The 72,089-nt window shown below is 35.1% G+C and overlaps 1 protein-coding gene across 1 annotated transcript; it reads left to right on the top strand.

Annotated features, from left to right (window-relative positions):
* Nucleotides 1-43,001: 43,001 nt before the first annotated feature.
* On the top strand, nt 43,002-43,451 carry LOC145685118 (uncharacterized). Its single transcript, XM_081757465.1, has one exon. It carries the CDS (start codon nt 43,002-43,004, stop codon nt 43,449-43,451), a length of 450 nt encoding a protein of 149 aa, XP_081613591.1.
* The last annotated feature ends 28,638 nt before the right edge of the window (nt 43,452-72,089 follow it).

The raw sequence follows: 72,089 nt of genomic DNA, 5'->3' as shown, positions 1-72,089 counted from the left end.
TAAGTTTGATATAGTAGGTATAGTCGCATTTATTATACGAAAAAAAATACATCAATTTCCATCAAATATAAGGTTTTACTTGACTTTTTATGGCTTCTTAGGTTCAACGTTACTATTTCGGATTTTTGATACAATCTTAATATTGATGTTTCTTAAAACAAATGCCGACGTATGGAACCTTAATGAAGTCTTACAGGAAGCGTTGAAGGAAAGCATTGCCAAAGCGATCTTCGTTAGTAGGTGTCCCCTGTCACTTGTTGATCACCCTTTGTGGATTTAATATTTAAAAAGAAAATTCGTCCTTCTTATTCTCTCCCATCTCCCAGGCTACGAGTTACTGGGATGCTCAACACAGTAAAATGCAAGGGGAAGTTAAAATGAAGTTAGAGGAATCAAGAAATCTATATTTACGGTGTGACGGTTGGAGTAACTTAAGAAATGAATCTATCAGTTATTTCATCATTTTAAAGCCTGAACCTGTTTTTGTTGATTTCGCGTTGTCGAAAAAAAATAAATAAATAAATAAATACGTCGCACATTACTTGTCTGATGAGATTATGAATGTTCTGTAAAAACATAACCCTGAAAAATGTTTAATAATCATAGAGGACAACGCGTCCCAAATGAGAGCAGTTTTTAAATTAGTAAAACAGAAGTATCCTAGTATAGTATCTTTGGATTGTCTTGCTCATCTTCTCCATTTGCTTTGTTCTGACGTCATCGGATGTCCATCGGTAAAGACATCACTGGGAAGTATAATTGATGTTGCTAAAACAATCAAACATAGCCATCACCTGCAAACACTATTTACACAAAACTCAAAGGAGAAAAGGGTTACAATTTCGTTAAAGTTGCCTGAAAAAACAAGATGGAGAAACCATTTACAATGCTTCCAAAGTGTGCTTATCAACAAAACTGGGCTTCAGACGCTCGCGTGAGTGAGGAATCGTCATTACCTTCAGAAACCAAGAAGATACTTCTTGATGATGTATTCTGGATTTGTATTTAAAACCTTATAGCCATTTTGAAACCTATAGTGGATTTCATTAATTGCTTCGAGTAAAATGATTATCAGATAGACACTTTGCACTCAAAATTCCAGAGTTTTCATCTAACTCTGACAGAACAGTTACCATCATCAATCCTTTCGAAAACAGAAGAGCAATAAATGATGGAAAAATTTAAACAAAGAAGTGAACCCGGCTTGGGTCCAATTCATCTGGCTGTAGATCTCTTCAATCCCATTTTCACGGCTGCAAATTAACCACTGAAAAATTGCTGAATGGAGTAAACTTCGTTTGTGAAGTTGGAAAACAAATGGGATTAAATGATGTTTTACTGAGATCACATGTGACTGACTATAGGGACAGGGAAGGAAATTGGGCAAGGAAGTTTTTGTGGGACAGAGTGAAACAAATGAGCTCACTACTTTGGTGGAGAGGGTTTCGAGACATCACTGAATTAGCTGATGTCGCCATTCGAATCCTTTGTGCTCTGGTTAAGTCTGCTGCCACAGAAAGAACTCTCTTTACATTTAGTAAAACAATACATCGTTTATCATTGGAGAGGACAGGAAAACTAACATATCCTTCTTATAACTGGAAGTTTTTAAGTAAGAGATTGCCTGAAGTTTCACGGATGCAACACTCAGGATCAGGATCATCAAGGAACAAGTCACCAGCTGTTGGCATGGAACAGAACAAAACACCAGAGACATTAGAAGAGGATACAGAGAAATGGGTGACATAGAAGGAAATGAAGAAGCGAATAATAGTGATGTTGATATTGAAGAATTATGTGATGATTCCGACTCTGATCTTACGATTGATTCTGAGTAGAACGGTAAAATTTGTGGTTGTTTTATAGTGCTCCAAATATGGTATAGGTTAATTGCTGTTCTATATTGAATAATTTAAAGTATAAATATCACTGAGTTACTATACAGCTTAATGTTGTTTATCACATTAATATTTTAAATATGCTATTGTAACTAATTCTTTCACAAAGCATTATTGTTAGTGTTCAACTCCATGTAGTGAACACTTCTAAAAATCAGAAATTAGTTACTTAAGTGTTTTACGAAATGTTATTCCTTATTTTATGGATAATTTTCTTTCAGCGGCATATTTACTAAATAATTTAATCAACCACTTTATTAAATTTAATTACCTTGATTATTCTGCAACTTTCGTAATTGGTAAATGTGTATTTTTTTTTTAAGTTTCTAAGTATTTTCAAGGTTATTAGTTACTAAAGTCGAGTTTCTTTATTATGATATGACTATATCATCAACTTTGTTGTTACAGTGTAGTGTCTTAAACAGATTAATTTATTAATTCCGTAAACCAGGTGTAAAACTTAAGAAACTTATTAGTCCAATTCTCTGCATACTCGACAATTCAGTACATCTCATTGCCTATAGATAAAATACCAAAAATAACATTATTTTGCGTGATGAAAGTAACCAGCCGTATCTGTAATATCAATTCAGTTTTTTTTTAATTATTGAAAAGGTTGTTTTCATCATTACTATTCAAAAAAAATTAAGGTACTGTTAACAACATATATGTATAATAAAATTGTTGTAAACTTTAGGTCTTTAAAATAGGAAAGCAATTATTAATAATTCATTTTCCGCCATTAATAAATTTGGTAAACGAGAAGAAAACGTATTTCTTTAGCAATAGAGATCATGCTGTTATTCAAATACTTTAGTTAGTGTGTTCATCGGTGATTTGAAAAAACTGGAGAATGTATTGTCAGATAAAAAGATGAAGAACCAGATCGAGAAAAATGGAGAAAGTTTCATGAGAGGCGAACCTAAGGAAGAACTTAAATTCCGTGTCATTAATACCAGGAGCTGCTGGCAGGTGGAATACTTAATGATAGTATATGACTGACTGGTTTGGTGACAACTGGTTTTACTTTCTTTAGTCATCGTTACGTTCTGTCATAAATTTTAAATTTTCGTGTTGGTTTGAGCCACTACCAAATTCCACCGCTTAATTGATTGGACGCCTCAGGGGCACACCAAGGTAAGAATTCACAGGGTAGAATGGATAATTATTTTCCGCCAAGGGTAATAGAAGGAAATTTAGTGCAAGTAGAAGGAAAATTATGGCGAGTAGGTGGGAAATCCGACTGCATTACTTAATAAATATTAAATTCATTCTTTAATTACTAGAAAAAAATGATTAATTAGGTGGTTATTTAGTGCTCCTGTTGCAGGTGATACAAATGACCATTATATTTTTCACTGACAACGATAAAATCCATTTATTGCTAATTGAAACATAAAATACCCACTAAAATACCCATTTTGGGTAAATAACCGGGTATTTACCCAGGGTATTTACCCGCTGAAATAAATACCTAGGTATTTTACACCTTTACACCGGAGGCAAGAGCGTTAGCGACTACGCTACACGCGCCACTAGTTACAAAATAATGATTTTTATCACTTTTTACTTTTCATTTCCAGCAGAAACTTCAAATAATAGTATACAAATAATTTGAAACTCAGAAATATACACATATGTACATGCATTCACAGAGAAAGAGATATAAAGTTAGGGGTACAGTTCTTTGGGATATGTGAAACTGAGAACGAATATAAGCAATAATGATAAACGTTTCGAAAGGGACTATGAACAAAGACATTGCTTTTCACTGTTTCTCATGATTATCTGTGGATTTGAGACTAGCAAAGCGGGTACCCGCATAATACGAAACACGTTTACAGTTTTTACAGATTTTCTCAAGTGTTACGTTTGCTTCTTCTCTTTCCATTTTTTCTTTTTTTTTTTTTAAATTTGGAAAGCATGCAAGGAATTTGTGTGGTTATAACAATTCGTATTATTCCCAAGACAGTTCCCTGTTCATGAAGTTGATAATTTACATATAACAGAAAAAACTAAATAGAAAGTACAGGAAGAAACTTATTGAAAATTTAACTCTTATTTAGAAAGTAAGTATTCGGATTGCAAAGCATATTGGCTGTCTCAGAAACATAACTTGAGAAAAAAAAATGTGTTTGCAAGCTCATAAATAATAAAAAGCGTATTTTGCTTTAAGAAAAAAACAATGTTAACAAAATTTAAAGTTGTAAACTTGAATTTTTCCTTCACCTTATTCTTGGATAATACCGGGAAAACCTACGAACACGATGTTCCCGACTACAAATACATATTAGTCGAGATTCAACCAGTGACAAATCTGTAGGCCACGTTTCTATTTTTGTAAGATTGTTGAAGTGTTACTTTCCTTATTTTGTTTTTGATGCCTTAAACCATTTTGCAACTAAACTAGTAATTTGTCTTTTCATGTATAGACTATTTATTTTGTATTTCATTTAGTAATTTGTGAAAAAGTATTCATATTTCCCTTGTGTATCGTGTTCATTAAATACTTAATTTTGAAGCAATACACTTTATATAATTTTTATACGGTGCATTCTTCCAATAGCGAGTAAGGAAATATTTGCTGCATTCTGAGAAAAGATAAGAGTACGATTATTTTTACAAATTCATATCATGGTTTTATATCGTACAAAAGATATGGACGGGTGAGTTTATACATGAATTATGGAAAGATATACTGGATGTTTTTCCAAGTCCCTCTGGATTTGAAAACATCATTAATCCCAAACAGGGAATTACATAAACATGAACTATTTTCTTAAAGTAGCGGTGATAATTTTAAAAGTTTGAATTAGGAACAATGCGATGTTAGCATCCCCACAACAGAAAAATAGTACCTTATTAGTCAGAAATGGCGACTGTTTAGGAGAAGGTGAATTCTGTCTGTTTATGAATTAAAATTTTATGAGTTGAAATGCCCCGAGAGTTCGGAAAACGAAACGAAAGCTGAACATCAGTTTAAAATACACGAATGAGGCATCGGCAAGCTTAACATACAGTGTGTCGTTTTATGGAAAATTTAATGGGTACATCCCTTTGAGAAGAACAGTGTCATTGAAAACACGTGCTTGCAACAACAACGTTGTGTTGGGTAGAAACACAGTAGTCCCAGGTAACCGTACTATAAACTCTGCAACTTTCACTACATCTGGTTCACTTACTTTACAGTAAATAATTAAAAATATTTGTGAATTGGCATTATAAAATTTGATTAGTGAAATCCTATTCGAACTAGTTATAAAAATTGTCTTCTCATTCGAGTTAGAAATTCTTTTGTTTGTCATTTCACTAAATTAACGACACATCTAACCACCGTTTCATGCACACTACTTTTTTTTTCAACAAGTAGGGTAAACTCTTTTCCAAGTCTCCCCTTTAGGTGAGATGTTAACTATCAATCCATTTGATAACAGATGAATTGGCCGTAGGCGAACTATTTCTAGACATGCAAGACCTCTAGATTTGTACTCGAGACTTTAGGTTATGGAAGATTTTAAAATTAAAATGTGCGACATGGCCTCGCGTAGCATAGTCGCTAACGCTATCTTCTTTGGTGTGAGCGGTCCTGGGTCCGATTCCCGATGGGGACACTCGGTCGAAAAAGTGTAAAAGTTTTTTCAGGTGAGTAATTCTAAGTGAGATTTTCCAGGGTTTTCCTCATTCACGCCAGGCAAATGCAGCCTGAATCCCTTCTGCCTTCCCCAATCCCTTCTTCCTCCCCTTTCCTCGGATAGTGTGATCGCCGAAGGACGTCATGCCTCAAACGTTTACGGGCTAACATGTCCATTGATACCGAAAGCATAAGAATCAAATATTCCTGGTCCTAATCCTAAAAGTATGTGATAAACATTTAAATGTGAACAATTGAAGAGAGAAAATTCGAATGCTTACTTAAGACATTAAAACTGAAAATATTAACATGCAATTTTGAGATTCGGAAAAGGCAATTGTATTCGGTAATTGACTTGGACAGTTTGAGGGTATTGAAATGATTTACAATTTATTTTATTGATAAGACTCTATGCTTAGTACCCAGTGGTACTTAAGTAATACCCTATTAATAAAGTAAGAAAACATATTAGGTTGTAACTCAAACTATAACTTGAAGATATTTACAAAAAACCGGACAAATTATTGATATAGTTTTTTCAGGTTATATCATCATAAAAGATGAAATGGCATTCCAAAACTTGTGCACTTTATAGAAGATATATTAAAGGAGACGATGGGAAAGAAAACGTATCTGCTTGCTAACACCTCAAAATTACTTCTCATATTTCATCTCCAACTTCTTCTTTTCCGCTGACTAGTAACATCATATGATCGAATTGTTTATCGACTTCAAGCAGACGCAAGACTGGAGAAGACAAAAAAAGCTATATCCTACCCAGAAATCAGACTGCAGAGTTAGCAGATTTCTCGCGCTGATTGCCTTCTAACTTCAACAATTTTCCTCCGAGTAACCAATGCTACATCAATTAAACAACCGATCTTTTTTTTTTCTTCTGACACGACAGTTCTTTTTTTTAATCCGCATCATCAATTCCATGGTTCCAAGGACAGTGAGAAAGGAAGCCGACCGTTACTGCCTGCTGTATTACGAAGATAAGAGAATCACAAGTTTGGTACTTCTATAGACCTACTTTCTATAGACTCACCCATTCATACAATAAAGCTGTTGAAATTAATAACGACACACGGTAGGTCCATGAACGTTTAGTCCTCGACAAAAGTTTTTTTTTCATTCTTTCTTTTCAAGTAAACACTCTTTCTCCCTTTAAATTAAGTGGAAGCTCGCGATCAATGACAAATGTGAAGTCTTAAACATATAGTGTACTATTACTATTGTGTTATCATATTACTATGGTATTACTATATTATTGTATTACATTGTGTACAGTGCAGTGAGAGAAATTCATTATCCGGTCAGCGGTATATTGTACAAATATATGTCCATTTATATGTGAGATCCTTACCGCACATATATATACACACAGGTCTTTCTTTCATACGGGAAAGTACGTATAGATGGAACACTTATACGGAAAGTATTATAAAACACGTATAAATACACAGTTCTTTCTTTCATACGGGAAAGTACGTATAGATGGAACACTTATACGGAAAGTATTATAAAACACGTATAAATACACAGTTCTTTCTTTCATACGGGAAAGTACGTATAGATGGAACACTTATACGGAAAGTATTATAAAACACGTATAAATACATAGTTCTCTCTTCCATACGGGAAAGTACGTATAGATGGAACACTTATACGGAAAGTATTATAAAACACGTATAAATCCACAGTTCTTTCTTTCATACGGGAAAGTACGTATGGATGGAACACTTATACGGAAAGTATTATAAAACACGTGGTGCCTTCCATTTCAACTCAGGCAAAAAAAAATATATATATATATAAAATTGTACCATCACCATCTCAGATATTGTTGAAACTTTTTTTTATAGCAACTAGACATGTTTTTAAGAGACCCATATTTTTTTGTTTTGTCGAAAAAAATTTTCCCGCCAAGTAATGGGCCATCAAGGACGGGGAGTACAATTTATGAATTGTAGAAGACATGCAAAATGGTCAACTTCGGAGCCTCACCATTCGGCTATGGAGACAGGTAGAGTTATAATTCTTGTTTTGATATGTACATAGGGATATAAATAAACTATATTTTATTATAGTTTGGTTTGCGCATGCGTATCTTTTTGTACATAAATTAACAAATAAACGTCAATTTATCTGAAAAGTCGAAGTTTGCAAATTTTTTCCAAGCACTTCTGGTTCGAATTTTAAAATTCTATTTTCAGGGTTGGTAAGACCTGGCTACCCGCTTTCCGAAAAAAAATTGTATCGCTTCTGTGTGCAACCATTTTATCGCAAAAAATTCGAGAAATAGTAAAATTTTCAAAAATCGCCATTTTTGGGCGCAATTTTCTCGAAAACACCATCTTTTAAAATTCTAAAATTTTGTCAGATGATTCAACTTTACATGAGTAATAAACACACCAAATACCATTCTCAACCAATGCTTCATGAATTAACTGCAGCCTTTTAAAATTAGCGAAGTTTCGTTAACTTTGGGGGCCGCGGTGGCTCAGTGGTAGAGCGTTCACCTCTGGTGCTAGGGGTCCCGGGTTCGATCCCAGCCCCCGCCAAGTGAACTTTGTGGTGGACAAACACCGTGTGCGTGGGTTTTCTCGGGGTTCTTCCGTTTCCTCCCACTTTCTTCATTCCACCATTTCATTCATTACTCATCATCACCGTCTCCTTTAGCCTAACCGGCATAATCGTGGGACGTAAAACTCAAAGATTTCATTTCATTTTTTTCGTTAACTTTGATGTCACAGTTAGCAACACTGGGAACAATAAAAGTGCAATGATTTGATGTTGTTTGTGGTTCACATTCATTAAATGAAGAATAAAAGGTTTTCTTGACTGTTTTCTCTTTATGATTTTGATCAAGAAGGCTCTCTGAAGTAATAAAATGGGCCTCCCCATACTCCGGAAGTCGTCGAATTCAGTTCCAGGCAACAAAACGAGAGTAATACCCGGAGTTTGTACTTGCACTATACTCAGGAATTCTTCTGCGGTTTTAATGGGGGCGCGGGGTCAGTGGTAGAGCGTTCTCCGGTGCTTGGGGTCCATGGTTCGATCCCATATCGCGCCGTGTGGGCTTTGTGGTGGACAAACACCGTGCTCGTGGGTTTTCTTGGGGTTATCCCGTTTCCTCCCTCTTTCTGCATTTCATTAATTTCTCATAAGTACGTTTAGATGAAACACTTATACGGAAAGTATTATAAAACACGTATAAATACACAGTTCTTTCTTTCATACGGGAAAGTACGTATAGATGCAACACTTATACGGAAAGTATTATAAAACACGTATAAATACACAGTTCTTTCTTTCATACGGGAAAGTACGTATAGATGGAATACTTATACGGAAAGTATTATAAAACACGTATAAATACACAGTTCTTTCTTTCATACGGGAAAGTACGTATAGATGGAACACTTATACGGAAAGTATTATAAAACACGTATAAATACACAGTTCTTTCTTTCATACCGAAAAGTACGTATAGATGGAACACTTATACGGAAAGTATTATAAAACACGTATAAATACACAGTTCTTTCTTTCATACGGGAAAGTACTATAGATGGAACACTTATACGGAAAGTATTATAAAATATACTTTTTCAGTTATACGTTTGCTGCAGGATGATATCTACAATCGTACGTTAAGTCCATAACCTACAGGATTTACGCATGTAACCTACGGTTTCTTTACATGTCACATACGTCTCGTTTTCTCCTTGTAAAACCAAGAAATATATTTTTCTTAATTTACAGACATTCATTTCCATATCCTTAACTAATGACGGGTCCACGTAGGAACCGCCCTTTCTCATAAGGTTCCATTCTTTTACTCCCAGTATTAATTCATTAGTGAACAAAAATACGATTTTTTCTCTGCAATCCAATCTGTGAGACACAGCGTTGCCTCAAAATACAAGAAAGTTTAATCTCGTCTCAAAAACGAGACGAGAATTGACATATTTCTTGCCCCGTCTCAGATTTAAAAATGCACTTCTCACTTTCGAAAGGAGCATCAAGATGAGACGATACATTTTACTCGTCTTGTGGGAAACACTATCTCATCGATATTCTTAGATCTTGACACCTTTCTAGTATTCCATGTTTTATAGCACAGTATAAAAACTAAAAATAGATGAAATAATTGTGAATACAAAGAGAAATCTTATTTATCAACGTTTAAGGATACGCAATAAACTTCAATTATACGAATATATTATTTAAGATTGATATTGCAATTTAATACATTATAATCAAAGTCTATTTCCTAAACAATTTTACATAATCTGAATACATAGTTCATTCTGAATATTTAATTTATTTAAGTAAATACACGGTGTTCGTAGAGGAAACCCACAAACTTGATACATATGTTCCCCACATTAAAACAAGAGAAAAAAGTTTATTTTCTACTTTGCTGAGATGTGGCTAGTTTCGGAGATACAGGCAGTTGCAGACAATTTAGTGATAATGAGATCAGGTTGGCTACGCTGTATTCATCATCAAACAAACACAGTCAGTAGTAGAAAATGGATCGATCTGGGCCAACCTGGAACATATGAGGCCAACCTAGGCCAACTCACGAGCCCCTGGGAAATTGAGCACCTTACACCGTGAGCCCACGGTCTTTTACGACCTCCATTTTAGGGGTGAATTTATTCCCTTTTATGACCACTTTTTAGGGGCTGTATTCGTTCTCTTTTACGACCTCCATTTTAGGGGTGAACTCGTTCCCTTTTATGTGCACTTTTCCAACCCCTATGTTAATTACGAACACATAGAAGAGAAGATAACACATAACACTACGTAACACACAGCAGAACAGATAACACATAAGAGTACGTAACATAACAAGGGTGTACTCGTTCTCTTTTATGAGCACATTCTTCAACCCCTATTTTAACATAGGAGAGAACACATAGAAGAGAAGATAACACATAACACTACGTAACACACAGCAGAACAGATAACACATAAGAGTACGTAACATAACAAGGGTGTACTCGTTCTCTTTTATGAGCATATTTTTCAACCCCTATTTTAACATAGGAGATAACACATAAGATTACGAACACATAGAAGAGAAGATAACACATAACACTACGTAACACACAGCAGAACAGATAACACATAAGAGTACGTAACATAACAAGGGTGTACTCGTTCTCTTTTATGAGCATATTTTTCAACCCCTATTTTAACATAGGAGAGAACACATAAGATTACGAACACATAGAAGAGCTGATAACACATAGCACTATTTTAACATAGCAGAACATAAGACTACGTAACATAGCAAGGGTGGACTCGTTTTCTTTTATGACCATATTTTCCAACCCTTATTTTAACATAGCATAAGACTACGAACACATAGCAGAGGTGTATTCGTTTTCAACCCCTTAGCATAAGACTATGTAACATAGCAGTTACGAACACATAGTAGAGCAGATAATAAACACAACAACCTCCATTTTAGGGGTGAATATATTCCCTTTTATGAGCATATTTTCCAACCCCTATTTCAACAAGACAGTGACTACGAAACATGGCGGACATAGCACAGGGGGTGTATTCATTTTCTCCACCCCTAATTGAACATAGCAGAAATTACACTGAGACTACGTAACACACAACAACCTCCATTTTAGGGGTGGACTCGTTCTCTTTTATAATTACTTTTCCAACCCCTATTTTACCATAGCAGAAATTACATAAAAAATTTTTTTCAACCCCTATTTTAAGACAATGAATACCTATGTAACATAGCGATTCGATACGCTCTTTGAACCGATTTGGATGAAACACGGCATATGCGGGTTTTCGGACATGCTGATTACGAATATCATACATTTAGCAATAGGTCATCAGGTACTACATGTCCCAAAATTAGTGGTCATCGAGGTCAAAGGTCAAAATACTTAAAACCCAATAACTCGAAAACGAAGCAACGTATTGAGGTGCTGTTTCCAACTCTAGTAATAGGTCATCAACTAGTGCAAGTTCCAAAATAGTGACCATCGAGGTCAAAGGTCAAAATACTTAAAACCTAATAACTCAGAAACGGAGCCACATATTGAGATGCTCTTTCCACATTTAGTAATTGGTCATCAAATACTACAAGTTCCAAAAATAATGACCATCGAGGTCAAAGGTCAAAATACTTAAAACACAATAACTCGAAAACGGAGCAACGTATTGAGGTGCTGTTTCCAAATCTAGTAATAGATCATCAACTACTCCATGTTCCAAAATACTGACCATCGAGGTCAAAGGTCAAAGTACTTAAAACCTAATAACTCGAAAACGGAGCAATGTATTGAGGTGCTGTTTCCAAATCTAGTAATAGATCATCAACTACTACAATTCCAAAATAATGACCATCGAGGTCAAAGGTCAATATACTTAAAACTTAATAACTCGAAAACGGAGCAACGTATTGAGGTGCTGTTTCCAAATCTAGTAATAGATCATCAACTACTACATGTTCCAAAAGTGATGACTATCGAGGTCAAAGGTCAAATATTTAAGCTTTAATAACTTTAAACAAAGCCTGTGTGACCTATTCAGTTTTGTACCAAGCAGAGAGAAGTGAAGAAGGAATAAATTTGAGTGGCTTATTTACTTTTGTATTAATGAGAAAGAAATCAAAGAAACACAATTTTATCTAGCGCAGACTTTCCGTACCTTTTTGGGCTATTCAAATGGATTAACAAGAAAGAAAGCAAAGATATGCCATATTAACTAGCTATGTATTATTTAAGCAAAACGAAGGGCTACATTTGAGAAAGCGAACATGGACCATTTTACTCAAATTTGGATGGAGTATTTATCTTTGTATGAACCAAAAAAATGAAGGTTCAATATTTCTATACAATTTTGTACTACCCAAATAAACGAAATTTTATTTTTGTACCAATCACAAGAAAATCAAAGAAGGGTCATTTTATACCTTTTTGTGCTATTCAAATAATAGAGGGAACAAATTTCAGTGGTCTATTTTATTTTTGTACCAATCAGAAGAAAAGCAAAGATATGCCATTTTAACTAGCTGAGAATTTTAAATCATCTTGTATTATTTAAACAAACGAAAAGATAAATTTTGTACCAACAAGAAATGCCATTTTATACCATTTTGTATTACTCCAATAAACGAAGGAATACCAGAAAAAAATAAGTGAAGAATGAATAAAATTTAGGTGGATTATTTTCTTTTGTACCAACTGGAAAGTAGAAGAAGAGCTACTTTAACTAGCTCATTATGTACTGTTTAAACAAACGAAAATTGACCATTATGTAACTTTTGAAATACTGAAATGTTCTATTTTTGTATCAATCAGAAAAAAACCGAAGAAGGATCATTTTAACAAGTTCATAATTTCTGTAACGAAAGAATAATTTCGATGTTCTACTTTTTATACCAACGAGAAAAAATGAACTAGCTGAATATTTTATATCATACGAAAGAATAAATTTAAGTGACCTATTCAATTTTGTATCAATGAGAAATACCATTTTAACTGGCTCAGAATTTTACTACTCAAATAAACAATGGAGTATTTAGTTTTGTACCACCGAGAAAAACAAAGAAATTGCACCATTTTGGAGTATTCAAATAAACAAAGGACTTATAATTTGTGTCAACACAAAATCAATTAAACGAAGTAATGCACTTGAGTTAGTTATTTAATTTGAAAAACCGAAGCAGGATCATCTTATACCATTTTGTATTATTTTAACAAAGGAATAAGCAAAAAAGGATTATTTTATATCATTTTAAACTAGTCTAATAAACGAAGGCATAAATATGAGTGAGCTATTTAATCTTGTACGAACCAGAAAAAACCGAAGAAGGGCCATTTTAACTAACTGAGAATTTCTGTACCTTTTTGTACTATTTAAACAAACGATGGGATAAATTTGAGTGACCTGTTTTTTGTACTAACCAGAAAAATCGAAGGTCAAAGTACTAACCAGAAAAATCGAAGGTCAAAGTACTAACCAGAAAAATCGAATACCTTTATACTAGCCCAATGAACGAAAGAACAAATTTGGGTGTTCTACTTTTTTATACCAAACAAAGAAGAACCATTTTAACTTGCTGAGTATTTTATACCATTTTGTACTACTCAAATAAACGAAAGAAAAAGCGAAAAGAGTCCTTTTTAACTAGCGCAGAATTTCTGTAACGCAAAATATAATTTGGATGGAGTAACAAGAAAGAAAGCAAAGATATGCCATATTAACTATTTAAATAAACGAAGGGATAAATTTAAGTGATCTATTCCATTTTGTACCAAGGAGAAATGCCATTTTTATCTAGCTTAGAATTTCTAGTGCATGTTGTGTTATTTAAACAAAACAAAGGGCTAAATTTGAGAAAGCGGACATGAACCATTTTACTCAAATTTGGATGGAGTATTTAGCTTTGTATGAACCAAAAAAAGTGAAGAAGGACCATTTTAACTAACTCAGATCTTTATACCATTTTGTACTACTTTTTGTACCAATCAGAAGAAAATCAAAGAAGGGTCATTTTAACTAGCCAAGCAGAAAAAAGGAAAGAATTAACACTTTGTACTAATCAAGTAAACGAAGGTATAAATTTGTACTAACCAGAAAAGGAGAAGAAGGATCAGCATTCTATATTTTTTGTGCCATTTATTGGGGTGTCCTATTTCCTTTTATACCAACGAGAACCATTTTTAACTGGCTTAGAATTTTATGCCTTTTTGTAAAATTTGTATCAAACCGAAAAAAGCAAGGAAATACCATTTTAAATAGCTCAGCATGTTATAGCTTTTTGTGTTTTTGGTCTACCCAATTTCTTGACCATGTTGTACTATTTAAACAAACGAAGGAATAAATTTGTGTGACCTATTCACTTTTATAGCAAGCAGAAAAAGGAAAGAATAAATTTGAGTGGCTTAAGCAAAGAAGGTCAATTTATACCTTTTTGTTCTATTAAATTTGAGTGGCCTATTGAAGAATGAATAAATTTTGTTTGCAATTAAAAAAGCGGAGAAGGTCTACTTTCTGTACAAACCAGAGAAAAACAAAGAAAGACCATATTCTGCTATTCAAACGAAGGAAGAAATAAATTTGTCTAACCTATTCACTTTTATAGCAAAGCCCCTTTTAGTTTTATACCAACCATGAAGGTCCATTCTACCATTTTGTATTACTCTATTTCATTTTTGTAACAATTAGAAGAAAACAGCTCAGAATTTTATACCTTTGTGGTGTTACACTGAAGTCTCAATTTTTCTGGTCATTAACTACATATTTGAACGTAAGATTTAACCAACCAGAGTTGCGTTATACATTGAATTTTAACTTAATTCTTTAGAAGAGACTACATAGCAATTAGCGTTATTAAGAGACTAAAACGTTCTAAAGAAAACTGATGAATGACGACAAATCATAACAGCATACTTGTCCATTTTGAATCACAGCAGAAGAAGAGATTATATCAAAGTAAGAGAAGTTTTCAAAGTTCCATGTTGCTGCAGATATTTAAACAATGTTACGAATGCGTTACCTAACAGTTGTATTGCTAGTATAGTGTGGGTCCTACGGTACTGCCTATTGCTCAACGATTCAATTATTTTTTTAGACTTTCCTTCCTCGTCTAAGTTCAAAAAGACAAATATATATTTTTGCATTAATGTATTTTATTATAATGGAATATAAGTTTATGGAGTATATTTGGAAAATAATAGAACATACATCATGATGTTATATTGCCTTGAAAACATATTATTAAACACGGAGAATGCATAGAATGTTTTTATTGTAGATATATAAAATTATTTATTTGATTGGGTTTTGCTGAAGAGCAGAAAAAATGACTAGCATAGAAATTGTTTATGTTTCACCTAGAGAAAAAGAAATTCAGCGTGAACACGAAAAACCTATACTGTTAATTCACCCGTCTGACCCCGATTTGCCAGATGAATTACGTGATAAAGTGAGAATCATATATCCAACACAGGAAATAGAATATGTGTACTATTTTAGACGCTATAATAGATATAATGATGAAATACTCCCGGAAAGTGATGATGACAGTGTTTCAAATATTACCTGTTTTGAACTGGAAGCTAATGAGTGCGAGTGTACTAGTGAAAGTATTACTGATACATGTGTTATACAATTATTTAATGAGTATACACCAAATTCAGTATTATTATGTGAAGCATGTTTTAAACATAATGAAAATGAAAAAGATCACAACTGTTTGCTGCAGTATGATTACGAATTATTACAAAAGGTGTGGACGATCTTAATTAATCGTGAAATGAGAGAGAAAATCTATAAACTTTATTTAAAGAAGCATTTTAAAGGTTGTAATATTAAGAACACTTATACTTTGGAGAACAAATTTAATCTGGTATATGAATACATTATAGAGTGTGATTATTATATTAACAAAATAGTAGAATTGTTTTTAGAGAAATATGAACCATTATTTAATTCTGTAAATGAACACTGAGCCCACTGTATCATATGCATTTGATTATGTAAGAATAGAAGAACTTAAACTGTTAACTGGATCAATTTGTAGTACTGTAATATTAAGAATTTAATAGATAACTAACATTGGATTCTGGCAACTCAATTGTCAGGGAAAGTCAATTTAAATTGTTCTCTGGATGACACAAAAATATACAAAATGTAACACAACAAAGGTATAAAATTATGAGCTGTTTTCTTCTAATTGTTACAAAAATGAAATAGAGTAATACAAAATGGTATAATGGACCTTCATGGTTGGTATGAAAGTGAATAGGTTAGACAAATTTATTCCTTCCTTCGTTTGAATAGCAGAATATGGTCTTTCTTTGTTTTTCTCTGGTTTGTACAGAAAGTAGACCTTCTCCGCTTTTTTAATTGCAAACAAAATTTATTCATTCTTCAATAGGCCACTCAAATTTAATAGAACAAAAAGGTATAAATTGACCTTCTTTGCTTAAGCCACTCAAATTTATTCTTTCCTTTTTCTGCTTGCTATAAAAGTGAATAGGTCACACAAATTTATTCCTTCGTTTGTTTAAATAGTACAACATGGTCAAGAAATTGGGTAGACCAAAAACACAAAAATTCTATAACATGCTCAGCTATTTAAAATGGTATTTCCTTGCTGTTTTCGGTTTGATACAAATTTTACAAAAAGGCATAAAATTCTAAGCCAGTTAAAAATGGTTCTCGTTGGTATAAAAGGAAATAGAACACCCCAATAAATGGCACAAAAAATATAGAATGCTGATCCTTCTTCTCCTTTTCTGGTTAGTACAAATTTATACCTTCGTTTACTTGATTAGTACAAAGTGTTAATTCTTTCCTTTTTTCTGCTTGGCTAGTTAAAATGACCCTTCTTTGATTTTCTTCTGATTGGTACAAAAAGTAGTACAAAATGGTATAAAGATCTGAGTTAGTTAAAATGGTCCTTCTTCACTTTTTTTGGTTCATACAAAGCTAAATACTCCATCCAAATTTGAGTAAAATGGTTCATGTCCGCTTTCTCAAATTTAGCCCTTCGTTTTGTTTAAATAATACAACATGCACTAGAAATTCTAAGCTAGATAAAAATGGCATTTCTCCTTGGTACAAAATGGAATAGATCACTTAAATTTATCCCTTCGTTTATTTAAATAGTTAATATGGCATATCTTTGCTTTCTTTCTTGTTACTCCATCCAAATTATATTTTGCGTTACAGAAATTCTGCGCTAGTTAAAAAGGACTCTTTTCGCTTTTTCTTTCGTTTATTTGAGTAGTACAAAATGGTATAAAATACTCAGCAAGTTAAAATGGTTCTTCTTTGTTTGGTATAAAAAAGTAGAACACCCAAATTTGTTCTTTCGTTCATTGGGCTAGTATAAAGGTATTCGATTTTTCTGGTTAGTACTTTGACCTTCGATTTTTCTGGTTAGTACTTTGACCTTCGATTTTTCTGGTTAGTACAAAAAACAGGTCACTCAAATTTATCCCATCGTTTGTTTAAATAGTACAAAAAGGTACAGAAATTCTCAGTTAGTTAAAATGGCCCTTCTTCGGTTTTTTCTGGTTCGTACAAAATTAAATAGCTCACTCATATTTATGCCTTCGTTTATTAGACTAGTTTAAAATGATATAAAATAATCCTTTTTTTGCTTATTCCTTTGTTTGTTGAAATAATACAAAATGGTATAAGATGATCCTGCTTCGGTTTTTCAAATTAAATAACTCACTCAAATGCATTACTTCGTTTAATTGATTTTGTGTTGACACAAATTATAAGTCCTTTGTTTATTTGAATACTCCAAAATGGTGCAATTTCTTTGTTTTTCTCGGTGGTACAAAACTAAATACTCCATTGTTTATTTGAGTAGTAAAATTCTGAGCCAGTTAAAATGGTATTTCTCATTGATACAAAATTGAATAGGTCACTTAAATTTATTCTTTCGTATGATATAAAATATTCAGCTAGTTCATTTTTTCTTGTTGGTATAAAAAGTAGAACATCGAAATTATTCTTTCGTTACAGAAATTATGAACTTGTTAAAATGATCCTTCTTCGGTTTTTTTCTGATTGATACAAAAATAGAACATTTCAGTATTTCAAAAGTTACATAATGGTCAATTTTCGTTTGTTTAAACAGTACATAATGAGCTAGTTAAAGTAGCTCTTCTTCTATTTTCCAGTTGGTACAAAAGAAAATAATCCACCTAAATTTTATTCATTCTTCACTTATTTTTTTCTGGTATTCCTTCGTTTATTGGAGTAATACAAAATGGTATAAAATGGCATTTCTCGTTGGTACAAAATTTATCTTTTCGTTTGTTTAAATAATACAAGATGATTTAAAATTCTCAGCTAGTTAAAATGGCATATCTTTGCTTTTCTTCTGATTGGTACAAAAATAAAATAGACCACTGAAATTTGTTCCCTCTATTATTTGAATAGCACAAAAAGGTATAAAATGACCCTTCTTTGATTTTCTTGTGATTGGTACAAAAATAAAATTTCGTTTATTTGGGTAGTACAAAATTGTATAGAAATATTGAACCTTCATTTTTTTGGTTCATACAAAGATAAATACTCCATCCAAATTTGAGTAAAATGGTCCATGTTTGCTTTCTCAAATGTAGCCCTTCGTTTTGCTTAAATAATACATAGCTAGTTAATATGGCATATCTTTGCTTTCTTTCTTGTTAATCCATTTGAATAGCCCAAAAAGGTACGGAAAGTCTGCGCTAGATAAAATTGTGTTTCTTTGATTTCTTTCTCATTAATACAAAAGTAAATAAGCCACTCAAATTTATTCCTTCTTCACTTCTCTCTGCTTGGTACAAAACTGAATAGGTCACACAGGCTTTGTTTAAAGTTATTAAAGCTTAAATATTTGACCTTTGACCTCGATAGTCATCACTTTTGGAACATGTAGTAGTTGATGATCTATTACTAGATTTGGAAACAGCACCTGAATACGTTGCTCCGTTTTCGAGTTATTAGGTTTTAAGTATATTGACCTTTGACCTCGATGGTCATTATTTTGGAATTGTAGTAGTTGATGATCTATTACTAGATTTGGAAACAGCACCTCAATACGTTGCTCCGTTTTCGAGTTATTAGGTTTTAAGTACTTTGACCTTTGACCTCGATGGTCAGTATTTTGGAACATGGAGTAGTTGATGATCTATTACTAGATTTGGAAACAGCACCTCAATACGTTGCTCCGTTTTCGAGTTATTGTGTTTTAAGTATTTTGACCTTTGACCTCGATGGTCATTATTTTTGGAACTTGTAGTATTTGATGACCAATTACTAAATGTGGAAAGAGCATCTCAATATGTGGCTCCGTTTCTGAGTTATTAGGTTTTAAGTATTTTGACCTTTGACCTCGATGGTCACTATTTTGGAACTTGCACTAGTTGATGATTTATTACTAGAGTTGGAAACAGCACCTCAATACGTTGCTTCGTTTTCGAGTTATTCGGTTTTAAGTATTTTGACCTTTGACCTCGATGACCACTAATTTCGGGACATGTAGTACCTGATGACCTATTGCTAAATGTATGATATTCGTAATCAGCGTGTCCGAAAACCCGCATATGCCGTGTTTCATCCAAATCGGTTCAAAGAGCGTATCGAATCGCTATGTTACATAGGTATTCATTGTCTTAAAATAGGGGTTAAAAAAAATTTATGTAATTTCTGCTATGGTAAAATAGGGGTTGGAAAAGTAATTATAAAAGAGAACGAGTCCACCCCTAAAATGGAGGTTGTTGTGTGTTACGTAGTCTCAGTGTAATTTCTGCTATGTTCAATTAGGGGTGGAGAAAATGAATACACCCCCTGTGCTGTGTCCGCCATGTTTCGTAGTCTGTCATGTTAAAATAGGGGTTGGAAAATATGCTCATAAAAGGGAATAAATTCACCCCTAAAATGGAGGTTGTTGTGTTTATTATCTGCTCTACTATGTGTTCCTAACTGCTATGTTACATAGTCTTATGCTACGGGGTTGAAAACGAATACATCTCTGCTATGTGTTCGTAGTCTTATGCTATGTTAAAATAAGGGTTGGAAAATATGGTCATAAAAGAGAACGAGTCCACCCTTGCTATGTTACGTAGTCTTATGTTCTGCTATGTTAAAATAGTGCTATGTGTTATCAGCTCTTCTATGTGTTCGTAATCTTATGTGTTCTCTCCTATGTTAAAATAGGGGTTGAAAAATATGCTCATAAAAGAGAACGAGTACACCCTTGTTATGTTACGTACTCTTATGTGTTATCTGTTCTGCTGTGTGTTACGTAGTGTTATGTGTTATCTTCTCTTCTATGTGTTCGTAATCTTATGTGTTATCTCCTATGTTAAAATAGGGGTTGAAAAATATGCTCATAAAAGAGAACGAGTACACCCTTGTTATGTTACGTACTCTTATGTGTTATCTGTTCTGCTGTGTGTTACGTAGTGTTATGTGTTATCTTCTCTTCTACGTGTTCGTAATTAACATAGGGGTTGGAAAAGTGCTCATAAAAGGGAACGAGTTCACCCCTAAAATGGGGGTCGTAAAAGAGAACGAATACACCCCTAAAAAGTGGTCATAAAAGGGAATAAATTCACCCCTAAAATGGAGGTCGTAAAAGACCGTGGGCTCACGGTGTAAGGTGCTCAATTTCCCAGGGGCTCGTGAGTTGGCCTAGGTTGGCCTCATATGTTCCAGGTTGGCCCAGATCGATCCATTTTCTACTACTACAGTCAACATCTTCTTTACATGGAAATAAGAGAAAAGTATTGCATACACATCCTAAGATAAACATACCCATGTTTCTTGTTTCGGTATATATATATATATATATATATATATATAACACTATGACTGCGCTTGCTGATTGTCGCAGTATAGCCAATCTGGCGTCACTATCACTAAAATACCTAAAGTGCATGTATCTCCGAAACTAGGCATTTCTTAGCAAATTTAAAATAATTTTTTTCTTTTGTCTCGATGTAAAGAACACATGGACTGAGTTTGTTTGTTGATGGTTGCAGTGTAGCCAACTTGGCAAAATTATCACTCAATTGTCTAAAACTGCATATATCTCCGAAACTAGGTACTTCTCAGGGAAGTGCAACATAAACTTTTCTTGTAGCTTGTTGTACCGAACACATATATGGATTTTGTCGGCTTCCTCCCGGAACACCCTATATATAGTAAATAAGGCAAAATGAAGGTTTGACGTCAAACTCTCTTTCTATGTCATTACATGATTTGATGGTTTAAGTCTAAGCTATTTTGTGATACTATCGAAGTGTTACACTACTTAAAATATTTATGTAATATTCAGTTATTTTTTATTTAGGAAATTACGAGTAAATCTAATACTTCCATGTTAATATTAAGTCATCCTACTCTTTACATGACTTATTTCCTAATGGATCATTTGTGTGTAATATTTGTGTGATAAGAAAAGAATGTAGAGGTGGCACGTGGGTCCCGAATCATAAAGCACTGATTACTTTCACCTCGTTTTGAGATAAAGAAAAAGAAAAGGAAGTACTTTTGAGCATTTGTTAATTGGTTCGTGAATGCATTCTTTGTCAGTAGAAGAGCTACATAGGCGAGACGAATACAATCTTTCACGAAATTACAAATTACAAATATCCCAGCGCTCCAGCCATTGTTGGGAACACTTCTGGGAGGCAGTTTTGGAATGGTGAGTAACCGTGCCTTCGCATTCCGCATGATATATTCTTTTGACTCAAATCGGATCCTTTTTTAGTGGCATTTTCAGCTTTGGAAATAACCAAAAGTTACACGGAGCCATGTCGGGTGAGTAGGGAGTTTGACGACACACAGGAATGTTCTATTTTACAATGAAACCTTGAATAAATTTCGCGGATACAATCCTCAGGCATAAATTCTTGTTCAAAATTGAATGTACCTACGAGATTGAATGATTTCCGCTTGCGTATCGTCAAGCTTTTGGCGAAATTTGATGCTATATGGCTGCTTAAGTTTTCCTGTCATTTTACAAAAAAAAAAAAAAAAAAAATCTTAAATCTGACGACCGTACACTAACGTCTTCACTTGTTGGCCGACTGACGCTTTCTGAGGGCGGGAAAAAAATTACAACTGCGCATGAGTGTCCCCTCTATATCCACAATCAAGAAAGTCTCCCGCACTTCATTGGTTTACGCAGGAAAAATAAGGTTCAATACTTTTTGAACATACCTCATATAAGTCCAAGGAGTATATACGGGAGTAGATTGCGAATAACCACTTCATATTTTATTCTCCAGAGGATACTTACTATAAATTTACGATTAGCGAGCTCATAAGACGTACTGTAAACATTCGTCTTACATTAGAACATAGAATATTACTTTTAAAAAGCAGCGTGTCTTTTAAAACTATCTCTGCCCTTCCCTAAATGTTCGAGGTCATTTTGCGTTTATATCAGAAGGTACTAAATTTGTATTTGTTGATTCTTTCCATGAAGCTTAAGAATAAGATTAAAAAAAAAAAAAAAAAAAACTCTTCCTGTTAACTCAAAATTACTGCTTTTAGCTGCTAAACTCATGTTGACAGCTATCTTTTTCTTTATTTAATATGCAAAAGCATACTTAGAAAGCAAGCCTTGTATGTTTGGAGTTCACTTCTCTTAAAGGCCATGAAAAATATATCTTTTTAATAAGAGCATATTTAGGAAAAGGCTCTCGTAATGGTGAGTTGAATCATAATTTAATGACTTCTTTCTCGTAGAAAAATTTTAAGTAGAGTGTATTTAAGATATTTTTCCCTCCTTTCGTCTTCTTTTTCCTCTTATTTTTTTTTTACACTGCCTTTTAATATCATACTATAACATGGCAAATAAAATAACTGAGTCCGCAGAGCTTTCTTGATTGTAAGCAAATTGGCTTCATCTACAATGAGTATGATATTTATTATCATGCTACGTTGAAAATATGTGTTGTTGTAGGCTAATTTAAACACAAAAGATTATACCGGTATATACTTTTTTGATAAATACAGCCCGGAAAAAGAATTTCTGCTCCAAATGTAGCAAATATAATTGACAGAAAGTGTTGCCAACTGCTTTGAAAACAAAGAAGTTCAGATTTAAGGAGAAAACGAGGTTAATATGCTTTTTGTTGGGAACACCATAACAAGATGGTGGTGTCCATAGTAATACTGGTTGAAACACCCTTATTTCACGTCAGTAAGTGAGAGTACCAATTACTCCTATTAAAACAATAAGCACCGCTCTCACTTACTGAAGTCAGGGGCGGATCCAGGAGGGGCGATTGCCCCCCCAGAAGAGAAAAACTTTCTTATTTTATATATATAAATAAAACATATTCCAAAGTTTTGTGCCCTTAAAAGTAGCAGTATTATAACCCACCGCCCCCCCTCCAGAAATCGGTCCTGGATCCGCCCCTGACTGAAGTACGTCGTCACAGGAAATATGGGTGTTTCACCCAGTATTACAATTGACGCCACCATCTTGTTATGGTGTTCCCAACAGAAGGCATATTATCATCGTTTTCTCCTTAAATCTGGACTTGGTTTCTTTCAGTGTAATTGATTAGAAGAACCACTAGATTGCATTCAAATATAACTGAATAGTATTTAAAGATTATCTAGCAGAAATAAAACAACCGAGTGACAACTTTTTTCCCCTTAAAGGTATTGTCTTTCTGTTCTATTCTCTGATTAATTAGTTGATTAATTTGGACTTTTAGCGCCTTTTGCAGCAGCGAGAGTATACGAAACATGAATTTCCAACTTAAGGTAGGATCTTATTCACGTGAGCTTCCACCGGGAATCGAACCCAGGTCTCCAAAGGCGAACGCGTGTACGATAACCATATAACTATGAGCGTGTTCTTCTGTTGCTCGAATTGTTCGTTCTGAATCCACTATAAACGACACTGAACCACATTTCTTTTACCTTTGGTTTTCAATGAATGAGTTAGTGCTTTCAGCCGCCGTTGGCAATACTAGAGAGTAAATACCTACTAACAACGCTGTTTTAAAAAGCAAAAATCAATATATCTTCTAAGGTTGCTACATGCATTTTAGTCAGAGAAAGAATGATGTCCGTAAATAAAGCTACAGATGCCGATATAATAAATAATAACATCGGAAGGGGTGAAAAGAGGAAAATGTCAAACTATAAGAGCATTTTGTTGAACAGGTTGCAATGAAACAGATATTCGGTTTCTCTTTGCGTCAGAGAATGATGAGTGCCACTAACATCCATTTAACCGGTACCAAATAACTTTACTACAAATTCCACTACATAATCATAATTGAAGAAAGTAATCTATCAGATTTTCTAAAATTTATTGAGCCTTTGGGCGCAAAATTTGATGCTGTGATTGAAGAAAGCAGATCATCCTAAAAAAACCTTAATTTTGGAAAACTAGAAAGCAAACATTTTAGCAGAAATTCAGCTACTTATGCAAAAGTATTTGTATGGAACTTTTGTAGGTAAGTTAAGATTGTTCATTTCCTAAAATAGAAGTACCAATAGCATAAAATGAGATCGAATATTTACTTATACAGAAATTATTATCACGAAATATTCTACTTCATTCCTGGAATTTCTCCTTTATCCATTCAGCGATTCAATATATTTATTACGATTTGAAAATAACATTATACAACCATATATAAACCATTTGGTTTGATGACCTTCTCCAATTTTTCAGGCAATACTATAATCCCGTCCCTTTGGAACTTCTCTGATTTCTGATCAAAAAATTAAAAAAAAAAAAAAAAAAAACGTGGTATCACAGCATTCTTTCCGACGTAAAATCATTTAGGGAGTTATGCAGAAACCGAAACAAATGATAGTTGAACAGTATGAAATTCGGATTATACGGCTTTCATTTTCTGATGGGTCTTGAATGGTGTATGCCGTCCGGCACTCTCAGCATAATATACGAAACGCTTTCTGTTGACCAGTTCTAGTCATTTCTTTTGAACTTCTAGGTACACTCATGCTAATTGTCGACAGCGTACGTCCAAGTACATTGCTATTGAGAGGCACCAGATCCACCAACCAAATGGACAGTATAACCTACCTGAGAATCTATAAAGACTTTGTTACAGGCTATGTGGCCTCAATCTTTTACGCACATTGTAGAGGTCTGCGGGCCGGTATTTTTAGCCCGAGCCCGGTCCGGCCCCATGAATTTACAATGTCAAGCCCGACCCAAGTCCGAAATATGTTTTAGCATTTAGGCCGGAGCCCGGCCCGAGCTCGTGTGATAATCAAATGAGCTCGAAATAACCCCGAATTACAGAAACTTAATAATTAATGCAGAATTGTTTTTTAATTGCAGCAATTATAGGTTTAATTTTGCAGTTGTGCTTTAAAGTTCTGCAGAAAGAACGGTGCAATATATATCGTTGTACAGTATATTTACAAAGTTAGGCCCGAAAAGGCTCGAGAAATATGTTTTTTTTTTTTTAATTACGGCCCGAGTCCGGCCCGGGCCAGAAATTACATATGTTACATATATTACAATGTGCAGACCTTTACTACATTGTCGTCTTTAGTTATACACTTTTCATCACTCGTGGTCAATCTCTTTCGAAATGGCTGTTGTCTTTCAGTAGATATTTGCAGATAGAAATTCGATCGAGTAAATGTTTTGTATCATATCATGTGATACCAAGTATCGAGTTTATTTTTGTAGCCAACTTTGTCCAATTGTTTTAACATTATTTGATGATTGACATTTAGGTTCCTGCTAATGCCATGACTACTTACATGTCGGTCTTACTCGATTTTCATCAGAATATCGTTCACTTTTTGTGTGACTGGTCGCTCACTGTGAGGAGCATTTTGGACATCGAAGTATACTGAACGAAAACTATTGAATCATCTTTTGACTGTTGCTTTTAATAACGTATCTTGACGATAAAGAGCACAAATTTCTTCACTGGGTGCGCGGCATTTTCGTCTTTATCGAATTAGAATTGTAAAATGCAGCGTAATATGAGGGAAGTTTACTGATTTTCAAGACCTTACGCTGATTGTAAGGATCCCATTTCTGCACATCTGCTGCGAGTTACGTACCTGAAGATTTGGGACTCGATCATTACCTTGTTCGCAAAAGGCTCAACACTTCTAGACTACCTGATATTATAGTCTTAGACCTCTACGAAATTAAAAATATTTGATTATTATTCGATTGTGTACTTGCTTTACGAAACAGATGGGATAAAGAAATATTTGCATTGTACGAGTAGTTATATAGTACCGTGAAACACTCTGTGTTGCTGTGGAAGGTAATGTCCTAGTACTCCATAAGCCAAGTAATCAGGCTCAGAAGAAGCGTTACTGTCAGTGATTACGTGACAATTTAGTTGATCATGTGGTATGACCCTGAAGTGATTACTCTTCAATGGCGTAATTATCCAATATGTCAGCACCAAACCATTGTTCAAGCTGTTCAGGCGTTTTGTGAACATCTGGATGAACTAAAAAATGGTCAATTTTGAGAAGCTTATAGACGTATAACTATAATACATATTATAAGCGTATAGAGTCTACGAGGATGTTTATCTCCCTACAAGGGAGTTTTTTAAACCAGAATAAACCATACTTACTTATTCGAAGTCGCACATCATCTGTACTAAAGGACAAATTCTGTCGTTCAATTATTGCTGAGTAGCGAGCATGAAAACATATCGAGTCGAATCGATGATCCCGCCAGGTATGAACTACGTAATAAAGTTCGATTTCTTCTGGGGTCTGCTGTATTCCCTGAAAATTAAAAGATCACACAGTTCGGAAACCGTATTCTAGCCCAATTCATGAGCCACATAATTCATGCGTTCATCAAAGTCTTTTCCGGGGATACGGACAAAATCTCGCGGCCGAAACATCGCCGCCCAAAATCTCGCCGGCTAAAACCTCGCGGGACAAAATCTCGCCGGGCCAAAACCTCGCGTGGCCAAAACCTCGCCGCCCAAAACCTCGCGGGACAAAATCTCGCCGGGTCAAAACCTCGCGTGGCCAAAACCTCGCCGCCCATAACCTCGCGGGACAAAATCTCGCCGGGCCAATACCTCGCGTTGCCAAAACCTCGCCACCCAAAACCTCGCGTGGCCAAAACCTCGCCGCGAATGAAACTTTTCTTTAAAATTTACCCAATGAGTTTCTTAATATGCAATTCCACATTACAAATAATAATAATAATAATAATAATAATAATAATAATAATAATAATAATAATAATAATAATAATAATAATAATAATAATAAGAAGAAGAAGAAGAAGAAGAAGAAGAAGAAGAAGAAGAAAAAGGAGATACAAAAACATCGTGTGCATGGGCTTTCTCGGGTTATTCCCGTTTCCTCCCACTTTCTTTATTCGATCATTTCCTTCATCCTGGTCATCTACGTCTCCTTTAACCTACAGGACATAATCAAGGGACGTCGTAAAAACTCATATATTATTTCATACTTTCATAAATATTATTAGATTTTTGTTGAAATTTTAAGTTTTTGGATGTTCCAAAGTTCACGAAACTAACCCCGTTAGTTGTCATTGCTTTCCTTATGCAGACTTTCTTTCCCTATAACCAGTTTAAAAACATCCTGTCGCCCTACCTTCACATTGAAATCCTCTAATACAGAAATAGAATTTTCATATGGTATCGTGGGACTTGGTTAAATACCTGTGATACTTCTTCTGAAACAGCGTCTTTTATGCCGTCATTCTTATCATCTGTTGGAACATTTACATTTTGGTCAGGCGAGATTTTGGGTATGGCGATATTTTGGGGCGCGAGGTTTTGGCAAGGCGAGGTTTTGGCCCGGCGAGATTTTGGCCCGCGAGGTTTTGGCCCCGCGAGATTTTGGCCAGCGAGGTTTTAGGCGGCGAGGTTTTGGCCAGGCGGGGTTTTGGCCCGGCGAGATTTTGTCCCGCGAGGTTTTGGGCGGCGATGTTTTGGCCAGGCGAGGTTTCGGCCCGGCGAGATTTTGGGCCGCGAGGTTTTGGGAGGCGAGGTTTTGGCCAGGCGAGGTTTTGGTCCGCGAGGTTGTCGCCGCGAGGTTCTGGCCGCGAGGTTCTGGCCGCGAGGTTTTGTACCCAAACCCTTTTCCGACACAAAGGAGATGTTGCGAAAATTATCAATTTTCCTGTTTGCGTCGCGCGTATACAATTTGGTGTGGGAAGAGTTCGTGGCCTAAGACCTTCACATATAAATAATATTGTCTATAGCTCGGCGGGAACATGCCCCAAAATAGCTCAACAATACAATAGAAATTCCCATAAGGCGCGCATGTTTTTGACATACTTTTTGTATATTGCCAAAAGAGGGGGCACGCTCCGTTGAGATTTTACGGAAGTGAGATCTACAAGTACTGTGAATTCTATCGCACTCGAGCCTGCGGATTCAAAGTCAGAGGACGTACCATCTCCGATGCTCAGACTGGCTTAATATGAGGCAAACACCTTACCTTCTTCGTGCACATATCCCTCAAGGTACAGTAATCGGTTAAAGTACAGCACTTTCGTTTTATACGATCTTGCTTGGGAAGGGAAGGGAATGATTGTATTATAACATAGTTTTCAGTGTGAAAGTGGAGCACGGACAGATGTTGTGCCCATGTCATGCCCATCTCACGCCCATGTCACGCTAGTGGCATATATTCGCTTTAGACAGACAGCATTCCTTGTGATGCCTGTTAGCGTGACTGTTTACTATTAGGAATTGGCATGACACATTGACTTGCCAGCACGCTAGTAGCATATATTCGCTTCAGAGAGGCAGCATTACTAGCGATGACTATTAGCGTGACTGTTTACTATTTAGTCTGGAGGATCCGTAACAAAATCTCAAAGAATCGTACAATTTATGATACAAGCGTCAAATTTTACACACGGCTTATAGACATCATAAGAAACAATTCTAGGGGTGGAGCCAAAAAATATCACGTGATTTCGTCGAGATAGCCGCCATATTTAAAATGGCCGCTCAGTGTATATAAAATAACATTTAATTGTATTGTTTAACATGTTAATGCATTTTAATTTTAAAATTATAATCTATTTTTCACTTTTATGCTCTTGATAAAGGTCATTTGACACTTGGCGTGGTAAAATGTTTAATTTAAATTTTGATTTATTTATTTATTTTTATTAGTTGTTTTACAGTTCTTTTGCCTGCTATTTTTTTCGTCTTTCAGTATAACTCAAATTTTGTTTTCGATTTATTTCAGAAGTTGAGTTGAGTTGATTTTTAGTTTAGCGTCCCGTTCAGCAGCGAGGCTATATGAGACGTGGACCTACTGATTAACGTGGAATTCGAACCACATGAGCTCCCGCCGGGAATCGAACTCGGGTCTCCCACGCCAAAGGCGCGTACGCTAACCGCTTAGCCACGAAGGAACTCTTTATTTCAGAAGTGAACTGCAGCTAAAATGAAACGAAATTTCAGACTAATAGATATATAAAGATGGCCTTTCTTAAATGTCTTGGAGACATTATCAAAGGAAGTGCCTGGAAAACTGCTCTAGAACAAGCTAGAGTTTCAACTTCCGAGTCTGCGGACGCGTTTCTGAAAGTGGTACACATAAAGAAGACGCTTCGTGCCTATCAAGTAACAGCATGCACACTTTTTAAACTGAAGAGCGACGGCTACAAGCAATATCTTGAATCGAGAGAGGATAGCAATGAGTGGTCAGAAATTAGATGCAAGGAAAGTCCCCAGTTTTTCTTCTGGAACTTTATAATGAAAGTCATTCTTGACATATTAACATGGGATCGATCTGTCCATGAAGGAGATTTTCAGTGTTATGTGAGTTCTTTATCAAACATTGTGTGGTTGTTCTTTGCTTTGGATCATACTAACTACGCTAGAGCTGTTTCAGTTTATCTCAGAGATATGAGAAGACTTAAAGAAACTCACCCTACTATTCTTGAAGAATTCTCCAAGGGGAAGTTCACAGTAAATAACACTTCGAGACCTTTTTCTTTCATGCCTTTTGACGAAGCACATGAACATAATAATGCGCTTGTTAAGGGCGAAGGAGGAGCTATAGAAATTACAGAGAATCCAGACGCACTTCGTAGATGGATGGTCTCAGGGCCAGAAATGTTAATAGGAGTGGAGGAATTCTTAAAAATTATTAGCCTGTCAAGTTCCTCAGATTTAACTATTCATCATGAACAAGTGTCATCAAATCACATTTGATTTATCAAGAATGTTAGAAACCTGGTGGAAACAATAAAAGAAGTGGGAGATCCTTTTCTGGACAGTACGCAAGATTTAGTTACCTTGGATTCACGTGTGGTTGCAGACGAAAATGTTACAAAATCATATAGAAACATGGAAACACCTGGAAGAGAACAGAGCACACAATTCTTCATTGATCGTCTATTAAACTGTGAAGTTAATATGAATGAAACTCTGACAAAAAATAAATTTCGGCTTTTCAGTTATCCAATTAGGTCGAAATGTACAACCACCTGACAAATTGTAGCCGTCAAACAAGACCGCAATCTTTTCCTTAGAGTGTACATAGGATGTCAAGTTCGAGATGGCGATCTTTATCAGCTTTTCAGTCATGAGCATCAATCATTTCCTCCGTCACTGGCAGAGTGCAATGGAAGCATTCCGTATGGAGGTAAATCAGACATAGTACCCTGCCTGGAAAAACTTATTTCTTGCAGTGAAGAAGATAGTGATGAACCTCATCAAGCTGGACCTGATGTTGAAATGATTATTCTTGATGGTGCAGTCATTGTGCACTTTCTGACACCCGAAGCTACAGATTCGTTTGCTGACTATGTCGAAAAGTTCATAAACATGATTAGAAGTCGATTTAAAGGACAAGTGAAACTTGTTGACGTAGTGTTTGATACCTATAAACCAGATAGCTTGAAGAGCTGTGTTCATGAGAAGAGAGGAACAGGCATTCGAAGAAAAGTTGAAGCGGATATAAAGGTGCCTAAAAGCTGGAAGGACTTTCTTAAAGTTGATGAAAACAAAACAGAATTATTTCTTTTATTGGCAAAATATGTAAGTTTAGTAGAATATCCAGGGAAAGTTGTTGTCACTCAAGGAAACAGTGCTGTTAGTTCACAACCTGCGGATTAAAGTCGAATAGTACCATGTTCTTAAGATGAAGCAAACAGAAAGATATTTCTACATGCAGCAGATGATATAATAGAAGAGTATCGAAATATACAAGATTGTATGGTTAACTCAGATGTGGTATGTGTTGGCAGTCAACCATGCAGCTAAGTTGGAATGTGATTGTTTGTGGGTATTGTATGGATCAGAAAAACATATGCGTTACATCAATGCTACAGCAATATCAAAGGCACTGGGAAGTGAGAAAAGCTCTACAATACTTGCTTTTTATGCTTTGACGGGAAGTGACACTACATCTAAATTTGCGGGTAAAGGTAAAATATTAGCTTGGACAGCCTGGAAAGCTTATTTATTGATTTATTTTATTTATTTATTTATTTAATATACAACACAACAGGCTTAATACCCAATTACAGTGTTGTGTACATACAGCAAACGTTACATATATAAATTTCTTAACTATTACTACAGAAAATTTCTTGTTTCACATATGATCTGAACCTGTTTTCTGAAAGACTAAATACATCCACTTTATCAAGCTTATTTACAATATCATTGTATAATTTACACAGCCTCCACATAGGGGATTTATATAATATATTGCTCCTGGCTTTTGCACAATAAAATGTCCCTGTATTTTCTACTCTGGTTTTGCAAGTGGGAATCCGTAATGATATTTTCGAGACCAACTTCATACAGTCAATCTTATTGTTTAATAACTTGTATAAGAATAACAAGTCCAACATCCATCTTCTTTTTTCTAGAGTTTCAAAATTAAAGTTGTTTACTAGATCATTATAGGAAAAATATTTGGGATAATAATTAGTTTTTTTGTATGTAAGCATTTTCAAGAATTTTGTTTGGATGTTTTCTATTTCTTGAGAGTATTTTTTATTATTGGGGGTCCATATTGTAGAACAATATTCTAATTTTGATATAACATATGTAAAATAAAGTGTTGTAAACGTTGTCTCACTGGAGAAATCTTGCCCTATTCTGTAAATTAAACCTAAGTTTCTATATGCGCTGTTTGTTATCATATCTATGTGTTGATTGAAATTTAGTTCAGGATCAAAAATAACGCCTAAATCTTTGACAGTACTTGGTTTAGACAATTTAGTTTTTTCCAGTGTATAGTCAAAAGTGATAGGATTTCTTTTTCTCGTAAAAGACAGAGATTTACACTTGGATACATTTATTACTAATTTGTTGTCATCGCACCATGTTTGGACTCGCTGTAGGTCTTGTTGTAGTTGTATGCAGTCTTCAGTTGAATTAATTCTAGAATATAATTTGAGATCATCAGCGAATAGGAGAATCTCAGAGTTTTCAATAAAGAGTGGAATTTCATTAATAAGTAGGAGAAATAGCAGAGGACCCAGATGAGATCCTTGAGGAACCCCAGACAGAGTAACAAACTTTTCGGTGACATGCCCCTTGTATAGAATAGATTGTTTCCGGTTACATAAATACGATACAATATATTCTATTGCCGACTTTGAAAAGTTTAGGCTTGTTAATTTCGCCATTAGAACATCATGATCAACGACATCGAATGCCTTACTGAAATCGGTATAAATAACGTCTACCTGGCCACCTTTGTCTAACTCCGTTGCTATAAAATTTGTTACAACTGCTAGGTTTGTTGCAGTAGACCTATTGTGTAAGAAACCATGTTGATATATAGATATAATTGGCTTAACGTGATTCAGAATTCGTGTATATAAAATACTCTCAAGAATTTTGGCAAAAGGAGATAATATAGCTATAGGTCTAAAGTTTTGTATTTCGCTTTTATTTCCAGACTTTGGCACTGGACACACTAAACTTTCTTTCCATAAGTCTGGAAAAGTGCCTGTTCTTATGGACATATTGAATACAGTATGGAGCGGATGCTTGAATATATCAATACAGCCTTTGACGACATAAGGAGGAATACCATCCGGTCCACATGACGCTTTTGGTTTGAGTGCCTTTATAGCCACTTCAATTTCTCGCAGTTGAATTTCACCAAGTTGAAAGTTGTCCAATAGGCTAATGCATTCCGTCTTGTTAGATATAAAACTGTCTACGTCATATTTTGCTGATACATTGTTATAAACAGATTGAAAGTAATGCGCGAAGGCCTGAGCAATCTCACTGTCCTTATTTAGTTCTTTCCCATTGTAAGTAAAGGAGGTTGATGACATATGCTTGGTTTTGCTTTTGACAAAACTCCAAAGTTGGCCCGGATCATTATGAATAGAAAGTTCAGATTCTAGAATGAATGTTTTATACGCAATTGATATGTCGGTCTTTATCTGTTTACGTAACTCATGAAATTTTTCACGATGATATAGGCTTGCAGTTATTCCACTTTTCCATTTTTTATGATGATATGATTTGGATTTTATTTTTCTAATTATACTATAAGTGAACCAGCTCGGATAATTTCCATTAACATGTTTCTTACGGGGAATACACATACTAAATACATTATTAATCATGTTGTAAAAGTTGGATAGCATATTATTGATATCATTCATTTGCGAAAGACAGCCCCAGTTTATTTTGTGCAGTTCCACGTATAATTTTTTGAAATCAGCCTTCTTAAAGTTGAAACCAGATACTTTAGTTTCTCTGTTTTCTTTCTTTGTAAGGTTTAATGGGATAGAGACACTTATTGCGGGATGGTGTCTGTCTTCCTTAGTAACAAGAGGACAGTCTCTTTCAACGAGAACCTTATCAATATTTGATAATACCAAATCTAAAGTTCGGCCGTTACTGTTACGAATATTATTAAATGACGCTAAATCATATAAGGACATAAAGTTATATAATTTTATACAATTTGTTGTTGATGATAAGAAATCAAAAGCACAACCTGTTATTTCAGGAATATTGAAATCCCCTATGCAGAGAATGTTCCTACCTATTGGGCAATTAGTCTCAATAAATTGATAGAATTGTTCATATATTACTAAACTTGATTCAGGAGGAATGTATACTGCACATATGAATAATATAAAACCGTGAATTACAAGTTTGACAAGAACACGTTCAAAATACAAGTCATACGAATTAACAAGATATATATTATGATTATAGTGTGTTGCTATTATTACACCCCCTCCCTTACATTGATTAAACAGTTTGAGATTTCTATCCTGGCGGAAGACTTTGTATCTATTGTCAAAGAACTCTGTATCGAAATGATTTTCGGTTAAGAAACTTTCCGTGATTATAATAACATCATAATTATTTGAGAGTACATTTGTATAAAATTCTTGAGCTTTGGAACGCAAACCAAAAGTATTTTCATAAAACACCGAAAACATACATATTTGTTTCAGAGACTTAACTTTCTGAGAGGAGGGTTCATGCATGTTATGTTTACAGAATCCGAATCTCGAATTACACTCAGTATTTCCTGGAATTTCTTTTGGTGGAGGAATGCTACTTTGGTTGCTACAGGTGATCAATTGTTTTGTTCTACTTACATGTTGCAGTTCCTGAAAACACAATTCTCACTGGTTTCTGATCGGTTTACGCTTCACTGACGCAGAGGAGGAGGAGGGTTGGGTTCTGGAATTCTGTTGTTTTCCATGTTGAATGACAGGTGCCTCGGGAGAATTACCAGTACGATTGGGTGTTTCTTGCAGAGCAGTAGGGGGTGCGGTCACATCTGGTATTTCACTTTCAACACGTTGCCTTCCTTCTTTTTCTAACATTTCTGAAAGTGTGTATTTTCTCCCGTCAATGTATAAATAGCGATAACTAATATAGGAAAGTTTACCTTGATTGCGAGCTTGTGACATAAAGGTATGATGAGGTTACGTCGGCATTTCAAGTATTATCAAGTGCTCCAGATGTAGAAGCCGTGAAGACAGTGTTTCCAATTGTTGAAAAATTTGTTGCATCGCCACACGGTGTATATGACCGTTGCAGCATAGATAATGACATAAATGTAGTTAAGGCAAAAGATATTTACACGAAAGAATCGTGAACTTGAGCTTATACCTCAACTCAAGATGCTTTGCTACAGCATTTACTTCGAACAGCTTTTCAAGCAGGACAGATTTGGGGAAGATCACTTGAAAAAGAACCTGAACTTCCATCTCCGAGTATTTACGGATGGACACAAACCGAGGAAGGAAGATGGATACCTCGTTGGATAACAACTCCACTAATCAGCGAGTCTTTAAGAGAGATATTAAAATGTAATTGTTCCAAAGTGTGTTCTGGAAAGTGTAGCTGTTTCAAAGCTGACTTAACATGTAAGCTCTTTGTAGATGTGAAGGATGTAAACGCTGAATATAGGTACACTAAGAAAGACTGTAAATTCCAATTTTACTCTCCTTCATGTTTTAACATGAAGTAAAATTCTCAATTTTGTTGCTATGTGATATGTTTTATTGTACAGTTTTGGTATTGCAGAAATCTTATATTCAAACTTCAATTTCCACAAGCTTGACGTGTAAAGTTAGAAAGATAAACTTAAAATACTTAAAGTGCTATGAATTCCATTTTCTTAAATCAAGAACAGACCGTCTGATAGTATTTCTAAGCGTATATTTGCAATTAGTGACCTCAAGAACATATATTTTGATACCGATCACTCTATAGTTATGGCATTATGTTAAATCTGGTCATTGGGCGCCATGTTGAAAAATAGCAAACTAAAGAAACTAAATAACAAGCTAAAATACAAATGTGTAAATTGTTCATTATTTGGTCAACAGTAATTAAATTAATATTGTCACTTGCACATAAAGAGTAAAATATAAGCTATTTTCAAGAAAAAACACCTTTACGAGATTAATTATTCAATATGGCCGCCATTATGACAAGAGCGCCAATTTCGATTGACTCCATCCCTAATATTGTTGTTTACACCTCAATTATTGTGTACTGTAAATTTCATACTTGTATCAAAAAGTGCACGATCATATGACCGATCCTCTAGACTATATTAGGAATTGGCGTGACGCACTGACATATAAGTAAATAGGAATCTTCGAGTTGCCATTTTTCTAATTTCTTTTCTTTTCCAAACTGCATTGTATTACAATTTTAGATTATGTTTAGGTGATAAATAGGGCTTCTTTATAGCCTTAATCTCGATATGGATAATAAGTAGAAATAAATAAAAGAAAAATCAGTAGATATGTTTTTTACGTGTTCTTCGGATCATGTTCAAATTTTGAATGGATTAAATTTATGTCAACGACTGCGGTTGGTGCTTGTTTGAGAATAAAATGCCAGTTTAAACAGCTATTACATATTACTTCCTTTCGTCGTCTTGAATACAAAAGAACATAGGAAGTGGTGAAAGTTTTCAACATGGATATTGTCTTTCTCCAACGTCATTTAATATCCATCTAGCAGAGATGGGGAACTAGATTCCATATAGAGAAGAAAAGATTTCAATGCGAAATGTAAGGATTAGACAGAATATATGGATATGTTGTAGAACCAGAATCAAAGATTACCGTGAAGTTAAAAAGAGTTGAGAAAAGCTGCAACGAATACGGAATGAAAGTAAACTGATTCTTTTTTTTAAAAAATCAATACTTGGAACGAAGTAGTTGATATCGAACGCAAAGTAGAAAGAAAAAACTATAACAAGTTATTATGTTCGGTACTTAGATTGCTAAGGGACAGAGTTTATGGCACTTAAAGGTGGAGCTCCAAGTTCCCTTTAAACGCTGTTAGCAAATAAGATGGCTACAGTGTTGTCACTTCTTTATACAAATTTAAATGTACAAAGCGGAGAACGAGAATATATTTGTAACCTGCTTGCGATATTCTATATCTGTTTATCCACACATATTCACAATACTGCAACGTCGCTTCACAAATTTCATTTCATTCGTATAGCGCACAAGCCATCAATTGTGTCCCACATTATAGTTTAATTAGTGAAGACATGAAATATTTAACTTAAAATTAAAAACAAAAATAGGAACGGCCAAAGTAGAACTTAGGAGTTGAAAAACTGTATTTTACGCGACTTCAAATAACTAGTTCAGGAAGAAAAACCATGAAACATTTGGTGTTACATATTGTCTTATACGGGGTAGAATCCTAGATATTATACAGAGGTGATGAAAATATTTAGATGATTCTGAAATATAGATGTGGGGAAAGAACGGTGAAAATCAGATGGGAGAAACGGAAAACTTATGAATTTCTGTTAGAAATATTTATAATTTGAATTTAAATTTAGTATAGACGTTGTTAATATGTTTATGATTGGAAGATAGTTACTTAAGGCTCTTCCGTAATTTAATTCCATTCTTTTTTAATTTAGCGAAGTACTATAAGACAATGAATATATAAATGAGAAAAGTGAGCCAGATATTATTTAAAAAAAAAAAAACTATATTATATGAATTAAGAACTGCTTTTAAGACTCATTGTGTAGTGTATAAGTAACCAACAATTATGGTGTTAGAAAGTGGGCACTCAAATTTGTTGTCTACAAAAAAAAAAAAAAAGGTTTGTAAACGGTTATTGAATATTTAATAGAATTTTGTACTTGTTGCCTGGATAACTCCTTAATTTCAATATTCTTCATCGTCTTTAACTTATCCACTAAATTTCAGAAACAAAACAAAAATGTGGGGGATGAGCTGCAGAAAGAAGCCCGGCGTTTTTTAAACTACATACAGTGATCTGACTCAAAAACTACTTGAAGAGATTTCTATGTACGTACAAATCTCAACTGGAACATAGCAAAATCTGAAGCGGTTGACCACGGGTAACACAACGACAACAATGTTGTTGACAACAAAGATCGTGGTCGAAAGGAGAAGCTCCACAGTGTGTGACAAAGTCCACACTGATGCCAGTTTATGCTGTGTGTTTGATAAGTTTGGAAGGGCATCGCAGATAAACAATTTATCATACAACTCAATGTTAGATTCAGATGGGAAGTATACTATACAAATAAATATTGTTTTCCCCCCTGCGCTTATTTTTACTAACAAAAAAAAACTTAATCGTTATAACTTCTATCTAATAAGCACATATTTTATTTGGTCAAAGCAGAGAGAAGAGGTCCCCCATCCCTTGATTTGCCAGTTCTGATAATATTACGATATTGCTTTAAAACTGTGTATCTGCTATCAAATAGTTCGGAGTTATACTGTTATTCATTAATCAAAGTTTCCGTAATTGCAATCAAATCATAATTATTTGATAATACACTACAAAAAAATTATTCATTTTACTACGCAAATTAAGATAATTTTGATAGCATATATAGAACAGTTTTTGAGTTTTTGAATGCACAGTTATTTTGAATGATTTACCTGGATCAGCTGAAGACAACTTACCACGTTTTTCGCTTCTATTCTTTGTATTGTCATCAATACCTTGACCTCAGGCTAATCTATACTTGGATACTTGGGGACATCTAGTTTGTTTGGAGGGGGAGGAAACATAAGAATCCTTTCCTTGTCGCACTTCGGGTCCACAATGATTTGATAGCCATCTCTATTGAAACAGGTGTCCGGTTGGAATCGTTAAAAGTACCAGAAACATTCTCGTTCAGCTAATAGCTTTACCTTTCTTGCCTTCCAATTCTGAAAGTTTGTGTCTTTTACCATCTATACATAAGTAACGAAATTGAATGTTCGCGTATTAACACTGCTTAAGTGCATCCATTAAATAAGGTTGGACTTTTTTATGCTTGTTTCTCACAGCCTCAGAATAGTTCTAATCCACAAATATTAGGTAATTTAGCTTTGTTTTTCGAAATATGTTCTTTCTTTGTCACTACGGAATTTACGTTCGATGGGCCTAGTTGTATTAGGACGCTTCCTTCCTACTCGTTGTACACGTTGCAACAGCTCATTGTCAATTTATAATTGAAATTTAGATCGTAATACATCCCACACTATCTTCTCTGTAGTGACCCAGTTATCGTTCTCATCCTCTTGAATTCCATAAAACAGAAGATTTTGTCTGGCGTGTTTAAGGTTATCTGCTTTTAGCTCAAGGAATTTTACATATTATTGTAACCCACGCACTTCACTTGATACTTTCACGAGTTCCGTTTTAACAGTGTTCACTCTATCCACTAACATTGTCACAGTTTCACGCAACAGTCGAAATTCATCCACTAATATATCATTTGATCCGCGAAGAAATGTCAAGATCTCTTTAATTTTTGCAATGTCGCTCAACTAGGAATTCACATTCCAAGGATGCTGTTCCACACCACCAATTATTAATAATACGCAAATCAACAGATCATGTGTGAAAAACACTTTAGTGTTATCAGTATTGAGCGCTGAGCACAAAGATTTTCTTATAGCAACTTCAAATAATCCTACTTTTGCTCTATAGATGTCTAGGTTTGCCTAATGAATGACGATTTGCACCGCATTTACTTATGGTCAATTCAAAATGGGTTAACCATAAATCTAGTTAAATCGAAGTGCATTTGTGTCTCCTCTAAACGACTTATACAAATGCACCGTTCGAATATACCAACAGTAGAGATAAATGGAACAATTATTCCATTTTCTGAAACTGTTACAAATCTTGGTGTAATAATAGGTGAATTCCTTGAGTGGAAACCTCACATTAACGCTGTATGTAAGAAAGCGTTCTGGTCTTTGCATTCACTCACTAGACTAAAGAAAATTCTACCCACTGAAACAAAGCTACTACTTGTAAAATCTCTAATATTCCCTCACCTTGAATATTGTAATGTAGTTCTATCAGACTTAAATGAAGAATTAGCATACCGTTTGCAACGTATCCAAAATGCCTGTATACGGTTTGCATATAATCTCAAACGATCAAATCATTTAACTCCATACTACAGAAAGCTGGGCCGTTTGAAACTTGCCGATAGACGTGATTTGCATCGACTCACACTTTTCTTTAAGACTTTGCGCTTTCAACAACCTTCCTACTTATTTCAACGCTTGCAACCACTAAATGCTCACCACGACCATAATACAAGATCAGGTATAAATAAACTACTTTCTCTTCCCCCACATTCGCCAAAATTCTACTCGAATGCGTTCTTTGTTTCCACTATCCGTGCGTGGAATGACCTTCCATCCAACACAAGACAATCTCAGTCAATCAACCTATTTAAGAAGTCGGTTGAGCATATCCTCCATAAGTCTACTACGCAGAGGCTTACTAATATCTTAAAAAAAAAAAAAGCTGGTTTCTATACTTCCTACCTTTTATTTCTTTTGTTCGCTAAATGTATGTGATTATATTAGGTGGTTATTTGAAGTAATCTATGTGTGCATGTGATTTGATACGCACGTGTGTGTATGTGTGTGTGTGTACGTATGATTGGGAGTGTTTTATATACGTATTTTATTATTTTTATTGTATTGTATTGTATTACTAATTGTGATACTATTGTATTGCATGGTCAAGTGGGAGACAAGGCAGGAGCCTTAACTTCGCCATGTAAAATAAGACTAAATAAATAAATAAATAAATAAATAAATAGGTTGATCACGGTTGAGTGCACCACGGAGCGAAGAACAATACGTCTGCCTGGCAGAATATTTTTCAGACCATAGCCCTAATTATTAGGCCTTATTGTTTTATTTTTTACTAATGCCATCTATGGGACAGTTCCATAAACTCTGTGAAACCTGTACATAGCTGTTTTAACAGCCCTTGTTCGTCTGAGATGTCCGTGTCAACATCTTGGTATTGATAAGTTCCTAAGCGTGCGGAGAATAACGGCAGTGTTGTACACTAATACGGAATGCACACCACTGTATAATAGTATCTTTCCAAATTCTTTTTTTTTTAATCCGAGGAGTATGATGAAAATCTTGGTATTGTAATCTTCTGAAGAGGACAAGTGTCACAACTGTTTTGAGTTTTCATATCTAGCAAAGACATGGTTAGAAGAACGACGGAAGACAAAACCGTCTTTCAATATTATAATTGTACTTAAACAATTCTCTTTTACCTTTTAGGTTTACGGTGGCCAACCCAAGACTCTCAACCAGAACATGTTGAATGGCTAGCCAGGAGCTAAAGCGTTACCATTTTTAAATTTAAGACCTCAATCTATTTAGGTTTGACCACTTTCTAATCTTAAGGGAGGAAAGTAAGCAATAATAATTAAATATTTAATTTCTGATTTTTTAAAGTTTAAATTAATGTTTACGGGGGGGATCAATAAGTCTTCGGCCTGATGCCCATAGAAATAAGATCCAGCATCGGAAATTCAATATATTGTGTTGCAGTCTTTAGTCGACTTACACAAAAAATTTTCCAATTACAGGTATGTGAATGAACCGTTTTGTGCCATCTGCTGAAAATGGAGCCTTCAGAGAACCGTGCAGTGATAAAGTTTCTATTGAAAAAAGCAACTAAACACAAAGTACGAGGGAGGATCAAATGAAAACCTTAAAAGTTGATTATAAATTTCAAATTTTGTGAATGTAATGAAAGTTGGCAATATTGTTTCTAACAGTATTCTCTTTCTTCAGTAGGTGGCAGAAGAGTCTAGTCAAACAAGCGCCAGCACAGGAGCAGTTTCAAGATGATCGCCCCACTATCCACATGCACCGCATTAGAACAGCTTTCGGTGATCCGGTTTTTGAGTAGTGAAGGTGTGAAACCAATTGAAATTCATCGCAGGATGGTAGCAAAGCATGGTGATTCGTGTTGTCGAACAGCTTGTAAAGGACAACAGGCGTATTACCCTGAAAGAAATCGCAACAATAATGAAGATTAGCTTTGGTTCAGCTCAACACACTGTCCATAATGTTCTGCATTTCAATAAGGTATCAGCAAGATGGGTCCCACGTCAGTTGACTGCTGAATTGAAAGATCGTCGCGTCGATGCCTGTGAAGAACTTTTGTGTCATTTCAACGCCTAGGGTGGTGCATTTCTGGACAGAATTGTTACAGGTGATGAGACCTGGGTTCCCTATCATCAACCAGAAACCAAGAAAGAGAGCAAGTAATGGCGGCATAGCTCTTCGCCGAAACCAAAAAAATTCCGCACTTAACCATCAGCAGGAAAGGTCATGCTCACTGTCCTCTGAGATTCTAATCGAATAATTTTGGATCAGTACATGGAAAGAGAAGTGACAGTAACCAGTGCCTCGTATTCAAACATGCTGAAAAATCAACTTCGCCCCGCAATCAGGCGTAAACGGCAAGGACTTTTGTCCTCAGGAGTACTCCTACAGCATGACAACGCCCGACCACACAATACCCGTTTGACCGTTGATACTATCGATTACATCAAATTTGAGTGTCTCATTCATCCACCCTATTTACCAGACCTTGCCCCCAGTGACTTTCATTTATTTGGATCACTCAAAGAAGCGATGGGCGGCAAACATTTCAAAAGTGATGAAGAGGTGAAAAATACGGTGCACGAGTGGCTACAATCTCGATCAAAAGAATTCTTCCACCGAGGTATCCATACACTTCCGAAACGGTGGAATACTTGCATTGAACGTCAAGGCAACTACGTTGAGAAATAAGGGGTAAGATTTCCTTTTCATTGTTACATTCTAACATTTATTGCACTTTTAAGGTTTTCATTTGATCCTCCCTCGTAAATCCATGAAGAATTTGTAAACACGTTCCATGATTCTTCCGCATCATATTCAACTGTAAAGAGATGGTATCATGAATTCAAACTTGACATAGAGTCATGTATGGACGCACCACGTGTCACTCGCCCATGCACGAAGTGACGAATGAAGACATAGTAAACAAGATCCAAGATATCGTTATGGCTCATTGAAGAGTGACTATCGCAAAATCGTAGAGAAGACTAACGTATCATATGGTAGAGTGCAGTCAATATTGGTCGATGTTCTTCACATGAAAAAATTATCTTCTCGATGAGTGCCAAGAATGTTGTCCATAGATCAGAAGAGGCAGCGAGTGGTTTGCTCCCAAGAACTTTTGGCAAGGATAAAGCGTAATCCAGAAAAAAATTACAAGCAATTTGCAATCATGGATGAGATTTGGGTATACCATTTCGATCTGGAGACGAAACGGCAATCTATGGGGTGGAAACACCATGGTTCTTCATGCACCGGTAAATTCCGCGTCGTCCCCAGCACCGGGAAGATAAAGGAATCAGTCTTCTGGGATGCTAAAGGAATTTTATTCATTGACTATTTGCCATGTGGACAGACCATCACAGGTGATTACTACGCCAACTTAATCCGAAGCTCGCACGAAACCATCAAGCAGAAGCGAAGAGGAAAATTGCCAGGCAAAGGGCTCTTCCATCAGGGCAATGCTGCGGTCTATAAGTCAACAGTTGCAATGGCGGTCATTCATGATGCTGGCTTCTAATTAATCGACTGCTCACCCTATTAACCAGACTTGGCTCCAAGTGATTTTTACCTATTTCCGAATTTGAAGCAGCAAAGGAAAGAGATTTGACAGTGTTGACAATGTCATGTGTGTGGTACAGAACTATTTTAACAGTTTCGATGAAAGTTTCTCTTACGAGGGAACCTATCCAAGTGCAACTCTGACTTCGAGTCGAGACTATGGTCGTTGGATACCTTGTCCCAAAAGAACATAACACGAAAAGTGATACATCCTCGATCGCAACCGTTGCAGAGATATAAGTGTGAAAAGTTAGAAATTGAGCTCCATACTATACATTACAAAGTCAGTTTCCGGGTCAGATTTTTCGGAAACGGTCAGGTAAGGAAACTCAGCGAATACATATCAAATTAGTGTTGGGAGCCCACCACCTTTTGAATGAAAAAATTTTGCCCCCGGGGCACTAGCAGGGTCTCAGGCGGGGTCCAACTCAAAATTGGCAAATGGAACCGGGGGTCAAGTAGCATATTGTATGAAAGCTATTGTTAAATAAAAGAAGATAGAACAAATCTCAACTCTCTATGATGACCCTGTGCAAACGGGCAGCTGGTCAAAATGTCAATACAACCTACATCAGAAAATATATGGCCACTCTTCTAAATCCGTTAAGTTGTGACAATAACAAAACAGAAACTTTTGCCTTTTGAACTTTTCACCCTCCACGACGGTTGCGATTGACAATGTATCCTTTCTCTTCTAGGACACGCAATCCAATGGTCATGGTCATTCTATGGTCCATTGGTCATTCGAAGTCACACTTATACTTGGATAAGGTCCGTTGTGTAACTCTGTGAGAGACTCTGCAACAATTTGTTTAACATCTAATACCTTGCACTTTTAAACGTGTTTTTCTGTTTTGTTATTGTCACAACTTAACGGATTTAGAAGAGTGGCCATATATTTTCTGATGTAGGTTGTATTGACATTTTGACCAGTTGCCCGTTTGCACAGGGTCATCATAGAGAGTTGAGATTTGTTCTATCTTCTTTTATTTAACAATAGCTTTCATACAATATGCTACTTGACCCCCGGTTCCATTTGCCAATTTTGAGTTGGACCCCTGCGAGTGCCCCGGGGGCAACATTTTTTCATTCAAAAGGTGGTGAGCTCCCAACACTAATTTGATATATATTCGCTGAGTTTCCTTACCTGACCGTTTCCGAAAAATCTGACCCGGAAGCTGACTTTGTAATGTATAGTATGGAGCTCAATTTCTAACTTTTCACGCTTATATCTCCGCAACGGTTGCGATCGAGGATGTATCACTTTTCGTGTTATGTTCTTTTGGGACAAGGTATCCAACGGGCATAGTCTCGACTCGAAGTCAGAGTTGCACTTGGATAGGTTTCCTCGTTAGAAGCAAATTTTGGGACACCGATTGGCCAAGTGAATTGAGGTCCAGGGGAGACTACGTTGAGAAATTAAAAACAAATGAAGATTTTATTTGTTTTCTTTCTACTCTAGGCCGAAAATTTGTTGATCCTCCCTGGTATTGATACTTTCATTGCATATGGTATTGTCTATGATTTAAATTCGTGTTTTCACTAAGTTTAATTGAAAATACCCGCTGAAAAGCTTAAACTTTTGAAAATAAAGTATTAATATTATTTTTAAAATTACCTTACATTTAAACTTTAAGAAGACGTCTATATAAGAGTTTTCCTTTAAACGATCAACCTTCACGTAACATCCAACGATGATATAACTCTAGCTCAAAAAGGTTTGACAACCATTGTCCTGTACTTCTCCAACACACTACATACAGAATGTAGTAAAATTTATCGAGGTCATTATTTAATGAGAATTATTCTCGTTACAAATGATAATTATAACCCATATTAATTAAGAGATCATATTAACTGCTCACAAAGAAATAACCTTCATCACGGCTCTAATTGCATTTCTTTAATTTAGTATTTGCTAATTTAATTTATATATTCCATTATAGATGTTTCATTAATGTCACATATATAATTCATTTTATTTGTATTAGCATCTCTTTTAATTGCATAAGCAATTAATTACTTTATTTTTCTGACACTCAGAACGTCAAAATATAAAATTGATTCATTTTATTGCTTTCAATTCCTTTTTTTTAAATATTCTTTGCGAAATGAAAATATTAATGAATTATCCTTTTAATGAGATCGGTTATCATTTTACGCCGCCTATAAAATTAGGTCCTCGGATGTTATATTACTAATAACATTTCATGGACTTTGTATATGTATTCCTTGGATTTAAAATTTCTTTTACCACTCACCAGTGGTCTAGTGTTTAGCACATGTGTCTTTCGTGCATGTGATCCAGAGGTTCGATTCTCAGCAGGAGAGCAAAAATATTTCTCTCTCAATCATTCACTTTGATAGTCCCTTTTAGCATAAAGAGCATAATCTTGCCAAGTTAAACTAAAACATTGATTTCATTTTTTAAGTGACTTAGAAATAAACAGTTTCTCAGTTAGAACTGTATGTATGTAAGGATATTTGCGATTATATCGAGAACTGTTGACTATATTTTGATGCAACTTTTCTGAGTCAAATAAGCTACTTCCAAAATGAAATCAAACGAAACCGCTAAGTTTTACGCCCTACGTTATACCGTTGTGATGAGAAATGACTGCATTTACCAACATGTGCAGGTAATTACGCTAAGTCTAGGATACTACTAAAAACCTGTAATGAATCTTGCAACTGATTACATCTTCTGTATTATACGAACTCAAATATTACTGCACAATATGATTGAAGCAAATATAAAGAAAGTACAAAATGCCAAAGTACAAAATGAAGATAAAAAGATAAAATGTAAGAACGATGATCTCCAAAGTTGAAATGAAGGCCCAAACAGAAAAGTTTTAGTCCATAAGAAGATAAACAAACAGTGTCACTGTACTGTGCCTTAAAAACAACTACACCGATATTACATGGAATATGTGGGACAAATGAAAACAACTTTGTCCTCTGCTGTCTGTTCTGCACAAACCCTAGCGTATTTTGCTGCACAATGCTTGGTATTGATTTAGTAGCCATGGAATCACAAATACTGAAATTACACTTACAAAACCAAGTGTTCCTAGAGGATATGAAATAAGGCGTACATTGCTGTAAACAATCGGCAATGTTCTGAGTTAGCATGGTACTAATAACGGATTCTTACCTCTATTGAAATAATAACGTCCTTCCATGGAACCTTCCGGAAGCAAACAACACTGCACAGCATGGCGGCCTCAGCGCTGTCTCCCAGAGTGTTAATCAAATCGGTCTTGTCCAAGACCATGGCACATATTGGAGGCGCATTTTAGCGGGTTTTGTCGGAAACGTCCCAGCAATGAACACTTGGCGTATTTAGCTGCACTGGCGTATATACCTGCAGTTACCGTATATACAGGGTGCAAGCAACTGATGTGTCTATCTTTTATCGTTATGCGCTTTTATCTATCACATCACACTGTTTATAGTGCCATATTGTTTCGCCGTTTTAATAGTTTGAATACTGGGCTCTAAGAAGCAGACCTTCACAAGGATGCTGGTCTTTTTACGATATTAAAAAAAATATATTTCGAACGCTGTAAATGCACAAATTACGTATTATACATCACTGCAAAGTGTGACTTTTCCTTTTTGCTTTCGTGTATAATATTTTCATTCCAAAAATGAGGTAATATTCCAAAGAGCATTATGTATTTCATAAAATTCACATAAAACACAAGGTTGATGAGACATATACTTGGCATTAATGAAGCACGTGCAGTATATTTGAGTCACTGTATTTATTCATAACATTTTTAAAAAATTCGATCACATTTCTAGGAACTACAGTGTATCAATTTATAATTTGAAGTATTTTCTTAAATGAAAAAAAAAAAAAAAAGACGCCGAGTTATTTACAAAGTGCGACTTTGTGGTGGAAGTTTGTATTTGAAGATTTTCGTGGTGTTAACCCAGTAACTGCAGATCTTGAAAATTTCCCTCGTGGGTCCAATCCCTTTGTATACAATTAGTGGCTCAGAAATATTTCCATGAATTCGAAACGTGTTTCCGGTAGTTTTGTTGTACGTTATGCAAAAAATAATCAAACCATTAGAAACATGTGAAATATCCCTGTATCATAAGGCTTGCCAGCACTTTTGCTAAATTTCTCTTCCAAATTGAGGCGTATTTCATCGTCAGACTGACATTTTTTCGCCATTTTTGCCTTAAAACAACATGTACATCGCTTTCAGACAAAGGCAACAGAAGAGTAAGTAAAGGCTCCGAGTTTTGAAAACCAGTAGAGGTATTCTCAGAATCAGTGGCGTATTTACGATTTTGTTTCGGGGAGGACCTTGCAAACTTTATTCCTTGAAATTTGAAAATGATGCAAGATATTTCATTTACTTTAAAATAGTAATACAATTTCGGGGGGCTTAAGCCCGAAGTCTTCCCTTAAATACGTCACTGCCCACAATTCACAACCAGAAAACTTCAAGTATGAAATATTAGTCATTCTTAGCGGGATTTCTTACCCGGAAAATTATGGAAATTGACTCTCCTCAAAACGTAGCTTTAGATATTTTAAAATTACAGTGGATTTTTATTTTCGAGTTTATTCACTTTTCTATCAAGTGGAAAGTATGTAGAAAATACTCTTGAGTAAGAGTACGGCGGCGTAAACATGAAGGTTCCAAGATTTCAACTTCCGATCTAATGTCTCGTTTCCGTTCTAAACGCCGACAATTTATAATGTAAGAAGTAAACAAAAAAAAAAAAAAAAAGTTGAAAATACCGCTGAGAATCTTTCGTTCTATTTGTCACCTTGTCACCTATAAATTTCTCGGTACAACAATTCCAGTACAAGACAATACTTGGTACAAAACAAAGTCCTCGGTCCAAGACAATATGTGTTTCCATCTCTGATAAAGTCTGTACAAACTTTATAGCCTTCCCCTCACAGCTCTATGAAAATATCAGGCCCTATTATCATTTAAGAAATACGGTAAAATATTAGATTTTTCTCTTTTCTTTCATTTTTGTTTCTTCACGTTTCTTTTTTCTCCTGTTCATTTTCCTCTTTCTGTGTGTGCTGAGCATCCCCACAAAGAACTCTAGGAGCCGTTCGAGTTAGAGACGGTGCCTCTGACAATAAGGATCACTTGTGCACTATCTAGTGAAAAAAATATGATCTATGACATTCAGTAAATAATTTAAGAATGCTTTGTATAGATTGTAAGTATAAAGGAAAACTGATTAAATAAATTTTCAATGGAAACACGTATACGTGATCCGAATTCCTCAGAAGTTGTTTCATTCCGCATATCTATGGAATTATCACAAGGTGTTAACATGTCATTCGAATGATTAAATGTTACAGTGTTGGGTTCAGAAGATTGCTCTCTGAGAGTGTAATAGTATTGCAAAAGTACAGGTGATTTCGGTTGTGTTTTATTGAATAAATCCTCCGAATTTGGATTTTCGCCCCGGCCGCCCCGCCAAATAATCCCTGAATTGTATAAATTTACTCTCATAGGAGAGAAAACACCTATAATAGTTTGTAGGAGATTGCCAAGCAACCCTGATATACAGTTCCAAACGTCACGTCAAACTCAAACTAATATTGATATAACTGTGCTGAACTGAAATTTGATCTTTTGTACAGTCAGTTTTTAAGGAGTTACACAGAGGCCATTCTCCAAAGAAGAATACAAACCTAAAAAAACTGTCATAGTTTGATAAGACAAGGAGACAACGTATTTAGTATCCTAATCAGTGTACACAAGAATTGAGACATAATGTAAGTTTTCTTCTTTTATCCCGTAACGATAAAATTACAATTTTAGTGCTAGAAGACAACTTATCTAATAAACTAATTTGTGTATATAAGATTTAAGATACTAGATAAGTTGTCTTCTCTTAGCTTGTAGCTATAAAATTATATTTTTATCAACATAGCTTCACCACCACTGAATGTAGCTGGTCAAACATATCACCACTTACTGGCTTATACCTCAAATACTATACACGTTTGTTCTAAATAGCAATTAGAGAATTTTTATATTTATTTTGTTAATTTTTATTTAGTCAGATACACTCACTATGTAATTATTTGGCTTTTGTGCCGCAGCGTAAGTCCAGTATGTTATGGCTTCTTAGGTTAGATCAGTTTACGTTAAAGTTATTCTAGGTTAGGTTAGATTTCACATTGCTGGAACTACTCTGCGCCACTTCCCTAACTTTTTTACTATTTATTCTTACTCCGATACGAAAGGTCTTAACAGAAAATTTCCTGTTTTATAAAGCATACACATTAGGTCATGGCACTGTATGTATATCTACGTCTGTGTTCAGATTGGTTCAGAATGAACGATTTTATGTTATGACGTTTACAGAATACTTTGCAATAATTATTTTGTGAACATATTGGTTATCCCAAATCAACACTTCGATGACTCGTAACATCACTCGGGAACCAAAGGTAAACACAGGAAAATAAGGTCACAACTTATTTCGCCAGCGTACTAAAAAGATCAAACGTCTATGACTATATTCATTGTCATAAAGATCGAATTACTTTTGTGAAGAAACTAATATTTATTATTTATTAATTTACGTTGAACTCCCACAAAATCATTTATTGTTTGTATAAAAAACATAATTTTCTTTAAGACTTGTCATCGGTGTTGTGAGACTATTTCTTTTTTTCTTCCTAATTACATAAAACTATTTCTTATGTGTCAAAAAACCCTAGACATTCGAAAGTATTACTTAATAAAATTCATTTATGTCTGAGAATTTAGTCAATGTTTTTCTTCCGTAGTTTTGTGTTTTCGTAGCTAAATCTTGGAAGTGTTGTTTATATTATGTAATGTATTATGTCATCAATGTTCATTTTATATAATAAAGCTGAGAGAGCTTCTTTCCCATTTATCTAACCATCTCTGATGTCAAGAGTACCTGTTGAGACGAAAACATCACATCTACGCATGCCTGGAGTCAGCAAAAATACCAGCAATCTATGTCTTTAAATACTCTCTCCAACCCGGAAATGTGGAGTAAGCTGGAGAGAGTCTTGAGAGTCGGTTTTCAAAGTCAGTGTCCAGAACCAGACGAGAGCCGGTCTTCGAAATCATTTTTGAACTCAGTCGCGAAGTTGTCGAAAGAGTGTTATCAGAGTCGGTCCGGGGAGAGCACTGCAGTCAGTAGAGAGTTTCAATGTGACGTCAGATTATATCCCTTCTTTTCCTTACCCCTCGGCTACACACTCTCTCTCTTCAAATACCCTGGAATAATCACGTTTATTTCTCTTAAAATCAAACGTGTGTCGTCCGGTCCCAAAACCCGTTCTACCTATGAAAAACATCCCAAAAAAACGACATCGACGACACAGCTTTCTTTGAAAATTATTTTCAAATTAAGCATCCGTAAAACTTTTATCTGATAACGTACGATAAGTCCATTTCTTGTGGCATTGATTTTTAAGGGCTTTGGTTCATCTAAAACTTCTTTATATATTTACAGCGTTCACCTCTGGTGCTAGGGGTCCCGGGTTCGATCCCAGCCCCCGCCAAGTGAACTTAGTGGTGGACAAACACCGTGTGCGTGGGTTTTCTCTGGGTTCTCCCGTTTCCTCCCACTTTCTTCATTCCACCATTTCATTCATTACTTATCATCACCGTCTCCTTTAGCCTAACCGGCATAACCGTGGGACATAAAACTCACAGTTTCATTTCATTTCATTTTCTTTATACATTTACGCTGCCCATGTGTCTGGCTGTCCGTTCGGGAGGCAAAACGTCTCAAGAACTATTTGATGGATTAACATCAATTTGGGCTAAGATGCGTAGGCTCAAATTGTTGCAATCGAGTTCGCTGATCCATCCCTGGAAGTGGCAGTTCATGAACCATTTCCATTTTAACGTCGATCACTACAGAATAAACAGTAATACATATTAAGAAGTATTTCCTACAATCAATTAGAGGCCCAAGATTACATTTAATCTTCACTTTTAACTCTCTACCAAAATTAAAAGTCACGAAACTCACGGTGGATCAGTGGTAGAGAACTTACTTCTGGTGCGTGGGGTCTCTGATTCGATCCCCGGTCAAGTAAGTTGATGATGGACAATATCGTGGGCAGGGTTTCCTGGGGGTACTCTGGTTTCCTCTCACATTCCCATTGCACCAATGTTTCCATTATCATTCCTTTGCCTCAATTATGCATAGGCTATCCATTAGCCTAACAGGTATAATCGTGGGACGTTAAACTGAAAGATTTGATTTCATTTCATAAAAATTCCTTACAACTTCTGGTTTCCATATTGATCTACATAGAAGAAAAACGATAAGATATAGTAATCTGCTGTCTTTTCAGAATAAACTTAGTGTTCTAAGAATAGATAATTAATTAAATCAGCGTTTTCCAACCGGTGTGCCGTGAATGGGCCGCTGGTGTGCCGCGAGGAATCGAAACAAAATTATTAATTTTATAGCAATCAAACTGCAAAACCTAGGAAAAAATGTATATTTGTATTTCACATTACTATGAACCTCTACTGTGAAACTACAATTTTAAGTTTCATACCGGGTTACTGTTCTGAACATTTCTAACATTGAAAAAAATGGTTATCATTGTTATGACCATTATTGCTTCTTTATTATTGCAGACTATTTCGTAACTTGAAAATTTATAATATCATTCAATCCTTTCGACAAATTACCTACATTTTTGTTTTAAATGTAAAGGAGATTTGTTTGTTCGTTCATTATTTAGTGATCTTCCTTCTTAGTAAAAGGTTGGATACAGTTTTTAAAAAAGAAAGCGTAATTTTAAAAAGCCTGAGTCCAATATTTCATTGCAATTGTTTTCTATTTTAAAATTAAAATGAAAAATAAGCATAATGACTTACCACGGGGAAAAACCAGTGATAGACCTTTTTTCTCTGTAAGAAGGATATCAGTAATCACAGAGAAATGCCACTGTGTTTTATATTTACAAATAATAATATATATAAGTGTGTGGCGAGAATCCAAGTAACAGCCGTAGTGTGCCGCAAGTTGAAAACGCTGAATTAAATTCTCTCTTAAACCTCTTTTTAAACCGGAAGTGTAAGAAATCAGCTACTTCTGTTTTAACCTTGATCATTTTAGAGTAAAAACAGTAATACATACCAAAAAAGCGCTTTCTTGCAATCAACTAAAGCATTCCAAGAGAATATTCCATCTCCCCGTAATCTCTCTACTAAAACCGGAAGTGTTAGAAATCTATTACCACTTCCGGTTTCAATATTAATTGAAAAAAATATCATGCCATTAGTAGAGTTTAAATACAACATAAATTTATTGCGATATTAATATCTCACTTTCTAATGGGAAATAAAGGATGAGAGGAAACTCATTGTGAAAGAAGACTGTCATTTCAATTTGTACCGCCGCCTCCAATCTTCTCTTAAGTACGTTAGAGTTTTCGCGGAGACTGATGGACAGGGATATATCCAAAGAATTGTTCACGTTCAGACAGTGACAAGGGAAATTCCGTTGTTGAACAGTTAAAAAAAAAAATCAAATTCCAATTTTCACCCTGTATTCACTGTGGTGAACCAAAATCTTCCATATGGTATACTCTGACATTGCTAGTTTAAAACAAAAATCAAATGGAAAAAGAAAAATTGTACTAAGAAAGACTAAGAGTTTGAAAGCAGTCAAAAGAAGTAAATATCTAAAACTCAACTTTTTACATTGTTAACACTGTTACTTACTAGCAATAAATACATCTACTTGTATGACAAACAGTAAACATCTTCAGTAAATCAACTTTGAAAAGTTTCAATTGTTTTTAGAAAGTTTGTGGTAGAACATCTCCCTTTTGCTTTCTGTCATTGTTCAGATATTTTTTTTTATGACAAACAGTGTAGACAGTTCGTAAATGTCGTCATTCTCTGCAGGCAATACCTGCGTCCCTGTCACTGAGGTCCTCAGTCAGCAGCTTTATAACATTCTTTGAAATTGTAAAAAATTGAAAATGCTTTGTTTTTGTTTAGTTTTTTAATTTGTGTCAGTTTTTCATCGAAAAAAAAACTACATTACTTTTAAAATGCCAGTGTTTGACACAACAATGAAAAGAATCATAATGCACGAATATCCCTTCCTAGTTAAATGGTTATAGGTGTAACTTCAGTATGCATGGTTTTGAGCTAGATCTCGGTGGAGTACAATACCTTGCAAAAACTCCAGAGTGACGTGTCACATTGCATATGGCTTTGGTGTGGAAAGTGGATCCTCTGCTATGTTGGCAGAACTATCCGTAATGTTATGCTAATAACAAGTAGTTGCCAGCCATCATTTCAATAACATTAATACAAATTTTATGCTTAACAGTCTCTGTGATATGTCGGAATCGCAAGCTACTAATAACATTAAGAATTGTGTTCAATTAATTACAATAATTTTGGATTCTATAAATAACTACCATATGGCTATAAGCCACAATTGAGATCCCTTTACAAATTACGACAGGTATTACAGCATTCCAGCTTTAAATTTGTTAGACAAAGTCAACTTTATATGGCCATTACATACATCTGTGGCCTTAAGCCCGTCGTGTATGAGGGATGACGTTCCTCGGCAAGCACACTATCAGAGAAAGACGAAAGTAAGAGTAAGTTAAATTGAGTTTGGGTTTGTCTTCACTTTTCAGACCACACTTTACGTTTCCAGTCCTTTACAGTCTTTTGTAGATGTGTAGCTTTGTGCGATACAGTAAGAAGTGGTATGCCTCGTGATGATCAACTTCAAATTCAGTGTCAGCCAGTGGATTGTGGTTTTGGGTGTTGCAGTACGAATGATCGGAGACAGAAGCTATAAACTGGACTCATTGACTAATCAGCATAACTTTAGATGCAAATGCTATATGATATGTCAAATTAAATAAAATTGTATTTTTCAAAAATATAAAAAACAATGCAGAACTTTTTATTCTATTAGTCATCTTATTTAATTAGTAAATTTATTATCCTCCCTTTGATTGGAGTAAATTTATCTAATACATGCTGGTTGAACTCTGGTATCCCCATTATCAGGTCTTTTTCGATGGAAAGCATAACCAATGGTGATAACCTTTCTTGGAACATTCAATTCCTTGAAAGTGTCGATTTGTTTGGATGTGGAAAAACGCCTGCCTCCTTTTGCTGACGTCATAGGTAAAGTTAATGTTGATTTCAGAAGCTTTGTAGGTTCACTAAATATTTTTTCCAGATTATTGCGGACAGTTCATTCTAGCAAACCCAGTCCCTGACAGTGATCCAAATTCCTCTGCATCGTAGACTGAAGAAGTTCTTGACAGAGATTAGTGTTATAAAAAATGTAAATTGAATACACTTTATTCACAGTTTATCTAGGAAAATTTAAAACAAATTGTGGAAATTTATTTAAGGCAAACAACATTATTGTCATAAGATGCCCTGCGAATGTAAACTGGATTATTTTAGAACACTCTTCTGAATTGCCCTTTGCTTCTTTTGTCTAAGCCTTAATTGCAAGCTTTTCCTCAGCGGAGAGCTGAGCAAATAGCTTTTCTAAAAGTTATTTACAGAAGTTATGGTATAGAATTCATTCAGAATTTGTAGGTTATATACAGAATTAGAGCACACACTCAACTCAAGTAAATCTAAGAACTAAAAATCAAAACTGATTCAGAAAAAACAGCTGATTCGAAAGAGGTATCTATATGAATCGCGAATGTCACATATACATATACCCACACACGTGCGTAAATGGAAAACTACATTTTAAATCATCTGTCTTGGTTGTAAGTAATGTACGATGAACACAATATAATTCCACGCGAGAGAAAACAATGCTTATCAATGTGATACGTTCTGGAAAGCAAACTTTGAAACCCGCCAGATGTTCAGCATGTAACAGAAGCCAAAAGTCGAAGATCGTCAAAACAAACAGCATTGCCAGTTCTACACACAGAAATGTTTGCTGGGAGGGGTTCAAAGTATTTGAGGGGTCCAGTACGTCTATGTAATATCGAACCTGTCTTATTCTGCAACCGGAAAGGCGATAAGTAATTAATTACTGTCACCTATATTTTTTAGAAAAAATGATACAACGATTGTTTTTATAAGAAAAGAAAGAGTACATGATAAAATGTAAAATAAAATACTAACCCTATATCAATCACATCTATGATAAACAAGTATATTCGTCAAGAAAGTTTACAAATGTTAGTCGAGTTTCGAAATGTTTGGGAGGTCCGAACCCGGTTGACCTTCTCGTGGCTGTGCCCCTGAGCATTGCTAACTAGTCCCAAATTCAATGTGGCGTTTCACATAGTTTTATGTGGAAATTTTCAAGAGTATAAAACACATGTCTTTTATAAAACAAATATGCATCGACCTCTATACTAAAATACTATTCCTAAGCGGTTCGCGTACACGCCTTTGTCGTGGAAGACCCGGGTTCGATTCCCGGCGGGAGCTCATGTTGTTCGGATTCCTCGTTAATCAGTAGGTCCACGTCTTATATAGCCTTGCTGCTGAACGGGACGTTAAACTCAAAATCACCTCACCTCATCCAAAATACTATTCACAGAGTGGGGGACTCTATATACTAACTTATTAATATTTGGTTCACAAACTACTGTACGAGAAGCTTTCATTATCTACATAAGCTAAGAATTAACTTGTAAATGCGTGTTTACTTTCATTTGATTTCTAGTCTATTACATATTTTCTTTCATATTTTATAATTTTGCAATAACTTTTTTTTTAATTGTGATTATACTGCTTTCCTTCAGTATAGTTCCGTAATTTAAAAATATGAATGCATAAAAATAAATTCAATTTGTAATTGGTAGTGAATTAAAATTAAGAAATCTTATTTAGCGCAAAAAACCTTCGTTTACTGGAAACCGTGCCGCGTTGTTGCAGAAGCACTGCAACGACCAGAGCCTTTAACTTCTGAGAAAGGGGAAAGGAGACTTAACATTCGCTCCAATTACTGAGCTGTAGAAATCTGGTCGTTGTATGCTCGCTGTAACGCAATATAAATAAGATACTCTCTGACAGATTGTTTTTCGCCTTTTAAAACGGATTAATGGATTTTACAGTTATAGAAGTAAAAAATATGTTATTTAAAGTATAATGGAAGTATTAAAAATTATTTTTCCTATTCTTTACTACTACTGCTAATAATATTTTTTCTTGAAATATTTTGGTTGTTGCTAAAGACTGCAACACTAACATTAGCCGCCACTGTTCGAATTTACATTACATCCAGTTCTCTTCACAATGTTTTATTTTCTTTTTAGGTTCAAAAGATCGAAAAGTTTTCTTCAGGCAAAAAGTTTTCTTCTAGACTTTATATGTTGAGAACTACATAATAGTGTAGCCACACCCAAACTATCACTTAACTTAGAATGATCTGCTATTCCGTAAAAAAATACGAAAACTCGATTTAGGGGATGTTCAAAAATTTTGTGGCCACTCATTCACAAAATTCAATATTTCATTCAATCAAACATTTTCTTGTACGCCCCATATTCTGAGAACTACATACAGCATACCCAAAGCAGAACTAACAATTTGCTCAGTATGATGTGTTTATTCCATAAAAATATTGTCAAGGAACGTAAAAGTTAAAGATTATTTTCCTATTTTCAAATTTATTTTTATTAAAATATCAGAAGTGAATATTAAAAATAAACTATCTTTTGAATTGGCGTTGTATTTCAAAACTAAGAAATGCTGCAGACAGAATAATTTCCAAAGAGGATTTCATTGTTTATGTTTTGCTTTTGTTTACATATGTGAAGTAATGATACAGACACGAGTCCGCACGTGTAGTCATTGTAACAACAAACATTGAGAAAATCTTAATTGTAAAATTCTTGTAAAATTTTATTAACATTTTAGGAGTTTGTCAAAACTATTGAAATCGCAGATGTAGAATATTTGGAAATTTAATTCATTGAGAGACAATGGAGAAACCAATGGTTTCAGCAAAGAGATGAAACAACACGAAAATGAAGAAAGATATGAGAACGCAACATTGTTGTCTGAACGACGAAATAAAAAGGTTATGTTCGAAAGAATAGGGATCAGTTGGAAGGAGCGGATACAACGATCAGTAGGATCCGACCAGTTGTGGAGTTCAGTTGCTCGAAGTCCATAAACAGTGGAAGTTCTTTCCATTGTTAGTTCAGCAAAGTCACAGAGTCCAGAATCGAACTAGCATCCCAGATGGAAGACAATCCAATATCATCTGTTCTCATCTAAAGGTCAGCAGGTATGTGGTGTTTCATCTCTGTTGCTCTCAATTGAGGAAATTACCGAAAAAGTCTACTAGTGTGATCTGATAGTTATTTACAGACTAATTCACGCATACACTACATTACACTTATTAACCTGTTTACGAAAATACATAATTTTAATAATATGTGATCATGTTCTCATTTAGCTAACAACCTCTCGCAATAACATATCAAATTCTGTCATTCCCGTCTATTTCAGATAGTAGACGGAAGCAACTTACTCGTGTCATAACGCAACTACATCCCAGTTTAGGCACGATACGAGTAGTAGTTGTTAATATGAAAACTCGATTTAGGGGCCGTTCAAAAATTTTGTGATCCCTGATCCGAAAACTTATTATTGGTCAATATCGCAATCTTTTGATGTATTTTGTGGATCATTCCTAAAATTCTTGTTGGAAACTGATTGTAGCTTCCCTGTATTCATAGATTGCAGTAATTCCTCTAAGGTTTGAGAATGATATTTTTCAAACGGGAAGAAAGTTCGTTGAACGTCCCTCTAGGTTAAGGCCCTTTTACGACCATAGTTGATTTCCCCCTTTGAGTTTACTTTTTTAAATTCATATTAGACATGCATCAACAACTCAGAAAACTTCGTTTACTGTATGCTCATGGTCTAACAACATCTATTCGATTTTTTTTTTCATAATGCCGAATCTTTGTTTTCATACATCTTGAAGCCTTGCTTTGAAATGACCAAACGGACTGCAGGTAACTTGAATGCTTACACGTACAGTCACGAAAGAAAGTATTCTTCAGTTGACAAAATTTCTTTTCCTAATAACTCAACAATAAGTTAACCAATTAAAGTATCGCTTTTGGAGAGTTATCAAATTATAACTATTCTAAGAATAACAACAAAAAAGATCCAAATTTATTCATTTTTCCACGAGTTATTGGGAGAAGAAAATTTGTCAATTGTCAAATACTTTCTTTTCCGCGTGTTTGTGTCAGTGCTGGTAGGTGACGTGTGTAAAAATGTAACACTAGAAAATATATCTGAAGATAAATACGAGTCAGTGCCAGTTCTAAAGGAGATTGACTAGTTTTTTTGTCCGGGGCAGTTTGTACACACTGACATTAAATACATAAATTTTACTACATAATATTGGTAACGCAATTCTTAACGTTGCTGATAAAGTTTTTACTGTAAGTAAATTGAGGTTAAAAATTAATAACAAGAAAATAGTCATTATCAATTTCAATAATGAAAATAGTGATTCTCATGAAAGGCATTCTCATGGTTCATTTTTAAGTTGGTGTTCATTTTTCTCGTGAAACCATGCTGCAGTTTATTTGCCAACGAAATGTTAAAAATAGTCAACAGGTGCTAACAAAAATACGAGTAATTTAATTTTAATTCTTTGCTTTATTCCCACAATATAAACGTTCAAACGAAGTTAAATTCACTTACTGGTGAATGTTTCAGCAAAATTCGTAGAATTTCATATGTAAACAGTAAATGTTCTTTAGGCATTCTTAATCGGATTCGTTTGGAGATGTTATCTTTGAGATGAAATTCCATTTGCAGAACATGAACTAGCGTTTCATACCAGCAGTACTTACATATTAATTATTTACCCCATATTTCATGCTATAAGAAGCTTTCTTCGCTTAATCTCTTACGAGTTTGTGTTCTCACAAATTAGAGCCGAAAATACTCTAATTTACAGCACGTGCAAAGACTAAAGTGTAAGCTTGAGTGCTATTTCTAAGAAGAATTGGAATAATTTACTTATACGAAAACGTAGTAGATTTAATACGCTTAGCCCGAAAGAAATATACCAACTATTGGCACCATATGACATTCAAGTGGCTAGTATTTTAGTAAATAAATGTAGGAAAACTGAGAAACTGTGGTATTATTGAACACAACAGAAGGTACAGAAATAAATGGGAATATATAGACTTGTACGTACATCCCCATATATAAGGGAGGTGAAAAAGCAGAGGATAGTAATTAGGTAAGTTTGTTCATTTGGAGGGATTTTTAGAATCGTAATTAGATACTGTAGGCGGAACATTGTTTAATTTTACCGTTGGTGAATCCAGATAGTAACTACAGAATTTGGATAATGTACTTTAATAGTAATTTTATGTTTAATATTTGCTTAAGATACAAAGAAGACCGCACTTTTTCTTATCGAAAAGCGGGTTCCGTTAAATTACTCTGAACATAAATTGTAAGTTCATATTAAAGCTCAAAATGGAAAGCAATCTTTTATAATTCAAGTTCCTTGCAGTTCCTTAAGATACTTAATTATTTTATAGTTAAATAATTAGGTTATTAGATGACTGTGTGATCCAAAGATGGAGTTTTAATACACTCGTGTCCAGAAGTTGAGGGTCACCATTGAAGTGTGACACACGTATCAAGACTCAAGACCAATGCCTATCTGAGTAATCGAAGGTGTAGGAGATTTATCTAGTGAGTACACTGAATGATATAAGACCCAGAACAACAACAAGTGGGAACCGTAAAGCTCCTACTTTGTGTGAGTTCTTTCTGTCGATTGCTTTTCGGTCTAATTTGACATCACCACAAACGTTCACTATTTCTGTGATAACCCTAAACGGCTATAGGGTTCACAGAGTATTTTCACTATGAATGTCTAGCGAAATCTTTTCTCTGGCAAAGGATAAAACTCCGAAAAATTCTATGTGATATTTTTCGGAGCAATGCCGGCATGATAAGAGTGAAAACTTGTCTCACAGCATTTTAAATTTTGTCAGTAGTGTCGACACGGTCTTTTACTGCTATACCCTTTATGAATCCCCCACAGTACATAATCACATGTCCTGAGGTCTGGACTTCGTGGTGGTAAGACAAGTAACGCTGCAGCACAGTTGACCGACAACTAATCCACAAAATATACAATGAAAAATTCGCTTACTATAACGACATAATTGGCAGGTGCCCAATCTTGCTGAAACCAACATGTTTCCTTAATTCTATGCTCTTTCAAAAAAGAGGACAAACTAGTCTCGTGACATGTCCAGGTATTGATGTTGTGAATTAGCATGAATATCTGGACATGTTATGGACTAGTTTGTGAATCATTGTTAAATAAGAACGATCGAAAGAAGCATCTGCTCTCGAGACTACCTATATCATCACATATGTGGGTTATTTTCCGTTTTTTCGTAAACGTGTGAATTGTCCTTGCACGAACAAGAAGAAAAAAGCATGATCGAAAACTAATGTAGATCTCACACTCTTCTGAGAAGATCATTTTACCCCGCTTTTGTATTGTGTCGAACACCTCAAAGAGAGCCGTACTCGCCTCTTTCCTCCAATGTATGTCATCATCGGATAATTTTAAACGAAATTAAGACGATATGCACGTATCTGTAAGTCTTGCTTCATTATGCTTCAGCATTGTCGATCAGGGTATACCCAATTCCGCAGATTGTTTATGAGTCCAATTTTTGACGATTCCTTCATGGACTACTGGACGAGGCTGTATGTTTCTCCTCTGGTAAAGGTCAGACTTATCGTTGACATCATATGTCGAGAAGGTTTTATATTTCCATATCAAATGGGTTTGTTTCAGGGGAGGATCCCGTTGAGACTGCTTTACAAAGTCACTACGCACTTCTGCCATAGTATTTCCTATTTGGTTTCTTTTATGCATCCAACAACTTGCAATACCGTGTTTGTTCAATAGTATAAGTGAACATATTAATCATGCAAACAAAAGCTATGTTGTTGCCATGTGCTTAGCATTAATGGGATTTTGTAGTTAGTTATTGGGAGAAATTGTATTTTATTGTTCCTTTCAATAAATGTGAATTCTGTGCTCAGATTACAACTTTTTTCAGTTAGAAAATGTGTATCAAAGACATATTTAAATTAATATAATAATAAAAATTACATTATTTCATTAGATAAAACTTTTATGAGTTCCTGCTTCCTTTAAACCTTCTGCTGAGTACCTAATCTCAAACTCAAAAGCTTTGCTATTTAAGTTTTGCAAATTGGAGTTTTCTTAACTGTCGTCATGAAAACGCGTCTAGAAACTAAATTTCAACATGGGGTAGGATAAACATTAACAAGGCTATAAAAGTAACTCGCATCAAAGTTAAGTTATAGAAAACTAGCAATTACAAAAGTATTAGTTTTTTTAATAAAAACTAATATTTGAAGTTACATATTACATAAATAATCTCATTGTTCGAAAATAAAAAGGGTTTCTATAAAAAATATGAATTTATATTGAAGATAAACCTAACTTCTTTATGTCCATAGGCGCACACATAAACAATGTTAGTATGTGGTCAAGAAACAGTTGATCCTTTATTTTCATTATGAGATAAGCAACACTAATTTTCCTTCAGTTCGATATTGTTAGCACTAATTTTTTATTTACTTTATAAAATGGGTGTTAGGTTATTAAAAGTGCATGGGACTGTCTACGCGTATCGACGGAGGGCACACATGATTTTTGTCTATTTGCGGTTATATAGATTGGTTCTAACTAAGCAACAAGCGTGGTACGTAGCCTGGTACAGAAAATCTTGAGTGTGATATAGAATACTATAAATTTCGTCTCTTCAGGTTTCATAGACTAAAAATCAGTTTTTCTCTGTGTGTGAGAGAGTTTCGATTTTCGTCTTTTAATGACATATTTGTGTGCTGTGAGATTTATCGAGTATAGCATCATAAACTTTTGTACACCACACTCATATTGCGTGGGAGGAGACGGTGATATTTCTCGGTGTGTGTGTGTGTGTGTGTGTGTGTGTGTGTATACATGCTGCATGTCAACTGTGGAAAAGCATTGCTTTCAAGGTACATCATTACGAGCAATTTGTCTTTTGCCCAACGGATTACAGAACACGCTCTGCAAACAGTTGCTACAGGTCTAACATAATAAATTAAAATTATATAAAACCAGCTTTCACATGACATGAGAAAAGCTCTAAATCGTGAGCGAAGTTGACCTTTTCAACGGAGAGTTGCTCTTTCAGTGATCCCTCATTTTATTCTTTCTTCTGAAGGCTTTCCTCTCTGCACTTTATATTTATACAGACGAGGTGTGTTTTTTACAGGCATCGATGTTTCCAGTGGATGTCTCCAGTGATGTTTGAGAATGCATGTTTAGAGACTCTTTTTTTCTTTTTAGACTATACGAGGGACGGTCAAAAAGTTCCAGGAATGTTGTTGTACTTCTGGCATTTGTAATGCAGTTACAATGAATCTTATGCAATACATCCTTAGGTTACCTAATTATGAGTTTCACAAGTGTGAGCACCTCTAAAAAGGCAGTGTACGAGAAGTGTAGATGAACAGAGGAGTGTTTGGTGATCAGTTAGCCCAATTTCACAGATCAAGCAACACGTAAACATCAAGTTCGTGTACAGTCCGCAGCAAAAAAAAAAAAAAAAAAAAAAAAAATTGCAACATGAGCATGTAAGTTTATTGTGAAACTACGCCTAACAGCGCAGGAAATCAACATAACGTCTAAGTGGCACGAATCATGCCAGGAGAAACCTCGGCGTCCTCCCCTACACACTTATTTTGGAGAAAAAGACCTCGTTGTTTCATAATAAACTTATATGCTCATGTTGCAGGTTTTTTTTTTTTTTGCCGCGGACTGTACAAATTCGGGAAATTCTGATTCAGAGAATGTGATAACTTTAAGAAAACAGTTTAGCACCATCGGATGTTTGGCTGTTCCCAAAGCTAAAAATGATCCTTTTCTGTTTCGCCACAGTAGAAGAGTTCAAAACTAACTCGACGGCGGAACTGCGGAACGAACCAAAAAAGGCCTTTCGTCGGTGTTTTCGCCAATCACAGGATCGCTGAAACAAGCGTGTGTGTGTGTTCCGCAGGAGCTAATTTTGAAGGCGATTAAGTAAATTAAGTAAGGCGATTTTGTACTTATATTGTGGTAATAAATAGCTACAGCATAATTCCTGGAAGTTTTTGGCTGCACCTCGTATTGGAATAGACATCAAATACTACGAACTTAATGATCATCCGACTACAGTAAGTTCAGTTCTAAAATATTATTTCCATTTAACGAAAAGAAATATGCCCAAAGTGAGAACAAACGATAAGTCTCATTGAGTTAATGATACGGTGAATGTCAAATTCTTATGCATAGTTTTCAATGAAAGTACGATTGTAAGATCATCAACTTACAAGATCTTCCTTCAAACATATTACTGTATAATTAGAGTTTTCTTATCATGTACTAACTTTGTGTATCTTTAAACGTTATGTAACACACAAATAGTCTGAAATACAATGGTTGTTGCTGACGAGAATATAGATATCTCGTTACGTCTGAAATTGCCATGTTTCTAATCTCGCCTGAAAATTACCCCTTGCGTTCCAAGTGTCATTTTCCTAAGTGAGAGGTGTAATACCGAGTTTTCATTTAATGTTAAAACACTGTCTAGACCGTTATATAGGGCATAGTTATTGTGCACGCGCAAGGAGAGCATTCACATTACTGATAAAAAAAAAACATTATTTGCATTAGGGAACATTTAGACTGAAAATTGGAAATTTTGATGTTCTTAAGGGATTTTATGCTGCTTCAGGTTGGAAACACTGACCGATGATCAAAGACAAAATTTTGTTTTTTATTTCTCATTTCCCCAAGGTCCAAATACGATCTCCAAGTTGCTAATTGTATCGCCAAACCAAATATATGTGTGTTGTAATTGATGCTCCCTTAGGCCTGTCATCTACTAAGAAAAAGTTCAAAAAAGACTTTCTTATGTATTTTCTGTCAGTAAGGTGCTGTCATCTTTGGAGAAATAGTAGTACTAAATCTCGCATTTCATCCACTAAGTAATTTCACCACCTCCAGGATTAATACGACCCTTAAGAAGGGATATGTTTTCATGACATCCCCATGGTTGTCACTGGTATTTTGCAACGGAATATTTTATGACATTTACATGGATGTCACTGGAACGCAACGAGTTAAAAATATAGTTCTCGTCTCGTTTTCGAGACCAAAACCGAGAAAGACAACACTAACGTCAACAAACCCCGTGATCCGATTAACTCTCCGGTCTAAACAATATTGAACATAAATCCGTTCTCCGTTCAGTGGTATATTGTGCAAATATACGGGATCATCTTGCTTACTACAGAAATCAGTAGGGAGCATACGTTATCCATATGCTACATAGGCACTGACCTTAGATGTTACATCATGCCGTTGCAAGTTGTCTGATTTCTAACAGTCTTCCTTTACATTACATACATATATGTATGTTACCTTCGTCAGCTATATGTTATATACGTCCATTTGTATGTGAGATCCTGACAGCCTACATTCTTTCATACGGAAAGTACGTACAGATGGAACACTTATACAAAAAGTATTATAAAACATGTGTTTTCAGTTATACGTTTGTTGTACGTTAAGTCCAAAAAAATACCGGCATTTACAAATGTAACATACGATTTTACGTACTCCACGTATTTTTTTCTCAGCGTAGAGTCAATTTTAGAGCAATGGATACGCTGATTTCTTCCCCCGCCACCACTATCTCAACCAAGTAGTGCACTGCTTTACTTCATCAGTTATATGTTTTAATTGCGCGACGAAAATAAGCTGTACTACAGAGAAATTTTGGTCCACGGCCGTATAATTCACGTAACATTAATTTTATTAAGAGATTTCCATCCTTTGATACATACCTGTATAATGTATAAGGAAAGAGAGACCAGCATACTAAAACTTCTCCTAATTTTGTTTTCTTCAGACATTTTGTAATTCACAGGCTTGTTTTAAGTTAAATTAAACATACAATTGTTCTTGGAAATTTGAGAAAAAAATTGAGTACTAGCGCAGTGGTTATCCTGGTATATATGTCACTTGGAAGAATAGTTCGGGATCTTCCTTCCTTCTAGATTTTATTGCTAACAGTGTGCATTTTTCAAATGATTTTAAATAATTAAATACAAATACTATATGTTCAGCACTAGTAGGATTGTGTGTATCACTATTAGGAGAATGTGTGTCACTTGAGTTTGTGAGTCACCGCTAAAAGAAAAATAATCTTTGGTAAACAGTAAAAGAATCACCTACTTGAAGTTCCAATTTCCTCTGGTACATATCAACCGCTGGAGAACGATTACTGTTATTTAACAGCGAGATGTGTAAGTTCTATTACACTTGGGGAAGAAACAAGAAGGAAAACCGATTTCGTTAAAGAGTTATCATGTGCACTTAACGAACAAACGTAAGTCACCGTTACTCATTAGGATGTTAGCGGATTTCTTCCGTTAACTACCCAACCGAGATAATTGCTCTAGCTATCTATTGCAAAATTACAGAATGTAAAAATTCGCTTTTCATTCAAGAGTTGTCGTGTATATTAATGGACTAACCTAAGTCATCGTTACTCAATAGAATGTTAATGAATTTTCATCGTTATCGACTAGACCGAGATAATTGCTCTAGCTTTCTATTGTAAAAATACAGAATGAAAAAATCGCTTTCGTTCAGGAGTTATCGTGTGCACTAACGGATGAACGTAAGTCACCGTTACTCATTAGGATGGTAACGGATTTCCTCCATTAAAGAATTCGGCCGATATAATTGATCTAGTTATTTATTGCAGAATACAGAATTCTAAAATTCTCATTTGTTGAGAGTTACTGTGTACACTAACGAACGAACATAAATCACCGTTACTTATTAGGATGTTAACGGATTTCTTCCGTTAACGAACTCAGCCGAGATAATTTCTCAGGTTATCTATTGCAAAAAAAGCGAGATTGTAAAAATTCGCTCTCGTTCAAAAGTAACCGTATGCACTAACGGACGAATGCAAGTCATCGTTAATCATTACGTTTGTAACGGATTTCCTCCATTAACGATTTTTCCGAAATAATTGATCTGGTTATTTATTGCAAAATAAACATCCAAAAATTCGCCTTTGTTCAAGAGTTATTGTGTGAAAGGTAAGTCGCCGTTAAGCGTTAACATGTTAACGGATTGACTCTGTTAACAAAGCTGGTCGAGATAATAGCTCTAGGTACCTCTTGGTAGAAAAGAAAAAATCTCTTCCGTTCAAGAGTTAACTTGAAGAGTAATGGACGTTCTAACATTATAGTATTATAAGTCACATTAGGATGATACTAAGAGTAGACAATGTGCTTTCAACAATGCATATACTGGGTGTCCCAGTAGGTAGGGGCGTTACTTCGTAAAATGGTAGTATAGGTGATTCTGAGCAAAAAAGTTCGTATGAACATGGGTCCTAATCTCAACGGTTTGAGAGCTACAGGTTATAAATAATTTTTGACTTTATTGCTTATTGCTCACCCTGTATTTATTCTACAGAGGTGAGATATAGCGAATTTGAAAGGTGACAGAATTGGCTTTTCAATGATATGCAATATATGACAGTTATGTCGTTAGAAGGGAAGTTATTGAGGGAAATTTGGGAAGTAGTGTCGCCATCCAATTCCCTTTGATAATCTTAACTTTCTCTCAATAACCTCCCTATTGCCACATGTTGCATACCGTTGGAAAGTTAATTCCATTGTCTTTCAAATGTGCTATGATTCAGCTCTTTAAAATAATTCTAGTGTGAGCAATACGCAACATAAAGTCAAAAATGGTCAATGAAATCTTCCAGTTCAACGTCCCATGGTTATGCCATTTAGGCTAACGAAGAGCGGTAATTAATAAAAGCTAATGATGATGTAAGAATTGGTGGAATAGGAATGTCGGAGGAAACGGGGATACCTGAGAAAACCTACGGACCATCACAAACTTACTTGGGGAGATCGAACCAGGGACTCCTGGCATGAGAGGTTAGTGCTCTAATCCTGATCCATCGTCACCCTCCGAAATAACCAAACCTGGACTTAAATGCCTTGTCCACTGAACGAACCATATGTATAGTCTTTTAAGAGTGTTATATAGTAGTAAAAGAAAAATCAGTGTTGACCGTAACTTTAGTGCACATCTCATTAAACATACTATGTACTTTCGTCTTGCTGTTGTTATATTAAATAGGAGGAATGAGTGCATACTTCAGTATTAGTTTCATTTTTAGTACATATCGAGGTTTTCGTATAGCATCATTTTCTAAATTTACATAAACTAATAGTTTTCTTCGATTTTTCCGAAAACTACGCATAAGGTTTACATTCATCTATGTCGTTTTCTTCAAAACGACCAGATTTATCGACTGATTTTTGTTCCACGTATGTGTATTTTCCTTTTACCGTTAAACCCTTATAATAATAATATAAAATTTGAAGAATGCATCTTTTGCTTACTTACTTTAAATTACGAAATAGTTCTTAAGAATTTGACTTTCCTAATTTTCATCGGAAACGCATTCTTCATGATGATCTTCCGTTAACAACCCGCTTAATGGTTAAAAGAAAAGTTGATTTTATACATTTGGAAAGATTTCACGCACCCAACCTTTCCAACATCTGCGGCGTCTTTGGGGAAGCCCGTGAACAGAAGAAACAAAGTCCTTCCTGTGTTTTTCAAGTGTTTCCAAGTGTTGGAAAGGGACAGAGGAAGTTCAAACGTGAGAAGTATCCTTAAGAGAATCAAGGACCGTTTTCAGCATACGGAAATACTTTTCTTTCGATGTTTCCAAGAGGCCCACGTCCACATCAAGACTTCCTTTTATTGATTAGTTCACCTTATTGGTTCCTTTGTGCTGTTTGACAATTGTCCAACTACACATCCCGCTTTACGAATTCCATGAAATATTCTGCGGAGTATTCTTTCATATCCTTAGAGTTCATAACTCTGTACTTTCAGTTCACCAGGAATACATTTCTGTTACTTGTAATTCTCACTTGACTCCCTCCTTTCGCCGAAGAAAATTCGAGTAGATACAAAAGTGAAAGCTTCGAATTTTTATCAAAATAACATAGATCAACACATAACGGTGCGATTTTTGTGTAACTTAGACAAATTTTGTTGTTAGATAGGCAGGTAAAGATATCATGATTCTGGAGGATCAAGCGTACTTTTGGTTGCATAGGACACTCGACTTCAAAGAACAGCTGCTCCTGTGGAAAGCTCATGTCCGCACAAGTAATCACAACATTGCACGAAAGGTGAGTGTATGGTGATTCTATGTTAGAGAGCTTAATAGCTTTTAATTTTAAATTCTAACATCCCATGATTATGCACCAAGCCTTTGAGGAAGATGAAGATTATGGGATGGATGACAATAGTGGAATTAAGATACTCTGAAGAAACAGTAAAACTCCGAGGAAACTCATGTACACGGTGTTTGTCCACTACAAAGTTCACTTGGCGGGAGCTAGGACCGAAGAACGGAGTCAAAGAACAAGAGGTGAACGCTCTACCACTAAGCCACCATAGTCCCACGAGTATATCTTAGTTCGACGTGAGCTGTAGGGACGCGCACGAGACAAGATTTGGGGCTGTCTCGTCACGAAAATTGATATCTCGGCTCGAAAAATGTATATTTCTCTATTGGAAGAGCAGTGTCTCAACTCGAGTTTTGTCAGGAAAATTCTGGTTCGTCTCTTTTCTTTTGCGCATTGAACAACATCCTGTCTGCTGGTTTTGTTTGGATGTCCATTTATTTTCACTATACGTTCTATAATTTATCCTAGAAAGAACTTTCCAAACATTACTGTACAAGCAAATATCGTAGCTGTTTTTTAATAGCTTCCTGATATACGGTAAGAAGTTTATATATATATATATATATATATATATATAATTCTCCACATTAGCATCATATAATCGGTGTAGAAGCAAATAAGAAATTCATTAATGATAGAAAGTAGCGTCCTTCCGGCAGGACGTAACGTCCTAAAAGTCCTACCATACCAAATTTATCTATAAATTAGAGTACTTTGTGTACTTCAGCAGGACAGAAAGTTATTCTAGTGGAAAGAGCATGAAGCACAAAAAAAAAAAAAAAAAAAAAACTTTTTGGTGCGACTTTCAGGACGGCGGCGGCTCTGTACAAAACTTTTCCGAAAGAACTTTCCGGAAGAATGTATGCTTGTATGTTCTATCATTAAATCGTGGTTATTGTAAAAGCAAGAAAATTTAATGTTCGCTTCACGTTTAAAGGAAAACGCTAAACACCGATGAAAAGAACCAGATGATATTTGGAGCTATATTTAAAATATCTGAAGAGAAGAACACTCACCCGTATACGGTTTACTATTTTTGAATGATATATATGAGTAGTTGTGACATAGGCGACTTCACCATTGTTATTAATATTAGGGATGGTGAAAACGGATTTCTGGAGGAAAAAACGATATTTTGTTTTATTTAAAAAAAAACGCTTCGTTTTTTTTCATCTTCTCCAAAAGAGTTTTGACTTTTCCTAGATATCAAATGTTTTTTTTTTTGTTTTGTTTTGTTTTGCCGAAAACGGTACCTGTTCATGTCCTTGTAGTGCTGTTTTCCAAACAAGTTAAGCCGGTTGATTAAAAAAAAAAAAAAAAAAAAAAACAAGATTTAGTAGAAAATGTAACCTATTTTCTGATACTGAAAGCGGATTAATTGATTTTTTTTTTAAAGGAAAGTTTTCAAAAACTGATTTTCATGTATCTAAAAACAGAGAAACCGGTTAAAGTACCCAGAACTAAAAACAATTATAGAGGCGTTTGGTGCAAGCAGTATTCGATTGATTAGATTAAAGTTAGTATCACTTTCAGCATAGTTAGTATCACTATCAGTTAGTATCACTTCTGAGTTGTATAAAGTGTGTACATTGAATCGAAACTGCAAGAGCTTTCACCAGGAATGTAGTATTTAAAATTTTAGAAGTGGGTTTCGCTATGAATGATGAAAGGAAGAAAGAAAAACAAGTTGGTTTCGTCCCACATTGTAAAAGTACTGCAGATTTCTAATCTATGTGGATTCAATTCTGAAACCGGAAGTAGAACATCTACAACTTCCGGTTTTAATGCAGCTGTGAAATCAGAGATGGTACTTGTTCTTGGGATGCTGAACTCATATTAGGAACAATTCTTTATTATCTCTTACAGATTTTGCTATAATTGATAATCAATACTGAAACCGGAATTAGTACTCTACAGTATATACTACTACTTCTAGTTTTCGTAAGAACATAATCTGTTCTTGTAAAGTTGAGATATACAGGGTGTTTCAAAACAACACCGATAAGGTTTGGGAGGTGATTCCTGACACCAAGATAAGACAAAAAGTATAGACCGATCTGGGTGCACAAATGCTTCCTTTCGGAGTTATAGGATGCCGAAAACATGAAAAAATTTACTTCGAAGGTCCATAGCTCCAATACTGGGACCTACCATACTCGGGTCAAGACTTCACTTAAGAACTAGTATGTGCCCTGTCCAAAAATCCATGTTTTAGAATTCTGCGGTGCTTCCGCAACAATTTGTATAGAGGTAGTTAATGAGTACTTTGAATTATATGCCCGTACCCAAACTCCCTCTATAAAGATTGTTGCGTGAGTACCTTAGGATTCTGAAACATGGATTTTTGGGTAGGGCGCATATTAGTTACTAAGTGAAGTCTTGACCCGACTACCGTAGATCCCATAATTTTGGACCTATGGGCTTCTAAAGTTCATTAGTTCATATTTTCGGCAACCTATAACTCCGAAAGGAAGCATTTGTGTACCCAGGTTGCTCTATACTTTTTGTCTTACCTTGGTGGTCCAAATAACGTTTCTGGTTATTTGTTACCCGAATGTGGTCTATGGAGAACAATATTGAAATCGCTGATGGTAGGTATATTTCTACTTCTTCTGGTTACGACTGTATATTAAGCGTGGGAACTGAACTTACTCTTGCAACACTAAACCCAAATAAGTAAATCATTTGCATTATCTTTTACCACTTTTGTATGAAAATCAATGTTGGAACCGGATATGATAATGAACTTCTATTACTTCTGGTTTTCGTAGAGATAAGAGGAAGGATAAACCTTATTTTGGTACACTGAATGCATTTCGAAAACCTATTTCTTGCTATGTATAACCGCTATAATTTCATGATGATCAATGTTGAAATCGGAAATTAGTGATCTTACTACTATCGGTTTGAACAGAGATACAGAGGCGGATTTGAAAAATTTCTTGGGTAGCTACATGCGTTTCAAAAACTCTTTCTTTCTATTGTCATTTTTATTGTATGGTAATCCACACAGGAACTAGAAATAATTGATTATTATTACTTTCCATTTGAATAAAGAGTTAAAAAGAAATACATAGTTCATTCTTGCGGCCTTTGGGCATATGGAGAGTGAACGAGAAATATTCCCCGTTGAAAATTGTTTATAGCTTTCTTAATATTTAAGCAGTTTTCGTGAAACA

Source organism: Thermobia domestica, chromosome 5 (genome assembly GCF_964235325.1).
Source record: "Thermobia domestica chromosome 5, izTheDome1.hap1.1, whole genome shotgun sequence".
NCBI lineage: Eukaryota > Metazoa > Arthropoda > Insecta > Zygentoma > Lepismatidae > Thermobia > Thermobia domestica.
Note: the sequence above shows the minus strand (reverse complement) of the source record. Positions and strands in the feature narration are given on the sequence as shown.

What these genes read in the sequence shown, in the direction of transcription:
- LOC145685118 (XM_081757465.1), top strand. Translation starts at nt 43,002, where the DNA reads ATGTTGTCCATAGATCAGAAGAGGCAGCGAGTGGTTTGCTCCCAAGAA.